Source organism: Impatiens glandulifera, chromosome 6 (assembly GCF_907164915.1).
Source record: "Impatiens glandulifera chromosome 6, dImpGla2.1, whole genome shotgun sequence".
Classification (NCBI taxonomy): Eukaryota; Viridiplantae; Streptophyta; class Magnoliopsida; order Ericales; family Balsaminaceae; genus Impatiens; species Impatiens glandulifera.
In genome coordinates, this window is record NC_061867.1 from 42196605 (window position 1) to 42268693 (window position 72089).

The 72089-nt window shown below is 31.0% G+C and overlaps 6 protein-coding genes and 1 non-coding gene across 7 annotated transcripts; 5 read left to right on the forward strand and 2 right to left on the reverse strand.

The window, feature by feature from the left end:
- Window positions 1–624: 624 nt before the first annotated feature.
- On the forward strand, window positions 625–8965 carry LOC124941833 (protein LEO1 homolog). Its single transcript, XM_047482188.1, has 12 exons — window positions 625–889; window positions 1089–1417; window positions 2011–2143; window positions 2246–2350; window positions 2455–2640; window positions 4462–4638; window positions 6012–6143; window positions 6777–6956; window positions 7038–7175; window positions 7601–7711; window positions 7832–8044; window positions 8540–8965. Exons 1-12 carry the CDS (start codon window positions 764–766, stop codon window positions 8675–8677), a joined length of 1968 nt encoding a protein of 655 aa, XP_047338144.1. The 5' UTR covers window positions 625–763; the 3' UTR covers window positions 8678–8965.
- A 1137-nt stretch (window positions 8966–10102) lies between these two features.
- TRNAE-UUC lies at window positions 10103–10174 on the reverse strand. Its single transcript has one exon. It is a non-coding gene; the product is annotated as a tRNA-Glu (tRNA).
- A 9985-nt stretch (window positions 10175–20159) lies between these two features.
- Window positions 20160–23591, forward strand: LOC124942302 (chaperone protein ClpB1). The gene is made up of 5 exons (XM_047482777.1): window positions 20160–20307; window positions 20416–21572; window positions 21660–22464; window positions 22552–22831; window positions 22914–23591. The coding sequence occupies exons 2-5, from the start codon at window positions 20420–20422 to the stop codon at window positions 23418–23420; spliced, it is 2745 nt and encodes a 914-aa protein (XP_047338733.1). The 5' UTR covers window positions 20160–20307; window positions 20416–20419; the 3' UTR covers window positions 23421–23591.
- Window positions 23592–25017: 1426 nt separating this feature from the next.
- On the forward strand, window positions 25018–28795 carry LOC124941789 (protein CANDIDATE G-PROTEIN COUPLED RECEPTOR 2-like). Its single transcript, XM_047482142.1, has 6 exons — window positions 25018–25418; window positions 26111–26302; window positions 27859–28015; window positions 28189–28291; window positions 28366–28447; window positions 28563–28795. The coding sequence occupies exons 1-6, from the start codon at window positions 25116–25118 to the stop codon at window positions 28638–28640; spliced, it is 915 nt and encodes a 304-aa protein (XP_047338098.1). The 5' UTR covers window positions 25018–25115; the 3' UTR covers window positions 28641–28795.
- Window positions 28796–30681: 1886 nt separating this feature from the next.
- On the forward strand, window positions 30682–36027 carry LOC124942263 (PLASMODESMATA CALLOSE-BINDING PROTEIN 3-like). Its single transcript, XM_047482727.1, has 4 exons — window positions 30682–30889; window positions 30961–31203; window positions 32097–32130; window positions 35613–36027. The coding sequence occupies exons 1-4, from the start codon at window positions 30838–30840 to the stop codon at window positions 35809–35811; spliced, it is 528 nt and encodes a 175-aa protein (XP_047338683.1). The 5' UTR covers window positions 30682–30837; the 3' UTR covers window positions 35812–36027.
- A 795-nt stretch (window positions 36028–36822) lies between these two features.
- On the forward strand, window positions 36823–37455 carry LOC124943636 (uncharacterized mitochondrial protein AtMg00810-like). The gene is made up of 2 exons (XM_047484114.1): window positions 36823–37033; window positions 37190–37455. The coding sequence occupies exons 1-2, from the start codon at window positions 36823–36825 to the stop codon at window positions 37453–37455; spliced, it is 477 nt and encodes a 158-aa protein (XP_047340070.1).
- Window positions 37456–54017: 16562 nt separating this feature from the next.
- Window positions 54018–56367, reverse strand: LOC124943637 (ninja-family protein AFP3-like). Its single transcript, XM_047484115.1, has 3 exons — window positions 56333–56367; window positions 55903–56243; window positions 54018–54518 (listed from the first exon to the last, which is right to left on the reverse strand). Exons 1-3 carry the CDS (start codon window positions 56365–56367, stop codon window positions 54202–54204), a joined length of 693 nt encoding a protein of 230 aa, XP_047340071.1. The 3' UTR covers window positions 54018–54201.
- Between the last annotated feature and the right edge of the window lie 15722 nt (window positions 56368–72089).

Consider the following 72089-nt stretch of genomic DNA (forward strand, 5'->3'; position numbering starts at 1 on the left):
ATTTGATTATTTTTAAATTTAAATGATTATTTAAATTGAATTAATAATTAATTATTATAATTAATTTTAAATATTAAACATACACTTTTTGTTAAATATTTTTCAGCACACTAACCGAAGTTGAATTTCGAATTCGAACTTTTTCGGGACAAGAGATTTTCGGATGATACATACGCCAAAAAAAAGACCATGCAATAATTTACCCTATATTTCTATATCCAAAATAATGAAAACCATGCAAATACAAATATGTTAAGATATAAGAAATTCAAATTAATTTTTTACTACTACAAAGGAAATGACCTAAATTTAAGAAGAAATGAACTAACAAAAAAAAAATAGAGACAAAACATCTAAACAAACCACCACCGAACAAAACACAACACAAAAAATAAGAATTAAATTTATTAATTTATTTAATTATTCCAGCAAGTTTTTATTAAATAGATAAATATTATCATAACAATACAAATATATTTTATTTAATTTTTTTTCTTAAATAATATATTAAAATATGAAAACATTAATGATAATTTTGTAATTCAAAAGAATCCTTCCCAAATAATATACAATTATTCAGTAAGATTTATATATGTATAATATATAAACCTATATCGAAGAGCTCCTTGAGACGAAGGTTTCACAATCTGTTACCCCAATTCGTCAAGAAAGCTGTTCTTAAGAGATTTATAGGTTAAGACGACCGCTCTTGTGCTGAAATCACAGGCGAACAAGCATTCTAGGTTGAAACTGAGCAACAACAATGGTTGGGGAAGAGAAAAAAAGGCATCAGATGATGCAAAACCTTTTTGGCGATCAGTCGGAAGAAGAGGAAGAAGAAGAGGTTGAATCAGAACACGAGTCCAATCGGCAGCCTTATTATCACTCCGTATGACATCCATTCTCCCACATAAAGTCTTGAATTCGAAACCCTTATTTCTAAACTGATATAAAAATGGATACTTGGTTCTTATTTCTTGAATGCCTCCATTCCTGAACCTAAACCCTTCATTATTTTTTCATTTTTTTACAGAATATCATCTCTCATGTATTTTTTTAATCACATGATTGATATTTCATTGCTTTAGGATGATGGAGATGGAGGTGTAGAGCCAGAGGGAGAAGGTGAAGTTGAAGGTCAAGGGGAAGCAGAAGTAGAGAGTGAAGGGAAGTTACATGGCACGGGGAATGATCTTGGAGAAAGTGCAAGTGAAGCGGGTTCACAAGATGTGGAAATTGAAGATCAAAGAGAAGATAGTGAAGGTAAAGACTCGTACAATAATGGAATGAAGCATTACCATCATAGAGGAGTTACAAGTGGAAGACTTGATGATGTTGAAAGTGGATCAGAGAGATCTCATGGAAATCATTATGCAGACAATGAGGATGAGGAGGTGGAGCAGGATGGAAGTCCAAGGTAAACTTAGCAATGACTTCATTTTGAGTTTCGTATATTTAATCTAGAAAAATCGATTGCTTAATAGGTGGATATCAATCCTTTCCTATCTTCCATCTTTCTCTTTTTCTTGATGTAATTGTGCCTCCATTTCAACACCTCACAAGACACATATGTAAACTTTCATTTATTTTTGTCTTTCTTAAGCACTTTAAATTCTTATGACGAATGAGGAATTCTAAGCTCATTAAAGGATATATGATTTCCATCTCGATTTCGTCACAACGCTCCATTCTCACATTTTTCTAGGTGACAAGACATGATTTACTATGAAGACACATAGATTATTACAGAATCAGTAAGAGCATCCATAATTTGCATTATTTTTGCAGTAGTCTTGATTGTAATATTTCTGCAATGTCAAGAACATTTGTGTGATGTGGGGACTTCTGTTCTTGATTTTTCAGTGTCTCACTATCTAAGGTTTACTTTTGACGCATATTTATTTTCATGGTTCTATGATGAAAGTTTCACAACCTTCACTCAACCATTTTTTATTAGAGAAGAAGTGTTGATACTTTAACTTGAGAAGCTGAACTTATTTCTCAATTTAGGTCACCTGGTGAAGAGAAAGATGAAAATCAAATTTTGGAATCAGTTCCTGAGATTCGTGATGTTTTTGGTGACTCTGATAATGAAGAACCAGCTGAGTACGAGGTCCCAAAAAACCTTGAGAAAAAGTTTACTGTAAGTTTTTTTATTTTAAAAAGGTTTGAATGTTTTCTCTATGCTTGTACAATGAAATTTTGTGTGTGCTGACGTTATGAAACTTAACTCTTTTTGTTGTAGAGATCTCCTATGGAGGAGGAAGAGAGCTATGGAAGGGATCTAAGACCTGAAGACTCGGTACCCGATGAAGAGGGTGCTCTGAACAACCAGGAGAATGAGTTTAATGTGAATTCCATATCTCAAACATGTTTTGAGTGAACATTTATTATATATTGATATTTAATTGTGTGTAATGATGACAAATGTGAAATAATACTCTATTGATATAGAGATCCCCTATGGAAGATGAAGGAAGTTACGGAAGGGAACTAGAACCTGAAGATGCTGTGCCAGATGAAGAGGCGCATTATGGATATGAAGATGAGAATATTGACGCAAAAATTAAGGACAAACCAGTTGGCCCTCCATTGGAGTTGGAAATTCCGTTTTGTCATCCTCCAGCTCATCCGGACAAGGTTAACCTGAAAAGGAAAAAATATTCAATTATAATTATAGACTAAATACATTTTCTTATTTCATTTATCATTATTTTACATTCTCATTTATGCTAGGGACTGAACAAGAATGAGGACCGTAACTAAGGTGCTAATAGATAGGCTTTTAAGACAAATTCTTGCAAATACCCGTCCGTTTAAATTATATTTGTTCGTAATGAAACTCAAGATTTGGTGCAATGGTTAAAGATTTTGTTTTCAAATGAGAAGATCTAACATATTTAAATATTTTGGACCTTGAATATAAGAGAAAGTGATATCTAAATGATTAGATTATCTTCTGTTGTTTAACATACTATTAGAGATCTATGGCCAGATTTGGGTTTCTTGAGTTGTCTCTACCAGTTAAGTTATGCTGCTATTTTTTTGTCGGTTACAAATCCCATTAAAGGCTCTCTGCTTCTACTTAATGATTGTCATTCATTTATCTGTTTTCTTTTCTACTTTTTATTTATCCTGGTTTTGGTATTCAAATTTTATCTTGTCTTGCTTTATCTTTTGTATTCTATTGAGCTGTTCTCTTCCATCTTTCCTTCCACACAGGATATTATTGAAGTGTCAGCCTTTAGGTTATGTTTGAATAAGTGAAATTGGAACTAGAATTTCAATTCTAATTCTATAAGAGTTGACAGTTCAATTACAATCTAATTCCTATGTTTAAAGAAATCATTGAATTGTAATTCTTAAGTGGTTTTTTTGGTTTTTTTCTTCTCTATTATTGCTTTTGTTTTGTTTTCTATTTTGATTGTCTATAAGCATCTATATATAAACTGATTTACTGCTAATTAACAAATTGTTAGAAGAATGATTCGTAAGTTATTAGAGTGGAATTGCACCTAAACAAATTATACACATTTTAATTCCATCCGAAGTTTAATTCTAATTTAAATTCCTCTTTTTAAGTCCTTCAACATCCATTTCCAATTCTTCTGTTTTGTCAGGTTCCACTGTCTAAAACTTCTCCAAAACACCGTTTTCCGGTTCCTTACTTCTCAGATCTGCAATTCAACTTATTTGTCTCTTTTAACAAATAGTTTTCTCTTCCAAATATACCCAAATCTCTTTTAAGCTTGATTTCATAATTGGCATTTACAGTAGTTCATTTGTCTTGACTGGGGTTTGTTGTATTTGATTGTTTCCAAAATCTTGAGACATACATTACAACAGTCTAAACCAACTTTGTGCTCACCTTTAAGTGCCCATTATATTTTAGGCCTTTTAGCAAAGGGACAGTCTAGCCACATGCATGTTGACACCATTATCTTCTATACATTGTATGTATGAGGTTCCCAGGATGTCATCACACTGAACAATTTTTTGACTGGATTTATCTCTTTTGACGGGGCAGTTTCGGTCTCTTATTTAGTTCTCGACTACCTTATGCTTTTTCCTTTTGGCTTGTTTTTCTTGAAATTGAATAAAGTTTATGTTGTATCCAAATTAGCATCAGCTCAGTTTGGTTCCAGTTTTTCATTGAATCATTTTCCATTCTTCTAAGCAATTATCACTTTGTTGTTCACCAAATACATAGTCCTTCAAGTTGAATCAAGTTTATGTTGTATCCAATGTAGCATCAGTTCAGTTTGGTTCCAGTTTTTTGTTGAAGCATTTTCCTTTCTTCTAAGCAATTGATCACTTTGTTGTTCGCCAAATACATAGTCCTTCAAGTTGTGGGATAGAGTTCTATTGCATCACAGAAAGTTGTGATGATGTTCGAGTTGTTGTGTTACTAGTTTATAAGCTTCCAGGATGAATTGTGACTCCTTTTGTTTTCTTTTGCAGATGAACATTATTAAAGTTTCAAATATTATGGGCATTGATCCAAAGCCTTTTGACCGCAAGACGTATGTGGAAGAGGATGTCTTTGTGACTGATGAATCTGGATCAAAGAAGCGTATAAAACTGGACAATAACATCGTCCGCTGGAGAGTTGTACAGAAGCCAGATGGCAAAAAATCTGTAAGGCCTTTTTTTTCGAGAAAACTGTAAAGCCTTGTTTGATGTGGGTTGTTTGAGAGTATTTCCAAATAACCCACTATCCAATCAACAATTTACTCATCAATCACATCATTCAAATCATTAACTAAAAGACCCTCAATTTTAATTTAAAAAAAAATGATTGATTATATATTTATACCCCCAACATCTCTTTACCCAAATAACCTGTATTTCTTTAATCTACATCATACAAGGTTATTCAAAATAACCATTTGGTTATTCAAATAACCCCAGATCAAACATGGCCTAAGTGAACTAAAATGTGCTTCTTGTCTGATTATGTTATGTTTCAAGCATGTAAAGTGCTTTTTATTGATTGTTGTGGTTGCTTGAAACCATTGGTGAGATCCGGTAATGGCCACCTTTTTGTCATTTTTAGCACTTTTCAGTTTGGTTTTTTAATTGGTTATCTTCAAAAATTATTTCCACTTGGCTTCACATCTTATTTAGATCATCACCTCATTGTTTGTGAAATAAATAGCATATTCATAGTACACATTGAAGATTTGTGAAAAAAAGGTCCATCAAATTGTTTCCTCTGGATACTGTTAGTTTTCGGTATCACTTCATTGAAAATTTTGTTGGCACCACCAATTATTGCATGCCAGCATTTGATCTAAGTATTCTGGCAGGTAATAAAACACCTCTTTTTGCATCTTTTTGTGTACTACTGAAATGAAGTTTTCTTTCTTTTTATTTGGTAGCAATAGTTATGGCAACTCACATCAAATTTATTGGGAGTATGGGCCAATGTCGCCAATATTTCCAGATTGACAATGGCCTTACATTGAGCCTATTTGAAAACTTATATTTGTCACGATCTCATTCACAATCATATTCTCATTTTTAGTGTAATTTGTTGATATACAAATTATTTCTAGATCATGATTCAAATTATAGTGTAATTTTTGTTTCAATTGGTATAGCTATTTTTTTTCTCGATTAATAAATAGATATATTCACTTCAATTTTCAATTCTTCCATTTAAATAAAAGAATCTTATTTTTATAAGAACTTGTACCAACTCTAACTAAATTACTGGCCTACTTTGTAGAGGCTTATAAGATCTAAATAAAGTATTACATTAGGAAATAGAAATCGTTGTCATTTTTTGCAAACATAACACATTTAGATTTTTCCGGATCATGATCACCATGGAAAAATGGTATACGAAAACAGGTCAACATTTTATATTGGCTTTAACAATTCTTATTATGTTCTACTCTGAAGGTGGGATCCTGCACAAATATCAGGATTAAATGTTGTTTATGTTAGATATTAGTTTGGAAATTTCTAAAGTTATTTGTTCATTGTTTGTCTGTTCACATGTGTAGTATGAAAGCAATGCACGCTTTGTGAGATGGTCAGATGGAAGCCTGCAATTGTTAATTGGTAATGAAGTGCTTGACATATCAGTGCAAGATGCTCAACATGATCAAGCACATCTTTTCCTTCGACATGAAAAGGTAAGCTGCATGCATTCATCTCTGCATCTGAACCACTGTCATTGTCCAAATTCAGTGGCACACCTTTTTCTTGATCATGATAAAAAGTTCTACTTCCCTTTATTATCTCTTTTCCTTAAACATGATCAAGTACTTGGTTTTATCTAATCATATGACTTTGTTTTTATGCCATGCGAGTTATGATAAGAAGCTACATAATACTAAAAAGAATGCAAAGATGAGCCTATTTGTAAACTAGTATTTTGTCATCATCTGTGTCACAATCATATGGATCTCATTGAAAAATTGCCAAAGATAAAACTAAATTGATTTTTTTCGTTTGAAATAAGATTTTTTTTGTATTGTGATCAGATTGTTTTTGGATCATGGGCCAGATTATAGTGTAATTTTTGCCTAAAGATCCCTTAAATAAAATAAATTAGAATCTTGTTATGCTGTTATGTTTTTCTTTCTCTACATAATGATTATCAGATCATTTTTTGGAGCATGATCAAATTATATTTTAGATTCATTGGGATTTTTGGCAAACATGAATAATGTAGATTTGTCAGATCACATCAACATATATTTTTTTTATATCAAAACAGCCCATAGACCTCTGATAGAGGGATTTCGCTCTGCTTAATATTGCAGGGAATCCTCCAGTCTCAGGGAAGAATTTCAAGGAAGATGAGATTTATGCCTTCATCATTGACATCAAACTCACACAGATTGTTGACTGCTCTTGTCGATTCCCGTCATAAAAAGGTGTACAAGGTCAAAAACTGTATCACCGACATTGATCCTGAAAGGGAAAAGGAGCAAAAGGAGAAGGTATACTTATTGTTGTACTGATGCATCATACTGCTACCTAACTGTTTCTATGTCTGACACATTCTCTTCCATGGATTGTAGGCTGAAAGTCAAACAATCAGAGCTAATGAACTTCTTAGCCGGAAGAAAGAGAAAGTCAGTCGCAAGTATTCATACATGCCAACTGTACGCAGGGAGCGTAAACTTTCACCTGGTTTCTTGGAAGATGCTTTAGATGAAGTAACTTATCTATTATTGCCTTTCACTTAATTGTTTTTCAATTATTGCTATTCTTATTATTACTCTTTACTCTAACTACTACTCCTGAGATCTTGATTATTAAGGCCTTGGTTGATGTGGGTTATTTGAGATTGATTTCGAATAACCCATAAACTACTCATCAATCACATCATTGATATCATCAATCAAATTCCCAAAACACCCTCAATATTTTTCTTTTATATTTATATCCCTAATATCTTTTTACACAAAATAACTTCATTTTCAATAATCTACGTCAAACAAGGGTATTTGGAAATAACCTCTTGGTTATTCAAATAGCCGTAGATCAAACAAGGCCTAAGAAATAACTGTAGTCTCCAAGAAAAAAATGTGCTTGGTCTTATGTTTCTTAATCCCCTGACCATCCATTCCTACGCGACCAGGATGAAGAGCCAGACTATTACGATTCTCGCCAATCTTCTGGTCGACGTCGCTTTGATGATGATCCTGAAATGGAAGCTCGAGCTGAGAAACGAATCATCAGTGCCAAAAAGGTGATAGTGTGTAATTAATAAAAACAGATTATTGCATTAATATTGTTCTTTATCCTTTTAGTTATAAAGCTAATTTCTTGGAGTTATTAATATACGTTGTTTTGGACACATAAATTGCAGGGGTCGAGAGACCTCCCTAAGAAATCATCAACTGCTAGACCATCTAGACATACAGAAGATCTTTCAGAAAGTGAGAGAGAAGAATCGGAGTATGAAACCGATGGAGAGGAATATGAAAGATCTCCACAAGGTAGGAATATTGAAGAGCCTGAGCTAGAAAATGAAGAAGAGGAAGAGGAGGAAGCAGCAGACTACTCCGATGATGAGCGAGAGGTATATATATATATATGTACATATTTATGGCACTTCGTATGTTGCTTAAAGAATCTACATATAACCTACCTAAATTCCTTTTTAATTCGTAAAGATTTTGGTGTTAATATTAGATGTTGAATAAAGTTTTTTTAGGTGGCTATGCAACACATAACAGAGTGAGAAAGAATATAAGAAGACTTGTGAAATTAAAAAATTGAATAAATAGAATTAGGGATTGTCTGGTTTTGGAGTAATTGTGGAATCGTTCAAAAGTGTTGCGTGATGTTTGTTCAAATATTTATATAACACTAAATAAAAAAGAAGAAAATAAAGTGTTTGAATGATAAGATATTGATCAAATCAAGTTAGAAAATGAAATGATAGTTTCATAGATGTAGAGACCCTTTTTCAAGGTGGTTGAATTTTTTGTGAAGTTTATTCTTATGGAGTTAGTTCTCCTTTTGATTAGCAAGAGACATTTTATGAATGAAAGTGCTATTTGGTGATATGTAGGAGCGAAAGAGGAAGGGGAAAGAGGTTGCAGGTGGTAGCCACAAACGGAAGGGGATAGAGTCGGATGAGGAATCTCCTCCAAAGAAAGCTGCGACTCACAGGAGAATGGCCATTGTTTATGACAGTGACGATGAATGAAAATAACCTTAACTGGGATTGCAACACAAGTCAAGTCAAGTCGTTATATACAACAGATGTATGGGTCCTTTCGAAGGTGATGATATTTACTCAGAAATATCTTTAGAGAATTTGAGAGTTTTACCAACCAAGATTCTTCGGTTTATTTTGTGAAAATATGGATATAGTGAAAGCAAGCCTTCTCACAACTGTTGTTATTTTCATCTATAGGAAAGTATGTCTGTCACTAAAATGATCATTGATGTTTTTATTATCTTTCCTAAAATAAATTACTTTATATTGAGTGTATTTAGAACATTTTATTTTGTGACCATTTCTGGTATGATAACATTTGAATTGGAAAAAGTGAATTTATTTGTTATATTAATTAATTATTGGATCATGATTTATCATATTATTTTTAATAATAGTTCAAATTATTTTATAGATAATTTTAATTTTTGGATCATATTATGTGAATTTATTTGGATGGCTAATAAAATATAATAACAAATTGAATTCGTTTGTTTTCTATATTTTTAATTCCAAAATAAAATTCAAGAATTAGATCTTTAATCTTGTATTTCAGTATCCCATCTTTCAAATTATATTGAATTAGATGGACCGGATTTGGATATCGATCCGATTTGATAATTTTTACCAGATTTTTGGATTGGACGGAAAAAAATTCAGATACCCGAAGCCAATTCGGTAATTTTTAAAATTTAAAAATAAATTAACATATTTATACAAATTACATCCCTAATGGCCTAAAATGTCGTCTAAACTGTCTGCTCGCGTCGTTGCCAAATCTCTATTTTCCAGTCGAGCTGAAGCCGCTCTCAACGACGAGCTGAACTTTATCTCCGATTCTCCACATCTCCTGATGCTGACATAGTTTGCCTCTTAGGAAAATTATGCATTATTGGATGCTTAATGCCGTAAATGCTGATGCTGACAAGGTCCTGAATGCTATAAACTCGAGAAAAAACAAACTTTTATCTTTTCTAATTCAAATTATGTGATTCAACTATGACTTATTCTCGATACATAGACACCCTTTTGAATAATGTTTAAGATCGATATAGTTTAGCACTTGCACCCACTTTAGTACCTTCATAAATCAACGACTAAGCAAGTATAGTTAAAAATGTGAAATTTAAGTCTTGAAATCTCTAAAATCCAAAATCTTTCTTGTTGGTCATATTATACCACTTATAAATAAAAACTTTTCCACAAACTTGAGGAAAAAAATTTCAATGCCAGGAATCGAACACCCTAGGTGAAACTAGATATCTTAACCGCTAAAAAATGTCATATTTAAATTTGTCATCAAAACTTTCTCACAAACTCAAAGAGAAAAAAACTTTTATCTAGTCTAATTCAAACTATGAGAGGCAACTATGACTTATATCATTTAAGATTGATGCATTTTAGAAAAAAAAATTCCGATGCCGGGAATCGAACCCGGGTCCCCTGGGTGAAAGCCAGATATCCTAACCGCTGGACGACATCGGTTTTATACTTTTGATCAAAACATTTACAAACAAACTTTCATCTTTTCAAATTCAAACTTTGTCATCCAACTATGATTTGATCTGGATACTTAGACACCCATTTGATTAATGTTTAAGATATATGCATTTTATCACTTGCACATTTTCACCCACTTTAATACATTCATGATCATAAATAAACGACCATGATAGTATAATTAAAAAGGTTAAATTTAAGTCTTGAAATCTCTAAAATCCAAAATATTTTTTATTTATCATATTATACTTATATATGATCAATACTTTCCCACAAACTTGAGGTCAAAGTTTTCTGATGGCGGGAATTGAATACGATCACTTGGGTGAAAGATAGATATTTTAACCGATGGACATCAGATTTACACTTGCGTATAAAAATTTCTAAAAGTCAAGGACAATTACTTTTTCTAATTCAAACTATGGGATCCAACTATGAAAAATATCCAATGGTGGTTATCGAACCAAGTCCCCTACGTGAAAACAAGATATCCAAACCACTTGACGATATTGGATTTACACTTGTTATCAAAACTTTTTCACAAACTCGAGGAAAACAAACTTTCCTCTTTTCTAATTCAAACTATGTGACCCAACCATGACTTTTCCACTTTGTCTTCTCTTCCTATTCCTCAATGTTCACAAGATTTTATACTTGAACCAAAGTGGAGAAGTGCTATGGGTGAAGAGATGAATGCTCTTAAGAAGAGAGGCACATGGGATCTTGTAACTCTTCTTGTTGGCAAGAAAACAAATGGATGCAAATTGGTGTTCATAGTAAAATATAAGCCAGATGGAACAGTTGAAAGGTACAAGGCATATGAATGGAAATGGGGAGGTTCAGGTGGGGAATGCATTTAACATCCCCATCCCGTTTTTATTTCGGGGATTTTTGTAATACCATCTCTATCCCATTCGGTTTCAGAGAATCCCTACGGGGCACCGTTATAAAATATTTTTTAAAAAAAATAAAAAATTATACAATAAATTTATATAAACGGATTTTTTAATATAATATATATTGTATTATATAGAAAAATTATATTATTATAAAGAACTAAACTTATAACTCTTATAAAATATAATGAATAAATAAATATATTGATGATTTTATATATTTAATTATGTTCATAGTGTTCGAGGTAGAATTGAGGTGAGATCGAGACGGGTCGGGCGAGTGACACAAATATCATCCCCACCTCATCCCTGTTCAGTTTCGGGGAAAACCGCCTCAAATGGGGCAATATGGTTCGATTACCATTGGGCGGGTTCAAATTTACATCCTTAACAAGGCAAGACTAGTTGTGAAGGGGGTACACACAGACACTTGGGATTGACTATCTGGAGACGTTTGCTCCCGTCGCGAAGATGCACTCTATTTGGATCCTATTTTCTTGTGCTGCCAATTTATGATGGAATCTTCAGCAGCTTGATGTGAAGAATGCCTTTTTGCATGGCAACTTAAAGGAAGAAGTTTATATGGATGTCCCTCGTTACTTCTCATCTCATATTACAAAAGGGAAAGTGTGTAAGCTCAAGAAAACTTTATATGGGATAAAACAATCTCCTAGAGCAAGGTTTGGGAGATTTCAAAGTGCTATGATAAAGTTTGGGTTCAAGCAGACCAACTCAGACCATACAATGTTTGTAAAGAGACAAGTGTTGAGTTATGGAGCCTACACTTATAATAAACTCTACATTGTTAATTATAGTTTATTGGGTTTTATTTTTGGTTTTGGGCTTGGGCCTGACCAAATTTATTTAGGTTTATTACCTGAATGTTTACCCTATAAATATGTGATTATTAAGGGTTTACATTGTTAAGACAAAATTTTAAAAAGATAAAGTGTGAGGCAAAAACTCAGTATTCTTTCTTCTTCTTCATAGTGAAATTTGGTGGTAGCTGAAGTGGATGTAGCTCAATTTGAGTGAACCACTATAAATTTGTGTATTCTTGTGTTCTTCTTTCTTGTATTTTTTACAGATTGTTTTCAAGTAGATCGGATTTGGGAGATACAAATCCTAACAACAAGGAGACAAGATTACAATATTGATTGTGTATGTCGATGACATCATTGTGATGAGTGATGATGGAGATGAGATTAACTCAATCAAACAACGGTTGGCGACTGAGATTGGGTTCAAAGACTTGGGTTCGTTACAATACTTTCTTGGGATTGAGGTAGCCGCATCATCTTGTGGGATCTTTCTCTCCAAACGGAAGTATGCCATTGATCTCCTATCTGTTACTGGGATGCAAACCTACAGACTCACCTTTTGAAGTTAATCATAAGCTTTCCACGAGTGTTGGTACCGAGGTGGATAAGGAGAGATATCAATAGTTAGTTGGGAGACTTATATACCTTATTCATACTAGGCCTGACATTTCATATATTGTTGGTGTTGTGAGCCAATACATGCATGATCCTCGTGAGACTCATATGGATGCAGTCCATCGCATTCTGAGATACTTGAAGGCAACAACGGGTAAGGTCTTGTTATTTAAACCTCACGATCACCTAGATGTTCAAGGATATACCGACTCAGATTGGGTTGGCTCCTTGGATGATAGGAGTTCCACTTCAGGCTATTATGCTTTTGTTGGAGGTAACCTAGTAACTTGGCGCAATAAGAAACAAATGGTGGTAGCAAGGTCTAATGTTGAGGCGGAGTACAGAGTTATGGCTTTTGGCGTTATTGAGCTCTTGTGGACTCGGTCTCTTCTTATAGAACTTGGTTTTACACCAACTGGTCATATGAAGTAGGGTGTTCAATATTTGGTTTGAACCGAATATCCGACCGAATTTGAATAAACCGAATTTGAATTTTATTTTCAGTTTTTGAATCGAATTTCAAACCAAATCGAATTCAAATATGGTTTTCAAATTGGTTTTCGAGTTTGGGTTTCAAACCAAAAACAGAATTCATTTTTTATTATTTATTCTTCCAAACTTAATTTAAGAAAAAGTTCAAATAATCAAATTAGAATATTTTGAATTCAAGATTTAAATAATAAAGAAAAAAGAAAAAAAAAAACACAAGTGGTCTAGTGGTAGAATAGTACTCTTCCATGGTATAGACACAGGTTCAATTACCGGCCGATTTTATTACAATATATTCGAATTTGATTCGGTTTTCGAATTGGCTAAAAATATAAAAATTTGAATAAAACTGAACTGAGGAACTCGAATAATTCAAAAACCGAACCGATGAACACCCCTACTATGAAGATATAGTGTGATAACCAGGGACGTATAGAGCTAGGAGTTGAGGTGGGGTAGCTCATTTATAATTTTTTTATATACATACCATTTAGATACAATTTAGAGGACAATTTAGAGGTAAGCTGTTGATATTGCAGGTTATTAAGTATTTTTTTTTTTGAGAGAGGGAAGGGAAAAGATATATATATTTTTTATTTTTTTTATTTAAATGATTATTTGAATTTTAATTATATTTTAGAATTGGTTTATATGAGTTTTAGTATTTTTATAATTTATAGGTATTTTTTATTTTTTAAATTTATTTAGTTTTTTTATATTTAAATTATATTTTATAATAAATAATTATTTTATTTAAATAATTAATATGAGAATGGTATATTTTAATAAAATAATACTAATATTATTATTTACCTAATAGTTACTTTCACTTTTTTCTTTTTAAATATTTTTAATTTTGTATGGAACTAATCCTAAATATTATTTTTTATTTTTCGATTATTTTTGTAATATTCAATTCATTCATATTTAATAAAAAATATCTTGTTATAATTACATTTAAAATGTGGTTACATAATTAGAGCGATCACTTATTTGGTTATAATATAGAAACTTAATTAAAATTTTGTTTTATTAAATTTATTTCGATTTTATAACTTATATTATTAGGTACATAGTCAGAGTGTAGACCATTTTTATTTACCTGTTAAAAATTGAATTTAAAATGTTTTTATTATATTTAATTATATAAAAATTTAATTAAAAACTTTCTTTTTTAAATTTATTTCGATTTCATAACATATATTTTTTTTATGATCTTATATGAATGACTCTCTTTGGGAGTGGATCTAGGTTAGAGCTAGAAGGGTTTAACAAATTAAACAAAATAAATAAATTTTTTTATAGGAGAAAAGAGACATTGGTCCTTAATTTTTTTTCCACTTTTATTTATTATTTTTTTTATTAATCTAAAAAAACTAAATCCATATTCATCTATAAATTTCTCATTATTTTATTTAACCCCACTAAAAAAATAAATAAATCCATTTTAATTTTTTTTCAAGCCCACCCTAACCATAATTCCTAGGTCCGTCCCTGGTGATAACAAGGTTGTTATCTCTATTGCTCATGATCCGATTCAACATGATCAAACCAAGCATATTTAGATTGACTGACACTTCATCAAGGAGAAGATTTCTAGCGGTCTAGTGTACCCCTTATGTAAAGACTAGCGATCAACTAGCCAATGTCTTAACTAAGGGGTATTAAGTTAGGCATGATAAATATATTCGCTCCAACTTGAAGGGGGAGTGTTAAGAATAATGGGTCAATATTGTATAGTATTTATATTTTAGAGTGTTTAGTATGTGTTAAGTATATATTAAAGCCCATATACATTAAGACCCACATTAGGATTTAGGATTTCTTATCACAGGTTCGATCTTTGGTTGCTTTTCATCAAATGAGCTCGAATATTGAATTGTGTTATATGATGTTTGAAATATCAAAATTTTAGTCATTTTAGGCTTTTTAGACTTTTTTTCAAATGGACAAAACATCTAATCATATTATTTAACGTATTATTTTTATTTTTTAAATTAATTTGTCATTTTTTAAATAAAATAATATTTATAGACGTATGAGACGTATTTTTTTAAATTGAGTTTCATTTTGGGATATCCCATTCTAATTTGTCGAAGTTGGTTTTTGTGACTAAGAAAATGTGTAATCTAATAATAGATTTGAGAAAATTTGAATAAAGATATATCTTTTAAATATTTTTCAAATAACTTTACAACGATATAACTTTATTTATGGTCTACTAATTTGTACGTATTTGTATTTTAAATTAAGTATTGTTTTGAGATATACACGTTCAAAATTGTCGAATGTGGTTTAAATAATTTAATAAATATTTAATGTGTGAAAATAATTTAAAAGATAAAAAAATATCAAAATTGGTATTTTGTTTTTACAAACATGATAATTAATTTAGAAAAGAAAATAATATGTTAAAATAAGAAGACTGGAGTTGGAGTTCAATCGTTTGTAAAAAAACACTTTAAATATCTAAAATTATGATAATTGGATCATTATAATTTTTATTATGACTCAACATATTTGATAGTTGATAGAGATTTTTCACTTTGTTCGACTTGTTTAACTTATCACTTATCGTTAAGTTCGGTTTTAGAGCCCCTCGAAACAAAATTACAAGATTATTGTTTTTTTTTTAATTTAATTTTATAAATGTATCATATTATTTAACATCTAAATTATTATTTAATTATTTTAATTTTATAAATGCCTTTATTTTATAAATTAATTTTTGAGATGCCACTCTTATTTAAAATATAAATGAATGAAAATTAATTTATTTTAAAGAATAAATACAATCATAGGGAAATTTGACGAAATGACCCTAAAGATGCATGTATTTGCATCTCTGGTCACCCGATAATTTAAATTGATCTGGTGACCACTTTATTTTTTTTGAAAGAAAATACATTTTTCGCGTCACGCGAAGTGTATTAGGTTTTGTATAAATACTCAATTTTTTTTCATTTCATTTCTCTTTATTCTCTCTCTACTCTTGTTCTCTCTTTGACGGCGGTGGCGACGGCTACGGCGACAAGGGAACACAATACAGATCGATGATAAGAAAACCCTAACCCTAAATCGATTTATGTTCATCATACATATTTATGTTCTTATTTCCATAATCTTCATTTCAAACCCTAACCCCAAATCGATTTATGTTCATTTTTCCATTTTTTTCATTTCAAAACCCTAAATCAATTTATGTTCTTATTTCCATTATCTTCATTTCAAAACCCTAACCCTAACCCTAACCCTAAATCGATTTAACATGTTCTTATTGTTCATATTGGTTTTTCCATTAGCTTGTTCTTATTGTTCATCTGATTCATATTGGTTGTTCATCTTGTTTATATTGGTTGTTCATTTTTTCGATGATTGGTTGTTCATCTTGTTTATATTGGTTGTTCATCTTTTCGATGATGACATTTGCAAATGATACTTTGAATCGGTTCCGTTTCAGGGAAGATTCGTGTGATCTTGCGAAACGGCATGGTGGTCACGCGAAGCGGCACAGTCGTAACACGAAGGCTCATCGCGTTACGCGAAGCAAATGGTCAGCAAGCAAAGCGGCACGGCCGACACGCGAAGGTCCATCGCGTTACGCGAAGTGGCACGGGCGGCACGTGAAGTGGCACGGTCGGCACGTGAAGCGACGCAGTCATCACGCGAAGGCTCATCGCGTCACGCGAAGGCACATCGCGTCACGCGAAGGCACATCGCGTCACGCGAAGGCACATCGCGTCACGCGATGAGCCTTCGCATTATGCGAAGCGGCACAGAGTTGTACTTAAATTTGTGTAAAACATCAAATTCGATTCATATTGTTTTTCAGCTAAATGAAGAATGGTTTTCTTTGTTTTGTTTAATTAAAGAATCTGTTATATTCAGTCCTATTAGTCTTTCTTACCTTATGAGTTAAGTTTCTAACTATGGTTGAGACTTTTGCTAAAAAAATAGAATCAAATGACTTTTTTAAATTGTTAAATAATTTATTTTATCTTGAAAGAAGAAGTCAAAAGTTAAATAAAGATAATTAACGTTGAAATTGATTTTATTTTAAAACATAACTAAAAAAATACAACAAAAATTTCAATATTACAATAATAGTCAGCAACAAAATTGAATCTTCTTTGAAAATTTAACCAAATAAATACAAATTTGTCATGAGTTAATGAAATTATTATTACAAGTTACAAATAAGAAGTTATGTCAAGTGTTACATGAATAGAAAGTCGGGAGTTACATGATCAAGAAGTTATGAGTTGAAGTCTTCTGACCATTTTCAAAAGAACAAAAATGAAATGAATTGAAAAGGAAAACATTCAAACCCCACTATATAAAATCCAAAATGATCCATCTCTGCTTCGAATGTGGTTTGGTTCACAACTACTATAAATTTAAAAACATTACAATTAAGCGCAAATAGAAAGAAAAAAAAAACTTGTCGAACTTACAAACCACTAAGCCTGGTTAATGTGACAAGAATGGTTATGGATGGATAGCATAACAGGAGACACACAATTCTTTCTCTTATGAATAATTTTTTGATTTCTTTCACTTGTTTTACTACATGTGTTTCTCAATAATCGTCATTCCATGCAGAAACCTTCAAATTGTTATCATCATTCCAAAGAAGGGACATTTTTCTTTTTACCTGGTGATGCAATAACAAACATGAAAGAGACCCATTAGATCATTTTTTTATACATTCTTCTATAAATGTTTGCGCCCTCAAGTACAACATGAATCTCTCTCTCTGTTATTATTCCCATTGGGTTTTCCAACAACCAACCATGAATCTCTCTCTGTTCTTATTCCCATTGGGTTTTCCAACAACCAACCATCTTTGTCACAATATTGTGTCTTTTTAATCATATCTATCCATGTGTGTGAGAGATAGAGAAAGAGAATACCGAGAAAGGGACACTAAGAGGGTTAACATGCTGCCTTAACCGAACCTGACCCAGATCCTGTAACAAGCACGTATTTTTGAATGTTAGCAAAAATAACTAACTGGGTTAGACATACACATAGACATGTCCTATTTGAAACACATTTTGTTTCTAGATCAGAATTCAGACCCAAATGATAAATTCTTTAAATTTCATTTTCAAATGTGATCTCAATATCAGTTTTCAAATGGGACCCTATAAAATTTCAATATATAAATTGGGCGAATGTGATTTACCTCGACAACTCTGTTAGGAAGGCTGAGGTCAGCGTACTCTATGGCGATGAGGCCCAGACCTCTAATAACTTGACCTTCTTTAACGGCGGTTGTTGTGTTGCGGAAGGGGGATAACGGCGGCGCGATAAGTGAACTATTTTAGAGGGTCTGAGATTTTGAGAAGGGAAAGAGAAGAAGAGCAAACGAGAAGGAAACACAGAGCACATGGCGGGTTCCTTTCCATTAACAATGTTCTCAATGAGGGAGGCAACACATTTAATCTATTTTTGTTTTAAAATCATGTCTTTGTGATATTTGGAACAATCTTTCTTTCGCGTAACGGGAAGCCTTCCCGTAACGCGAAGGCCTTCGCGTAATGGAAAGGTCAGTCGCGAGAATCAAATGAATCTTCACTGAAATGGAACTGAATTAGAGCATCATCAAGTGCAAACATTATCATCGACAAGATTAACAATAAGATGAACAATAATAAAACCTCATGGTTTAGGGTTTAAAGATGAACATAATGGAAATAATAACATAAATCGATCCAATCACCTAATATTAGAACGAGTTTTCGTCGTCGGTCTGTATAATGTGTTCGTTTAAGGTTAGGGTTATGTCGTCGTGCCGTCGCGAGAAGAGAGAGAAAGAAAATAACGAAATTAAAAATTTGAGTATTTATATAAAAAAAATTCCCTTCGCGTTACGCGATAAGGGTATTTTCATCCCAAAAAAAATAAAGTGACCACCAGAGCAATAAAAATTATGGAGTGACCACGGATGCAAATACATGAATCTTTATGGTCATTTCGTCAAATTTCCCAAATCATAAATGCATTAAAAGACCTTGAGTATCAAAAGAATAATAAAACTATTACATTTTTAGTAATTTAAATTTTAAATAATTTATTTTTCATCTAACAATTTTTTTAATTAAGGGTCCGATGGAGACGTGAGACTGGAGTAGTGGGTGGTTGTGACCCACTACTAGCAGTAAAACCCACCTCCCCCACATCCCAAGTTGGTTATTTTCTTAGACAAATTGTTATTCTTTGGCTATAAATATTCTCTTGAGCTGCACAAGACGTTTATGAAGACTTTGGTAGATAAATATCGTACAGCTAGTGAGAGTCTATTTGGATGCATCCTGTGTTTAAGGTCCTTTATATTGTTTGAGTAGAGCTTTAATACAATTATAAAGTTGGGCGCGCTCGTAATCTTTGTGTTTCTCTTTTCTGCATACTTTATTGATTATTGTGAACTAGGAAAATCCTCGTGCGATTCACACGGATAAAAATATATTGTTACAACGTCCCGCGTTCATCAAATTTAGTGTTGAATTTAAAATATAAAGTGTTATTAGTCTAGTTGTGGTTAAAGAGTTGATCTTATTTTGTTAGGTTACGAGTTCGAAACATATTTATAACATTTTTAATTTTATTTTTAACCATTTTAAGTTTATGAGCGGGTCAATCCACAATTTGATCAAAGTATCAATTTACTCTCACATATATATCTAAATTAAGCATAGTTCTCAACCCGGCAATCCGGACTCTTTTAAAATTAAGCATCATTATATATATATATATTAGCTACTTATTTTTTAGCAAGAAATAAGGCTTTTGAGTTAACTGGTGGTTTTGGTGCGCAATACAAACCGATGGTGAAAAATTAAGTAAAAATCCTATTTATATATTTTTAATATCCATTAACCATTTTTTTTTTCATTCAATGTAATAACTTTGATTTAAAACATTTAATTAGAATTTTAAAATAAAACATAAATAATTATATATATATATTTCATTTATCATTATCATGTCATTTCATTTCAATTAATAATTAAAAAGATATTTAATATATATTTAGGATTGTTCGGTGGAATTCATTTTTCTTTTATTTGATACAAATAGAGTCGTGGAGCTTCTAGGCTTCTCGGTAGAATTCCAGACGTTTCTCTCCATCTTCATAAATGAAGCCCTTCTCTTCTCTCTCTATCCATTTCAGATTATCAAACTTCTTACATCACAATTCAAGCGTTCTTTCTTCACTATCACTACCAACAAGAATCATCAATCCACTGTTACCGGATTAGTAGTTATACAGATCATACTTCATCGTTTCAAGGTTAGTCAATTGATTTATAATCATGTTTATGTTGATTCATCATTATTACGATTCTTAACTCTGTACTGATATTGATATTGTTATTGTTATTGTCTTCTCCATCGATAGAACAATGAATCCAGACAAATTTACTCACAAGACAAACGAGATCCTAGCCGGTGCTCATGATCTAGCAGTAAACGCAGGCCATGTACAATTCACGCCACTTCATATTGCTGTCGCATTGATTTCCGATCACAACGGTGTTTTCCGACAAGCGATTGTTAATGCCGGTGGAAATGAAGATGCGGCGAATTCAGTTGAGAGAGTTTTCAGTAAGGCTATGAAGAAACTCCCATCGCAGAATCCACCGCCTGATGAGATACCGGCAAGCACTACTTTGATTAAAGTGATCAGGAGAGCACAATCATCGCAGAAGACTCATGGCGATACTCATTTAGCTATTGATCAATTGATTCTCGGTCTTTTGGAAGATTCTCAAATTGTTGATCTTCTAAAAGAAACTGGAATTCCTTCGACCAAGGTTAAATCTGAGGTTGAGAAGCTACGTGGAAAAGAAGGAACAAAAGTTGAGAGTGCTTCTGGAGATACTAATTTCCAGGCTCTTAAGACATACGGTCGTGACCTAGTAGAACAGGCGGGAAAACTTGATCCTGTTATTGGTCGTGATGAAGAGATTCGAAGAGTTGTAAGGATTCTGTCAAGAAGAACCAAGAACAATCCAGTTCTTATCGGTGAACCTGGCGTGGGTAAAACTGCAGTGGTTGAAGGATTAGCTCAGAGAATCGTTGGAGGAGATGTCCCAAGCAATCTTGCCGATGTTAGGTTAATCGCACTCGACATGGGCGCTTTGATTGCTGGAGCTAAGTATAGAGGAGAATTCGAAGAAAGATTGAAAAGTGTTTTGAAGGAAGTCGAAGATGCAGATGGGAAAGTCATTCTGTTTATCGATGAAATCCATCTTGTTCTTGGTGCTGGAAAAACTGAAGGTTCAATGGATGCAGCTAATCTGTTAAAGCCAATGTTAGCTAGAGGCCAATTACGTTGCATTGGTGCGACTACCCTTGAAGAGTACAGGAAATATGTTGAAAAAGATGCTGCTTTCGAGAGAAGATTCCAGCAGGTTTATGTTGCTGAACCTAGTGTGCCTGATACAATCAGCATTCTTCGTGGATTGAAAGAGAGATACGAAGGACATCATGGAGTAAGGATCCTTGATCGCGCCCTTGTTGTTGCTGCACAGTTATCAGCTCGATACATCACAGGTATGTCATGTTTGAAGATTGAAAACTGTAATTCTTTAGAAAAAAATTCTGGGTTGTTGATTACTTTACATTTTGAATTGTGATTAGGTCGGCATCTTCCAGACAAGGCAATTGATTTGGTGGATGAAGCTTGTGCGAACGTTAGGGTTCAACTAGACAGTCAACCAGAGGAAATCGATAACCTTCAAAGGAAGAGAATTCAGCTGGAAGTCGAACTTCATGCTCTTGAGAAGGAGAAAGACAAAGCTAGTAAAGCCAGGCTAGTTGAGGTTAAAAAAGAATTGGATGATTTGAGGGACAAACTTCAGCCATTAATGATGAAATACAAGAAGGAGAAAGAAAGAATCGATGAACTTCGCAAACTCAAACAAAAAAGGGAAGAGCTGTTAATAGCCATACAGGAAGCTGAAAGGAGATACGATTTGGCTAGAGCTGCAGATTTGAAATACGGTGCAATTCAAGATGTCGAAGCTGCAATAGCAAGGCTAGAAGGTGGAACCGAAGAGAATCTAATGCTAACCGAAACTGTCGGACAGGACCAAATAGCTGAAGTTGTGGCTCGATGGACTGGCATACCTGTTACAAGGCTAGGCCAGAACGATAAACAGAGGCTAATTGGGCTTTCTGATCGCCTCCATCAACGTGTGGTGGGTCAAAATCAAGCAGTTGAAGCCGTTTCCGAGGCTGTTTTAAGATCTAGAGCCGGTTTAGGAAGAGCTCAACAGCCTACAGGCTCTTTCCTTTTCTTGGGTCCAACTGGTGTTGGGAAAACCGAACTAGCTAAAGCCTTGGCTGAACAACTGTTTGACGATGATAAACTCCTTGTCAGGATCGACATGTCTGAGTATATGGAGCAGCATTCTGTTTCTCGTTTGATTGGCGCCCCACCAGGGTAAGTAATATGGGCAACATTTTTATATACAAAAGTTTTCGATCTTTTGGACATTGAATGAATGGATTTGTTAATGACTTAATTCAGGTACGTTGGACACGAGGAAGGTGGACAACTTACAGAGGCAGTGAGAAGGCGACCGTATAGTGTAGTATTGTTCGATGAAGTCGAGAAGGCGCATACCGCAGTTTTCAACACTCTTCTTCAAGTTTTGGATGATGGAAGATTAACTGATGGGCAAGGAAGAACAGTTGATTTTACTAATACAGTTGTTATAATGACTTCAAATCTTGGAGCTGAATATCTTCTTCAAGGACTTGTTGGCAAGTGTACTCTAGAGAAGGCCCGTGAAATGGTCATGGCACAGGTAAGTAAAAACCTCCTCGCTTCGTTTTTTCGAAATTGCTGGCTTTAGATAATATTTATCAGTTTGATGATGAAATTTGTAGGTGAGGAAACACTTCAAGCCAGAATTGCTGAACCGTCTAGACGAGATTGTAATATTTGATCCACTTTCACACTCGGAACTAAGAAAAGTGGCTAGACTTCAATTGAAGGATGTTGCAGCTCGTTTAGCCGAGAGAGGAATTGCATTAGGTGCGACGGAGGCTGCATTGGATATAATACTTGAAGAGAGTTATGATCCGGTTTATGGTGCGCGACCTATTAGAAGATGGCTGGAGAAACGAGTGGTGACCGAGCTTTCGAAGATGTTGGTTCGAGAGGAAATTGACGAGAACTCGACTGTTTATATCGATGCTGGAGATGGAAAGACATTGTCTTTTAGGGTGGAGAAAAATGGGGGACTTGTGAATGCTTCGACTGGTGAGAAATCGGATATTTTGATTCAACTTCCGAATGGGGTTCCGAAGAATGATGCTACACAAGCTGTGAAGAGGATGAAAATTGAGGAGATTGAGGATGATGAGGATGATGAAGATGCAATGATGACTTAAATTGTTAATGATGTTTTGTTTTTGTTGTTTTTGTTGGGTCTTTGAAGTGTAAGTGTAGATGTTAGTAACATTTACACAATAATGTTTTTTTGGTTTCATTTGTGTAATATCTTAGTTTGGATTCTGTTTGTTTTTTTGGGAAAATGGCAATGTATCAAAAGCTTACTTAAACTTTGATCTCCTTTGATTGTTTTATTTTTCTAGAAAACATATAACTCAAAATAGTAATACAAAATTAAATATTTTTGTATATTCATTATTTTCAAAAAAGTATAAAATTAATTAAAATTATTAATAAATAAATAACACTATAAAAATAATTATATTTACAAAATTTATGAAAAAAATTAGTTATATTATTTTAATAAATAATAATTAAAAATGACCCACCTTTTAGTAAAAATTTAAAATTTTGATTAAAATTAATTCAAAATTTTAAGAGTATTGTTAAGAAAACAAAGTTATAATAAGTCAATGGTAGATATTAATTTTTGAGCTAACTTGTTGTACCACATTATGTTTTATTTTCTGAAACCTCTTTTCAAAAACAACATTAAAAATTATATTTTATTTATTTATAATGTAATTTTTTTTTAAGTATAGTTCAGAAAATGAAACATAATCTGATAGATCAGATCTGACTTGGCATTTCTTTTAGACAAAGATTTAATTTTTCTTTCAAAATATAAATGTGAAGTAAAACTATGTTTTAATTGAAATTGAGATATTGATACAATTTCTTTCTTTTTTCTGAATCAAACTTATATCTAATATTGAACTTATTGGATATCTATGCAAATAAATATAAAGAAGGAAATTGACAATAATTTAACTTTTAAAAATCAAATATTTAATTAATATTTGTGTTGATAGAAGAAAGACCATTAATTATTTGAGTTTATCTTTTTTATCACTCACTAATGTTTTAATTTAAATAAAAATGTAATGAAATGACCTTAAAAAGTTCCTTAAAATTCGCTGGTGACCAGCGCATAAATTTAATTGCGCAGATGACCACTTCAAAATATTTTGACCCATCGCGAGTAAAATCGTCTTGCGAAGAAAAAACCTGTGAAAAGTCTATAACGATTGTGCCCTTCGCCTGACGATTCTGCCTCTTCGCGTGACGATCGTGCTTTTCGCGTTACGCGACGGGGTAATTTCACAGACTTTCTCTTCACGTGACAATCCTCCTTTTGCGTTACGCGATAAGATAATTTCGTCAAAATAAAAATTAAATAATCACTGGTGCAATTTAATTTATACATTGATCACCAACGTATTTAAAGTCTTTCTTAGGGTTATTTCATCAAATTTCTCAATTTAAAAAAATGATGACATACATTAATTGTAATCAATCTTGATAAAAAAATGTTTGAATTAATCCCTATAAGCAAACTGAGATTTAAAAAGTTGTAATTGAATAATAATGGAAAGTTCTATCTAATAATTATTACTTTTTTTTTTCTAAAATAAACATTTTTGTCAAAATTATTATTACAATTAATTACAAATTTCAAACATTAGTTAAACAAAAGGTAAAATTAATTAATATAAAATAAACACTTCAATAATTCATGAACCTTTCTTCCCCAAAACTCAACTCCCAGTTCAAATCTTGTATACTCTCTTTACATTGCGTGATCAAATTAGGTTTACTGTGATGCTTTTCGATCCATCATTATCCTTCCTAACATGAGAATCAAACATGAATCTTCCTTCATGATTGGGGTTTCCGTCTCTCCATACCCTAGCATTCCCCCAGGAATTTCCGATGATTCCACCAGCGATGATAGGAATTGGTCAACTCCTGGATGCCATGGAATCTGGCGTAGTGCTTTGCTGGTTGGTTGTTCGGTGTTCTTCCTGCTTTATTTAACGTTTCACGTTAGGAAGAATCTGAAGAAGCTTAGAAATGGACGATCATATATAATGATTGCTTATTATGCCCTTCTCTGGTTCGCTGCTTTGCTTAATCTTGCTTGGTGCACTCTTCAGGTAACTCTCTGTAATGAAACTGGTTTCTTTTAATTGTAAACATAAATTGAATCATTGAATTTAGGGAGTTTAGTGAGTAAGAGTACTGAATGGATCAGTTTCTATGACTTAAATATTAGGGTTTCTGTTGTTTATTCACTAAAGTAAGTAAATTGAACAAATTGCGAAAACTAGTTGCTGGGTCATTGAACAAGCCTAATTTGAGAGGCAGTGAAGGTAAAACAGTTGGATTTTTCTATTGTTCAAAAGACTAAAAATTGATAACTTCTTGAGGATATTCAATAGTGATTTCTCAATGTAAATCTTTATTTGCGGAGATCGTAGGGGCTTTCGAAGTGAATCAAGTAGACAAGGTTAACCAACAACTGGAAATTTTGAATCTGCGTTCAGTCGTCTCATAGATTTACTTGAATAGTTCAATCCGTTTAGATTGTCTAACATGATAATCTTATGTGTTTATACAAGCTTGTGCCTTTTTAACCTATAAGAAAGCATTAAAATGGAATCAATAATTTCTCCCTTATTAATATAATGCATGATTTAATCTTTAGAATTATGTTTAAAAAATGTGCTTTTCTGATTTAATTGGCCTTATCTTGTTAGTTTGTCAACTTTGTTATTTGTTCTAGCTTGATCACCACTAGTATAGTTATTGAGCTGAACTTGATAATAGAATTATTTTCTTGAAATAGACATGGGAGTGTACTCCAGGGAAGGTTGTTGCTTGGAACGCGTTGACATTGTTCTCATCAGCTGCTATGCTTTGTTTGGAGATTAGCTTGATTGGCTTCTTGCTTCAGGAGAATTATGCCACTGGATTAGAAGCACTTGCACGGATTTTTTTTCTTTCTGGTCTCATTGTCGGAGTGGATGTGCTTCTCAAGGTATCGCTTCTTTAGTTTGTGAGATAGGTCCCCATTATTTGATGTTCAATAAGGAAGTGTTAATATTTTAGTGCTTATTTGAATTAAGTTTATTTAATATTTATTATTTAAAATGACTTCATTATTTAGATCCAGTTCAAATTAAGCTTACAAAGTTAAACTAATAAATGTGACTTAATTCGGTAAGTAATGAATTACTTAACTCGGTAATATAAGATGGTACAAAAGACAACTTTAACCTTAGAAATTAATCATTATGTCATTGTAAAGGTAAAATAGTCTTGTAAGTCCTTTCCTAACCTTAGTTTTAAGTGTAAGGAGTGCTTCGAGTTTCATATTTTATCAAACTAACTTAAATATCAAGTACTTATAATTCAGATATTTTTATTCAGTTTATCAGCATTTATTTTCAGGACACTAACTAATTTGTCACTTAAAATTTAGTATTCAATATTCAACACTTAATTTTCAGTTTTCTTTCTAGATACGTATATTCCTTTGTGGAACCCTTTAGATGAAGTTTAGATTTTCAATTGTGTAAGCTATTTTAATATGTTAATTGCAAATTGTTATGGGAGTTTAGATGGTTCTCAGGTTTGTGTCTAGATCTCCATATTTCATATGAATACAATGATCTAGACAGTAGAGACGAGAGTGACCTAAAAAGAACGAGGTGACAAATTTCAACATAGCTGATTGGATCACGAAAACTCTACGTATCACTTTTTATTATGTGTTAGTCTCAGTTGCTTGGATCATTATGTGCTTTTCATTTAATATTCTTCCTATCATGCCTTGGATTTTTTCTGCATCTGAGTTCTTAAACTCACAACTGTGAGTTATTAATGCTAATGCAGCTCTGACTTCATATGCTAATCATGCTGCATTAAAGTAAACAGTATAGGAGAACATGTGCAGATATTTGCATATTAATTGAATATGTGAGGTGAAGACAGTAAACTATTGTAATAACCTGACAGATTTTGTGCATATTACTTTCTAACAATAATTTTAGAACGGGCTGTTTTGGTATGAAAGAACGATAATGGGCTGTTTCGGTATGCATTTTTTTCACCTTGATCTAGAAAATTCTACGTTCATTATAACAACTAAGCAATAGCTAAGCACAATAGTAACTAAATTAAAATTTCATTTTCAGTTGTCTAATCTCATCCGGCACATTTTTTATACCATACTTCAATGGATCCAGAACAAGCCACACATGTATTTACAAATGGGAAAATTGTAACGGATGCATACAGACTTTTACAAGAAACCGTTTTTTTGGTACTATTCTGATTAGTGTTGCCTTTGTTTGTAGGTTTACTGTCTGCTATCCGAATAGGATGTTAAGATGCTCTGCAACTTATCTAAGTCTTAATGAAGTAATGAATTATACTACTAATCGATTTTTTGGAAATGTTTGATGAAAAAGTTGATTAATTGGGTTAAATGACTAAAATATTTTTTTTTATTTAGTAGTTTGGTTGTAATTTGAATGATTTGATTGATAATGTCAAGCAAGGCCATGCTCATGGATTTTTCTTTGTTTCCAGGCAATTTATGTATTTGGTTTTGGCATCCCACTGTTCTTTGACAGTAATGAACCTAAGACAAAATGGACTCTCTGGTTAATCCACACCTTTTTGCTTACAGTGGTATATAGCTACATACTTTTTGTGCATTACTCAAAATGGACCGACAGGTTACCTCGTAAGTTCAATCTTCATGCAACAAGTCAATATTTTATACATTAATCGGACATCCATTTGGAAACACATGTATACAAAAGTTCTTAGTTAGAAACAAAAATGTATACAAGTGGGGCTCTAGTTTTGTTTTTTGTTTTTCTGTATTTCATCTAATTTCATATCTGCTATTTCCAGCTCGACCTGCATTTTACAAATATGTTGTTGTAATGCTTGTAATCAATGGCATGGCTCTATTTTCATCAGGGCTTGCAACAATTGGGGCTAGTTTTGGAATTTGGTAAGTAGTAGCCCTTTCCATCATTTGAAACATTGTAGTAAATTAGTAATCCCTATTTTCCAATTTCTCTGTAGGTTGTACAATCTCGATATCATCTGCTATCGATGTCTCTATCTTCCCTTTCTGTATATTACTTTCTTAGCTGACTTCTTCCAGGTGCTTTTACCATTTCTAATTCTTTAAAATATAAGTCCATTTTTTTCTGCATTCAACTGAGATTTTCCAAATTTTCATAGCCAATTGTATCGATATTATGTTATGATGATTTCAGGAGGACGACTTACTTTTGGACAACGCATATTACTCGGAGATGCGAGATGCTGGTTTCTTTGTTGACTGGGATTATTAGCAAAGGTAGGATTAATTATCTGTAACTGTCTGTGTAAATGTCAAAATAATGCTTGTATGAAAAAGTTTACAATTAACTTTACTATTGAAGAAGATTATGATGCATTAAATATATAACATCTGTTTACAAAAAGAGTGAAAACAAATTTACTTTGATGGTTTCATTCCAATAAGAACGATCTGATTTAAATGGTGCATGCGGCCTCTACTTTTCATCTAACCTCTTACGACAACAGAGATATTTTGTAAGTGAAGAGTTGAGGTTGTCGGAGTCGCAAGATGAAGGTTGGATGCATGTGTAGGCAGATGACTTTTCTTTTTTAATCTAAATACAAAGTAATTTTAATAAATAAAAAATGCAGGTGGAGTTAACACATTTGAATTTTTGATAGTTCGAGTCTTACAATTTAAAGTTAAGCATAATTTAATGAAATCGTTCAAATTATTTGGTGAAATCGTCCCAAGAGTAACAACTAAGTCTATTCTAATTATTATCTTCTTTTAAAATATTAAATACTAAAACCATTTTAATTATTCCTTCAAATGATTAATGCAATTTAAATAAAATTGCACAATTACAAAAAACAAAAGTAATACAATTAGTGGGCTTAATATCATATTTTAATCATTTTATACTAACCGATAATTATTTTCATAATAATTCAAGATCAAACAAAACCGTTAAGTTACTTTATTAAATTGTAAAAATCACTCATTTCTCCTTAGTAATTTATCTTTTTGATTGAAGGTAAAAGAATATGAATTTTAAAAACATATAGTGCAATAGGTGGGAAGGCCTTTATTTTCAGTTTTGTGATGTCAAGCCCATTCAAATGGGGTGAAATGATGTCAAGCCCACAATATGCATATTTTATCAAGTTAAGTTTTTTTTTTTTGTTTTTTTTTATTTTATGGAACTCTATATATTTTTTTAGAAATTCCTAAGTTTAGAACTCTGTACTCTAGATATTTCTAAGTATAAATGATAGAATTTTCTAGAATTTTCTAAAAATTCCTAATTATAAGAATGATAGAACTCTCTAGAATTTTCTAAGAGTTTTTAGGTTTAGTTAGATATAGAATTCTTAAAAAAAAAACCTAGGTTATAAGAAGGATTTAGAAATATATCCATCCACCTGTATATAAATAATTATTAGCCATAAACCTAGCATCTCATACCCTTTACCTTAGACATGTAATACACAAACAATAGACCAGATATTCTTGAAATTCTTTATCTCTCAAAATGTTCATTCTTCTTACACATTTTAAGAGTCTGGTTAGTTAGTATTGAGACAATCTAGTCTAATTAGTGTCGCATGAAACGAGGAATTATTCGGTGACCTAGTTTCTGCACATACATGAACACTGTCTAAATCTTTAAAGAAATAAGGAAAAATATATTGTGGGAAGGCCTTGTTTGGATGATGGTTATTCCATTTATTTAAAAAATAAAAATGAAATTACAACGAAACGAAAGCAAGACACAATTGTCCTATGATTTTTGTGCATTAGAGAGTTTTTTTTTTTAAATTTATTATTTTTAGTATAATTTATTAATCTTTCCTTATCAGAGCTCAAATAAAAATAATTTGATAAAAGAGAGAGAATAATATGATATTTTTGAATTTTATTATTTAAATAACATATAATTTTTTTTTGTCAAACTGAGTAAGAAGAAATAAAATGCAAGATCTGAATGCTAAAAAATATTTTAATTAAAAATATTATAAAATTTAATAAAATAAATAAAAGTTCAACAAAAATAAGTATTTTTTATAGACCTAAATAATCTACTTTTATCCAAATAAAATTATTTTTTAAAAATGACTAAAACTTGAATATTTTTTTAAATAAAAACCATTTGATAATAAATGAAATTATAAATACAATGAAAAGACAGCATTTTGAATTTCTTCAAAGGTCACCATCATAATGCATGGCCCTTAAAACACTTTATCTTTTATTTATTATTTTTCATGAATTAACAATTAATATTTTATATACAATAGTGCATTTTTATTTTTATTGTTGCCTAGATATCTCAACCCCATTTCCAAATAATTTTACCTCTACCCTTTTTTTCTCTCTCATCATCATATCATCCTTCTGTTCTTCCTCCTAAGCTGTCCAAGTCTGCCCACCCACCCACCATTGTCATTCAACCAATCTCCTCTTCATCTCTTTCAATAACATTCATGGCATCTTTCTTTCTTCTTGTTCTTCTTTTAGCCATGGCTGCTCCTTCAAGTAAGTAACTCAAATAACATTTTCTCTCTCAAGAATCAAGATTAGATAATATTGTTCCTTTTTCATAACAGGTGCTGGAACATGGTGTATATGCAAAGAAGGTATGGGAGATTCATCTTTGCAAAAGACATTGGATTATGCTTGTGGAGCTGGAGCAGATTGCACCCCTATTCACTCATCAGGGGCTTGTTATAACCCTAATACAGTAAAGGGTCATTGTAATTATGCAGTTAATAACTTTTTTCAAAGGAAAGCTCAAGCTACTGGTACTTGTGATTTTGCTGGAACTGCCACCATTGTTACTTCTGATCCCAGTAATTTTTCTCTCTCTCTCTCTATGCATTTCATCAAAACCTTTTTCACTGCATGAAAGATCTAGAGCTTGTTTGATCTTCTGTTGGTTATTTGGAAAGATTTAATCTTGTTTTTGAGGGTTTTTTTTAATCATTCTCAAAACAAACCACAGTTGTAAGATTCATTTTAGTTACTGTTTCAGCTTATTTAAATAAACCTATGAATTTGTTTCTTATAAAATATATTTTTTAAATAAAAGATATTTTAATATTTTTATTAATAAATTTGAATGATATGATTTATGAAACAATGAATTAGGCTTATTAGGTAACTGTTTATTATAATAAACCTAGATTAAATGAATAATGTTAAAAAAAAATTTAAAAATTTTAGTATTTTGATTAATGATATATTTAATTATAATTGAATTTAAAAAATAAATTAAGTGAACATGTTATAAGTTGATACTTGATTATGATTGGATTTAATGAAAAATAAAAAAAATTGATGGGTACAGTTCTGATTTTGAGAATTGAGTTTATTTGGGATATTTTTTATATATTGATAAAAAAATATTTTTTTATAAAAAATAGAAGCTATGATATAATTTTTGAGAATGTGATGAAAAAATGTATGATTAAATCTAAATCTTAAATCAAATAAGTGTAAAAACAAATATAATTTTTTTTTTGAAAGATTAACCTAAAATATTATTTTATATTTAATATTTAAATTTATATAAAACTTGAGCATTAAGAAATTATTTATTAAAAATTCAAATAATACAATATCACAAATTCTAAATAATTATTTCATTAAAATAAAATTTTAAATTTATAATCCATATTTTTCTAAAAATAAACAAGAAAAGTTTTATGTTGGTCTAATTTTGTGGCTACTTTATGATATACAGGCACACAAGGATGCACTTACCCTTCAAGTGTTAGGTATGTTAGCTTCTTTTTCTACTTCCTTACATTAATGTTCCATCTCATTAATTATATTTAATAAAAATAATAATCAAAATCCACTTCATATTAGATTTAAATTAACTGAACAAAACTCTCATAACTTTCTATCTTGGATATTTATTTATTTATTTGCCTAAATTTTATAAGCATGTTGTTAACCAAAAAAACTTAATTCATTATTTTCAAATATACTACTTTGAAGTAGCATATTAATAATTCATTTTTATGGTAATAAATCCAAATTTTAATATTTAAAATTATATAAATATAAATAAAACCCATTAATAAAAATAACTTGAATTGTTTGAAGAACTGAATACTGGTTAGTAAAACCCATTATTAATTTATTTGATTATCATTGAATTGACTTAGATATCATCATTAGACAGTTATTAGAACATATTATAATTAGATAATATTAGAAATATTGAACATTATATTTTTATACCTAGTATATTTGACTTATTATTATATTGAGATTGTGACTGCACTGCCAAAAGTTATTTGAATAAACAGGTGCATATTTTTGGACAATTTTGTTCCCTTTGGGTTATTAAAAATTAAGTAATTTAGTTACAAATATATTAATAAAAGTAATTACAAATTTATTATTTTGATTAATAATTAGATAATAGTATATTGACTAATATTATCTTTAAATTACTCTAAATGTGGTTGAGAGAATTGATCTATCTAGAAAATCAGGAATATTATAATTTTAACAATAAATTTTTTAAATGAGGCTTCAAGTTGATCTCAATAATTATGATAACATAGACTTAGGGCTCTCTATATATATACTATTTATAGTGTTTATTTAAATTTTTGAACTTTAGGTTAATTTGTTATTGAGTTGTTTGCTATCTGGGGAGATGCAATCTTGATGATACATAATTTTAACCAAAAAAAAAAAATCCTTAGTTAAAAGCTAAAGTATTTCCCCTTTATAGGAAGAAGGAAAATCAACTTTTGATCTAGTCACCATGATCACTAATATTCCTTTAATTATAAACAAATGTTTGTCTTGATTCATTTGGAAACATCTAGATTCAAGATATTCTCATTTGTTTGTCTTGATTCTGTGTGTTTGTTTGTATAGATTTTTTTTTCTTTCTAATATGTGATCTGTTTATATAGACTGTTTATTTATCTTAAAATCTATGGTTATAGAAAAATAAACTTTGAAATTTTATCAGAATTTCAAATATGTTTATTACTTATCTACTTTAAGACTAATGTGAAGAATAATGTTTTTGTCTCATCAAACAAAAGGGATTTGATAGGTAAACTAAGAATAAATAAAAAAGATGAATTTTATTTTTTGGGTGTGACTATGATGATCTCATAGTCATTAAATTTCAAACATTAAAATTAACCTAAATAAATGAAGCAATTAAAAAAAGTTACTCTAGAGTCTGACCTATTCTATTTTTGTTACTCAATTTAGGGTAAAAAGGGGAAACACTTATGTTGGTTTAAGCATTTTGATCAACTTTTTTGACTATGTGCTGGCTTTAGTTAGTGTGGCTCATTTGAATTTCAAATAAAAGAAAAGGAGACAAACCCTTTTGTTGATTCCCATTTCCAAGAAAAAATAATACACATTAATATTTTCCCACTAATCTTGTTCATAATTATGTTATTTGAACCATATTTATGATTATTTAAATAACTTGTTCATTAAATTAATTATTTTGATAAACAAAAGTTAAAATGTTTAAATATATAATTAAAGTTTATTTTATAAAATATATTTAATTAAATTTTTGAATAAAATATTTATTTATAATGTGATTGTGAGTTTTTTAATTTCATTTGATATAAATTCAATCAAATAATGATTTTTAAGAACTATTAGATGTGAATAACTAAAATTTTGTTAGATGATACACATTGGTTAAACTAAACATTTTATAAATTTATGATAAAAAATTAAGATCACACATCTATTCAATTTTAAAATTTGCCTGTAACAAAAACTAAGATAACACTTGTATTAATTTTTGAGATTTGTTGGTAAGACAAAAAAATGAAGTTTAAATTGACATAAACTAAGATAACAGGTGATTTTATCATTAAAATTTGTATTCCATTTGCATTTTCTTTTGGATAATAGTTATAGGATTAAATTAGGGATAATAGATTTAATCAAGATGGTGAAGAGGAATTATAAAATAAAATCTCATCTTAACTTGTATTTATAGTGAAAGTATATTAACTAGTATGCAATTTCACAAATTTGTTATAATTAAATTTTGTGGCAAAGATGTAAATATTAAACTTCCCAAAGTAGTAGAGTAATAATAATTGAAACCAGGCCCCATTTTCTATAATGAACAACAACACTTAGGACCATTTTACAAATAACATTCAGATCTTGTTTGAAAATATTTTTTGTATTTTAATATAAAATAAATTATTTATAATTTATATAAATTTATTAAAATATTCTTATATTTTTTTTATTTGTTTATTTAATTAAGTAAAAATGTAAAATTGTTATTGTGGGTAAAAAAATTGTATTGATGAAAAAGACCCCTGTACGTCCACATTGATGTGAACAAAATACCATAGCTGGCAGAATTTACTCCTCTGTCCTCTGTCAAATTTCAGCCGTTGGATCACATTCATTCGAGATATGTGACACATGTTCTGAATTGTGTGGGTCCCTCAAATCATGATCAAATGTTTCCTTATTTATGTTAATTTTATATATTTAAAATTCTTTTATTTGGATTTTTTATATATTAATTTCTTACAAATAGTAATTAATTATTTAACCTAAAATAATAATAATTTTTTAAATTTCAAATTCCCCTGATTTAATATAAATTTTAATAATATATTACCTAAAAGTGTTAATATAAATAAACCATTGTTTGATTATGGATTTTTTTTTATTTCCTTCAAAATTATTTATAAAAGAAAATCCATAATTTTGATTATTCAGAAACTGTGTAAATAATTTTTTACCCTTCCTTTATTTTAGTTTTTAATGTTAAAGTAGTAAATAAGTGTATTTGTATGGTCCAACTAGCTCATAGTCTGGGACAGACCTATATTTGAGCATCCCAAAAAAAAATTCAATTATTATTCTTTTTCATTTCTTTTATAAATAATTAAAATTATATTTATTTATATTTAAGTTATAGGATAACTTGAGCTATGTGAGAAGTTGTAATTTTTTAAAAATAGACTGGGCATCCCAAAAACAGGCCACACTAATATGTTTTGTTGAATAATTCTAAATATCTCATCAAAACATTTATTTTTCTTGACAAAATTTTATGATTTTCATCACTTTACTTAATTATTGTTATATATATTTCTCATTTCACCACTTTAATTCTCGATCTAACATGAGATTCTCTATCTTATTAAGTTTCATATATTTATTTGTGTCGATTAGTTTCTAACAAACCCTACATTGCATGTGTGAAACATATAATGGGAAACAGCGCGGCTAATACAGTAATGCCAACGAGCACAAATGGCAAGAGCCCTTACACAAATGGAGTTATGGGGCCTGGAATTGGCACAAACTCTGACTTTAATAACGATATTAGTGGAGGAACAATGCTACAATCGACTTCTAAACAGATGCTGGTTTCTTCTTTCTTGATCGGTTGGGGGATGATAATGTTATTGTGGGGTTGAAATGATTTAGATTTCTTCTTTCTTTATCGTTTCGGGGTGGTAATGTTTTTGTGGGGTTGAAATGATTTAGACGCATATATCTAGTGTTATTGTAATGTAATGTTTACAAGTAAGAGTTGACTTAACTATCTACTTTAATCTTTGTCTCTTTACCTATGTGAATTTGTAGCATTATTTTATCAGTATTATTATTGAAGGAACCACTTCATTTTATCATGTTTATTATCTCTTAATTATTCTTTTATATGGTATTATTGTGTCTCACACTACTATTCGCTCGATCAAAGCTTGAGTTGAGCTTAACTAAACTTTTTCGAGCTTAATATTTTTATTTATTTAATATTTAAAAAAATATTTTTTTTTTTCTTTTCTCTATCTTTTTTCAAAACTTATATAGAAAGTCCACATTCTATATTTTTATATTATTGTCATAAAACAAAAATCTTAATTTCTAATGTATCAATTCTATGTGATTCTTTCATCTCCTTTTCTTCTTCTTCTGTCTTTATCATTTTTTACCGTTTCTTTCACTCATTCATAATAGGTTGATTCATTTTCATTTTTTTATGTTATCTTTTATTTATAATATTTCTCTCATTCATTCACAAAAGGCTTATAGGTAAATTAAAATTTATTTTCCCTTATACTATAGCTATTATAGCTATTGCTTCTATTTTTAGATAATTTTGATTTTTTTTGTATTATGAGAAACTTATACTTATATAAATCGTTCATTGATGAATATAGAAAAACACTATTATTTGTATTCATCAACTAGTCAAGAACAAGTTTATCTATAGAGAACTTGATCACCCAATATATATGGAACAACTGTCTGGATTCAAGAAGAATGATGGTCACTAGTTGATTTGTAGACTTAAGAAGGCACTATATGGATTAAATCAAGCCCCGCGTTCTTGGTATGGAAAGATTATAGAATATCTTCAATTTTGTGGTTACAAAGCTTCATAATCCAACTTAAGTCTATTTATAAAGAAGCATCAAAGGTAGATGGTGGTGGTACTTCTATATGTGGATGACATAATCTTGACGGGCAATAACTATGATGAGGTTGCTTGGTTACAAGATGAACTTTTACTCCACTTTGAGATAAAGAAGCTTTGTGAACTTGGAACTTTTCATGGTCTACAAATCGAAATTTTTGAGAAATGTTTATTTGTATCGCAAATCAACTATGCAAAGAAGTTGATAGATAAATTTGGTATGAGAGATGGAAAAAAGAGTTATACTCCTCTCGACGTAAATCCCAGACTGAGTCGAGATTAAGGAACATGTCTACTAAATCCTAGTCCGTATCGTGCTCTTGCGGAAAGTCTGATTTATCTGACTATAACAAGGTTTGACGTTGCTTATGTAGTTGGAGTGGTGAGTCGATACACGCAGGAGCCAAGAAAACCACACCTCGAGGATGCGAAGAAAATTCTGAAGTATATTAATACCTCACTAGATATTGGTCTACTCTACGAAAAAGATGCAAAATTTGTCTTGCAAGGATTTGCGGATTCTGACTTTGCTGGAGATCGAGACGATCGTAGCTTCACATATGAGTTTTTTTTCTTTGTGGAAACACTAGCATATCTTGGAGTAGCAGGAAACAAGGATCGATATCATTGTCTACAATAGAAGCGAAATACAAAGCATCAACTCACGTAGCACAAGAGTGCATATGGCTTCGTAGACTCTGAAAGGATTTTCATGTCAAGTTTGATAAGCTGATTCCTATCCATGTTGATAATTTGAGTGCTATTAAATTGACTTCAAATCCTGTGTTTCATGCGAGGACAAAACACATTGATTTGGAGCATCACTTTATACGTTAAAAAGTATTAGAGGGAATCATTGAGATGGTTGCAGTAAGGAGTGAAGATAATGTTATTGATATCTTCACAAAATCACTTCCTAAAGGTCCTTTTGAAGATCTACTATTTAAGTTGGGACTAGTTAATTGGACATTACTTTAAGGGGTAGTGTTATAAATTAAAGTAATAATAATAATAATTAATGTGTCTTTTTGGTATTCAAGAGTCTCTTGAATTGTCCAAATCAATGGTCTTATCTCTAATAAATGACTCTTAATATTTTTTAGTTTAATGTCTAAGTTTTGTTTTACTTTATATAAGATTGTAATCGTGTTCTTATTTTCAACAAGTTCAATATACATAATTTCATTACAAGTTTGTTCATTCTCTAATGTTTTTATTCACTTTCTTATAAGCTTCTTCACGAATCGATAATCGAAGTCCTGATTGTGACTTCGTTATACTATTTAGTAGACAAATTATCCAACAAATAATAGAGTAACAAAACTATGACAAAAATGGTAATATAAATGGGTGTCCTTGGAAACTTTATGTCATGCTTCTAAATGTGTCCGTTTTTGATATGTCGAATTAGGTCAAACTTTATACATTAATGTTACTCCAATTTAAAATGTTTTAATGAAAATCAAACACATCACATTTGTTTTTTTAAATACGATTCTTGTCACTTGAATTACTATAATTTCTTACATATATTTGATGAGCTCGTTCCAACGGATATTATCTTAAAACCAAAATATTCATCCATGTTTATCCTCCACTTTGAATATGAATATCTTCTCGACTACTACCTCAATTAGGGTTCTAGCTCACATCAAAATTTGACGCCCATCTTTTTCCAACCGACATCTAAGCAAAGCTAGTAACTAACCCCCTTCAGCCAGCTTAACCCCGGTACCAACCCCAAAACATATTTCAACATCATTCTTTTTCCACCATTATTACCTTTAGCGAATTCCATATCTTCTTACATATGGATTCCAAAACACGCCTTTCATACAAACAAGATATTTTTATTAACATTCTAAACATCGAACCATTTGAGGGACGGAACAAGAAACTACAGTTAGGGGCTTAAACTTAGTGTAATAAAAAAGAAATAGGAGAATTTGAACTTCTTTTAAAATATTTCAAAAGGAACAATACTATTAGTTAGAATTGAACCTAAATGTACATACAATTTATCTTACTATCTACTAAAAAAAACTAATGTATGACTATTAATGTTTTTTTAAAACTTCATATATATATATATATATATATATATATATATATATATATATATATATATATAATTTTGATATAGGTAATATTTTTTTTTGAGCTGGGTTTAAACTCAATACAACCATTACATCTCAATACAATTCAAGCCCTGCCTATAGACACCAACCGAGCACCAAATGTTCACGCATCTTTCATACAAAAGACAAAAACTGATGGAGGTTCGACAAAGAAAAAAAATTATTGTACTTGAGTGCACATCCATGGAATTTGAAGCAGCATCAACTACCATAAGAAAATATTTTTAGAATTGTATTTATGTATAAGTCAGTTAGCACTATTAAATAGTTGTTTATGAAACATGCGAATCTATAAAAAAAAAAAAGAAAAAAAAGAAGAAGCCTTGTGTGGCTAAACTATATGGTTTGTCATATATATGGTTAGAATAAGGAGAATTATAGATATACATTGTTATATATTTAGATATACATGTAAGGAAATTAATCTAATATAATAATAATGTTAAAAAAATTATAATATTATAGAGATATTATTATGTATTATAACATTCCTCCCCAAACTCAAGATGAAAATTACTTGAACAACGACTTAAACTTGAAGACAGAGACAATGAAATATTGATGTTATTTATTCAAACTTCATAAACTCGTGAGCTTCATTCAATTACTGGATGACAATGTGTTGACTGATAAACCAACGAAGAATGTAGAATCTTATGGACATTGAATGTTGGGGTGAAATAATAACTGAAATTACTCTGATGTTACTCATGAGTGTTGAGAATGTAGAATCTTATGGACGTTGAATGTTGGGGTGAAACAACGACGGGATGATAGTATGTTGCCTAAAAAGAAAATCAGTGAAGAATATATAATCTCATGGACATAGAATGTTAGGGTGAAACAACATCTAAAAAGAAAATACATCATAACGAAAGGATGATAGTGTGTTGACTAAATAGTTAGTAAATGTTTAAAGTTCCTCAAATTGAATAAGTATGCAAGGTCTATATTTCAAGTTCAATTTGGAGATGGGAGGAAGACAAAATTCTGGTATGAAGGAACACCCATCCTTAAAAAGTATGAAACTGAAAATGTTAGAATTAGAAGACAATACCTTGATGTAACTATTAATAGGGTGAAAGATGGTGAATGTAATGACCTTTTGAGGCTTATTCCAAAAGGGATGAAGATACTTAATGAAATCAATTGAATCACATTTAATGATCAAATCGATTTGCATGTGTGGAAGGTGGTTGTTAATAGCATGTTCATTACTAGGCTAGCATGACAACTTATACGCACCAGAGGACAGTTGGTGGAGTGAGATCATTGTATTTGGTCTCCTAAAATTATACCCCGACATCAAATTGTCTTTTGGTTGGCGTTTAGACAAAGACTCATGACAATGGATAGGATCAGTAAGTTTATGACCATTTCATGTACAAGATGTGTACTCTGTTCGAACAGTGAGGAAATAATAGCTCATATCCTCGGGGAATATATATATATACTAAGGTACCTTTGAAGAAATTTTTTAATAACTTTAGTTTTGTACCTTTCCGAGGATTGGAATCTTATTAAGGAGTGTGCTAAGGAAGACTAAAGGAGAAACGTTCAAAGCTAATGTTTTCAAATGTTTCTATGGAGAAATAGTGTATCAAATCTGGACTGAAAGAAACTCTAGAATATTTTCAAGGGTTAGAAGGAATGAAGAACAGATCTGGAATGATGTTGTCTTTGATAGCCTAGCCCTAATTCACACATGGCAAAGCATCCCTATAACTTTGGCTCATTGAGAACTATGTCAACAATGAAAAATCACTCGAGGAAGTCATAAAAACTCAAACGTATAGGGCCAGATAAAGTGAAATTGCTTATTGATTATGTTTTATGCTGTTGTAATGTTGTTTTAGATTTTAGTTTGCTAGTTTTTTTTGGTTATTCATGTTTGTTGCTGTATTGTTTGATTCAAATTAGGACAAAAAGTCTGTTTTGTCCTAATAAAAAACTATTGTATTCACTTTCTCCCATTGGATTTTATTAATTAAATGATTATAAGTCATTTTCTAAAAAAGAAAAATTAGTGATGAAACACATATGATTGGATTAAGACCAATAAAATTATGACAATTTACTATTGAAATAAAACACCAACTGAAAACAAAACTCAGAGTATATGATAGCCAAAAAAAATAAGAACATCAACATAAATATTTTAAAGAAAAAATTATGAAAAAAATATAATGATAGGTTTAAAAATATTTTTTTAGAGAAAAATTATATTGAATAATTTATTATTTAGTTATATAAATTATGTCTATTATTATATATAGATTACGTTATACTTATAAAAAAAAATTAATATAATATCATAATATAATAATAATATTATTACATAGATATTATTATATATTATAATATATATATATATAATATATATTTTGATTTTGACATGATCATACAACTAATTCAACTTTATGTGTTATTCAGACATTTGGTTTCTTAATTAGACACTATTTTATTTGTTAGGATGAACATATTTTGAGTTGACCTTAATCCCAACCCTAACCCAAAATATTAATTAGGGTAAGTTAATTTATAAATAATATATATATATATATGATGGTTAAGATTTGTTTGTTTTACATTTTGAAAATTAATGAACAAAATTGGATGGTGATCATAATAGTCTTGTTGGGCTAATTATTGTTGGGTACCAACATTGTGGCTCAATCTCTAGTAACCCGCTTATTGGACTTGACCTAATATAATATAAATAGATACTACTCTCTTGGTGGGAGAAAGATGTCCAATTCATTTGTGGTGTTTAGATGATAGAGAGAGGGTTGCCTCCTTTGTGTGAGATAGTGGTGCAACAGAATCGATAAACAAGAGGACTGAGCCAAACTCCAATCGCATTCACATCCAACAATTATTATCTTAAAAGTTTGTTAGTCATAATAATGCTTGATATGTTTATAAATTCATGTTGCTTTTGTTAGATATCTTGTCTTAAAAATAACAGAAATATCTATAATGATGTTACAAATAAATTAAATAAACTAGAATATACAAAGAGTGAAATCACTAGAATACAATATCGATTTGAGGCATGTGCTTAGCACATTTCTCTTAAAACAGTTACACCGTCTCCCATTGTGCCAGAGCTTATCACATATGACTGTCTTCTAGGGTACAATGAATCTAGTAGTGATTCAACACCGAAATCACTACACATCGAACTTGATAAAGTACTTGAATCAATCATCGGGTTTCAACGGAAATACGACGAGCCAAGATCTTAAAGAACACTCGATTGAGTGAAAAACTCGAAGAACACTCAGACGAGTGAAGAACTTGAAGAACACTTAAGAAAACAAAGGAAAAACCTTTTCCGAAATTTAGATAGATAATGAAATGAGTGAAGAAAAGATATGAGATATATTAAATATATGAAGAGTTCCAACATGAGGGGGATATTTATAGCTGAAAATTAAACCATCACAATAAATTCATTTATCAATCCAAAACGAATGTCATTTATAAACTCTTGACATTTCAAGACACTTGATATTCGATCTTATTTATCAATGTCATTAAATTTCACATAAAATTCACAATTATATTTGGTATGAATTTATATTTATTTAGATTAAATTACATTTAATTTATTTATTCAATTTCTCATTTTCAATTAATTAATGAAATTAGTTTAAAACTCCAACAGCTTCATAGGTTAATTATTTATTTAGGAATTTTTACTACTTTCTGAAGTAATCTTAACTAGGTTTGAATGCAAGTGTAGATTTGGATAATTAAGAAATTATACTCAATGACTAAGTTAGATTTCTAATAAAATAAAAGAAATAGTACTGAAATAAATAAATACAAATTAATAATTAAAAAGAATACAAGTGAAATTCATTATTTTTTTTATCAAGACAATAATTTAGTACTGTCGTCATGGGTTGACAATTTGACTAAATAACCTTAAAGATGAGGTTATTTGAGCTGGTGGTAAGTTATTAATTAAATTGCGCTCGTGGTGTTTTTATTTATTTTTGACGAAATTGCCATTTTCGCGAAACGCGAAGGAACTTCGCGTTTCGCGAAGTGAGAATGTGTGAAATGTCCAGATTACCCTTACTATTTAATATAACCTCCCTCATTTTTTTCATTTCTTTTCTTCTCTTTCTCTCTCTTCCCGCTCTTCTCCTCATTCTCTCTAAACTCCGGCGACGATCTCGTCGGCGACGGGTTGAAATCCACGATGAGCTTCACGACGAGCACGAGCACTGTTCCTATTGATACGTTTATTTTAAGCATGTTTATTGATGTTTGGTTTCTTCGAATCACTGTTGTTCAGGGTTTGCTTCCCGTTTCGCTAAGTGCCCAGAGATTCGCGAAAGCCTTCCCGTTTCGCTAAGTGTCTACCGATTCGCGAAGGCCTTCCCGTTTCGCTAAGAGTCTAGCGATTCGCGAAGTATTAATTATCCGTTTCTAAATCAAATCATGTTTTTTATTGTAGCTGAAGTTTTCGTTTTATATAATGAAGAGTGGAAACTTGATGCTGATGGAATACTGTATTTTGATGCATCTTCAATCAAAACATTTGATTTACCCCAAAATACTCGTTATGCTGAATTACTTGATATACTCTACGATAGACTTAATGTACAGAAATCTACATACGATTTAGTGCTCCAATTCAAGTATGATATTCTGAATATCAGAAATCCAAAACCTGTTTTTATTGATACATATTTATCACGCTTGATTTTGGGTCGAACCGTGTCACCATTGTGTGTATCTGTAGTAGAGAAGTCGGCATTTACTAAAGAAAAGATACCACTACTTACATACCCAACTCAAGAAAGTATACTATCACCACAACTTACTCAAAAAATTGTACCACCCGTTGTACCCTCGGAATTCTTTGTTGAAAGTCAAAATGAAGCCGGAGAAAACTCTTTGCCTCACATCCCACTTACTCAGGACTTGCATGTTAATACTAGTTAAAAGGCATCAATACCTATACAACCAAGTGCAAGAAGATCATCAATGGGTACACCAACTAGTGCAAGAAATGCATCAATGGGTACACCATCTAGTGCAAGAAGATCATCAATGGGTACACCAACTAGTGCAAGAAAGGCATCAATGGGTACACCATCTAGTGCAAGAAGATCATCAATGGGTACACCATATAGTGCAAGAAGATCATCAATGGGTACACCATCGACAGACCCGACAGACACATCACTGCCAGACCCCTCATTTGCGATGACATTAACTAGTGAAACCGTATTGGAAGTCGGTTCGTTGTTTGAAAATAAAAAAGAACTTCAACTTGCTCTATATAAATATGCGATGACCAATCATTTTGAATTCAAAGTGGAGAAGTCAAGAAAACATCTTTGGGAAGTGAAATGTTTGGATGAGACATGCAAGTGGAGCTTGCGGGCTGTGAAAGGTAAGTTTTCTGAGATGTTCGAGATCCGGAAATTTGAGCAACAACACTCATGCTCAGTTTTGTCGAGGCCAAAGAAAAAAATGCAAACACCAATATGGGTTATTGGGCAGTGCGTGAAGAGAAAGTACATGGACCATCACCATAACCACTTGCCTAAGAAAATAATTGAAGACATGCAGTCAACTTATGGGATATTCTTGACTTATAATAAGTCATGGAGGGCAAGGGAAAATGCTTTAATAGCGGTGCGAGGAACGGTAGAGGATTCCTATGGAATACTGTCATCATACCTTTACATGTTGGAGAAGTGTAATCCTGGTACCATAACTGACATCCAGACAGACGAGCTCGACCACTTCAAGTATATGTTCATGTCCCTAAGCCTCTCAATTAGGGGTTTTAAATCCTTTTGACGTCCTGTATTATGTGTTGATGCTAGTTTTCTTAAGCACAAGGTGGGTGGTCAATTATTAGTGGCTATTGCATTGGATGTGAATGAGCAACTATATCCTCTCGCATTCGGCGTTGTTGATTAAGAGAATAATAACTCATAGACTTATTTTATGCAAAAACTGAGAGACGCAATTGGATTAGTTGATGATCTCGTCTTCGTATCCGACAGACACCCAAGCATCGCCAATGCCTTGTGTGCTGTTTTTCTAGAAGCAGACCACAGTGCGTGCACATATCACATAAAGATGAATTTTATGGCCAAATTCAAAAGTGATAAGTGTCATGCGGAGTTTGATTCGGCTTCTAGGGCGTACACTATACATGAATTTAATCGGTTTTTTGACAAGATTAAGGTTAAAGATCATAGGATTGCTGCCTATTTAGAAGAAATTGGGTTTCAAAGATGGAGTAGAGCATTTTTTCCCGGTAAGCGATACAATCAACTCACAAGCAATTATGCTGAGAGTTTCAATAGTCAGAGTAGGGAAGCCAGAAAGTATCCCATTTCAGAAATGACTGAGTATTTAAGATTCACAATACAACATTGATTTAACGATAGAAGAGAAAAAGCGTCAAATCACGAAGAAGTTTTATCTCCAAATTATGAGAAGGTGTTACGTGAGGGATTTGAGAAGGCCAAATTCTATACAGTACAATCGCTTAACCGATTTGAGTTTTATGTGCATGACAATCAGTCCCATTTCAAAGTCAATTTGAAAGACATGAACTGCACTTGTAGAGTATTTGAAGTTTCGGGTCTTCCTTATACGCATGCAATGGCTGCTGCCCGTAGTCGGAATTTGGTTTCTTATGACTTATGTTCAAGGTATTATTTAGCTCACATGTTCAATTTGTTTAACCAATTGATCAATCGTTATATTTTCCATGCACACAGGTATTACACAACTGAATGTTGGATAAATTCATATGCGGAGACATGTTATCTTCCATAGAGATGGCAATGGGTACCCGTATGCCCGATACCCGTGGGTACCCGATAGTCGGATTTGGGTATTTTAAATCGGGTTTGGGGTCGGGGTCGGGCATGGGGAGAGGGAGAAGGTACCCGGTCGGGTACGTGGTCGGGGATGGGGAGTGTGCGAAACCCAAACCCGATACCTGATACCCGGTTATATTAATATTATTGATTTTTTTTTATTAAAGTTTAATGTGTGACTTTTCAAAAATGCTTCATCATTGCAAATGTATCATAAATATGCATCATTTAATTTGATTTTATCCACACTTCACTCCAACCATAGTCATAAATACACTATACTCTAACTTTAATTATTTTATATTCCCAAAACAATATTTCTCTACATAACTTCAATTTTTATTTTAATAACAAAATATTACTCTCTCTCATAATTCTTCATATTCAATCTCTAGTTTTTTTCAATGTTCATTCTACTTTTTTTCCACTTTAGTTTATCTTCTTCAAGATTTATAAAAATTATGAGGTAGGTAAGTAATGGTTTTATTTTTATTTTTAATATTTTGATATTACTAATGTTAAAATTATTTATTAAAGTTGTGTTTATTTTTTTTCAAACTTTATAATCTTATAAGTAATTTAATCGGGTAATGGGGTACCCGTCAGGGATCGGGTACCCGACGAATCGGGGATGGGTATAGAAGTAGAGATACCCGTCGGGTTCGGGGTCGGGTTCGGGGTCGGGGTCGGGGTCTGGTAGTGAAATGAAATTTGGGTTCGGGGATGGGTACTTCACTACCCGTCGGGTAGGGTACCCGTTGCCATCCCTAATCCTCCTGGTGATGAAGAAAATTGAGATGTTCCCGAACATATCAAGAAATGTTTGTGTCTTAAACCAAATGTCAAGTTTAAGAAAGGCCGGCCACAAACAAAGCGTAGGTCATCCCAGGGTGAGGTCCGTAAGGTCCCGAGACGATGCAACTCATGTGCTGGACTAGGACATAATAGGGAAACATGCAAAGCAGTGATGCCTGCACCATCTACTACAAGAGCATCATCATCTAAGCAGCATGAGTCATCTTCTCAACAGCGCGAGCCATCATCTCAACAGTATGAGCCTTTAGATTGATTGTGGTTGAAAGATTATTATGGTTGTAATATATGGTGGTACTAGTCTGTTCAAATATGTGTTGTTCAGGTTGTTTGGTATAAGTTGTTGTATATGATGTTCATTTAGGTTGTTTGGGAAGCACTTAGCGAATCGCGAGGTACTTAGCGAAACGGGAAGTGCAAAGCGAAACGGTAAGTACTTCGCGTTTCGCTAAGTACCTAGCGAATCGCGGAGTACCTAGCGAATCGCGAAGTACCTAGCGAAACGAAATGCACTGAACCAATATTAACTTAATTTCAAATATTTTAACATTTTACAAAAGTAAACACATGTTTTTACAACTTCAAAGGTTATCTTCAAGCGAAGTACTTAGCGAAACCCATAAATTAACCACTTAACGAAATGCACAAATATGAACCAATATTAACTTGAAATATTTTAACATTTTACCAAAGTTAACATTTTACCAAAGTTAATATATGAATGAATATACATTTTACAATAATACTAAGGTTCGATAACTTGATGGAATAACCTAACCGCCATCTTCTATCTAAAAAATGCCATGTTATCTGATGTCACATTCTGCACGCCTAGGTTAGCAGTCAAGTATTCCATGTACATCAGCGTGAATACTCCACAGTCCCACTCTTGGATGCTCTTGGGACCTCCCCTATCTTCGCTACAGCGGTTTTGACTTTGGGGTGTGGGAACGTTTTGTATGTCATGGGTTTGATGGGGTCTTTGAAGTTGAATTCAGGATACCTTATCCTCTCACCGTCAGTTATTGAATGTGCAAATATATGTGGAATCATCTCACACAACGGTTTCAGAAAATGATCCAGGTTCTTATAAAGATATGCATCGCAGTCATACACGTAAATTCGATACTTCTGAAGACGTGCAACACACAGAATCCAATGCTTCTGGTTTATATTGACGGGAAAGTAAATATCGTCGATTGTTGACCATTCAGGCATATTTCTATGCGGTGCACCCATGTAATAGTCTTTGATTCTGCGACTGGATATTTTGCACTATCTTTACTAAATTTCTGATGCTCTCGTCTTATTATATCTCCCAAAAGGCAGTCCCCAATTGCGACTTTAAACTTTTTATACGTATTGTGATATTCTGCAATCCTTTTTCGCAAAAGGTAGTAGAATGCATCAATTTCCTACATAATGGAACACAATGGGAATACATTCAATATATATCATACAACATTGAACCGTACTTCGCGAATCGTGAGGTACGTAGCGAATCGCGAGGTCCTTAGCGAAACGCGAGGTACTTAGCGAATCGCGAGGTACATTAATAATGATTAATGAATTGCACGACTTACAATGTCTTCAAGCCATGTCAACCTTGTTAGAACTCTAACAAACATATCCTTCCCCACTACGCAAGTCGCTACATCCTTTTTCACATCATTGGTTTTTGGATCATCCAACCAATCTTTTACTTTGTTTAGCAGCTCATCTTCAAATTTTTGAAGGGGATTGATTTTCATTGGATCATTTGTCTTTGGCAGTTTTGACAAAGAAGGGTTGGTGTACGATTCATATTTTTTCGGCTTCCTCACTATCCGCCCAAAATTTCCTTTAGGAGGAGTATTGTATAACTGGAAATCATCATTGTCATCTTTAACCTTCTCAACCTTCTTACTCTCAATTCCTTTTTGCACTTTCACATCCTTCACCTTCAGATCATTCACCTTCAATTTCAGATCATCCACATCATCCATCTTCTCATCATCATCCACAACAGATGACTCCTACAATAGCATAATTGTGGTCAGATATGTACTTAGCGAATCGCGAGGTACCTAACGAATCACGAGGTCCTTAGCGAATCGCTAGGTACTTCGCAAAAGGCTAGGTAATTACCTCAGTCTCATCCTTCTGCTCAACAACAACCTTGCTCTCCTTCTGCTCAACAACAACCTTACTCTCCTCTTTCTGCTCAATAACCTCAGTCTCCTCCACATTCTGTTCAACCTTGCTATCCTCCTCGAATTCTTCGACCTTCAGAACCTTAGGATCCTTCACCTGGAAAATACCAACATTGTGGTCAGATATGTACTTAGTAAGTTAAAAATTCTAAATCTTACCTCATACTCCTCCACATTTTGGTCAACCTTGCTCTTCTCCTCCTCGAATTCTTTGACCTTCACATCCTCCATAGGATCCTTCTTCTGCAAAATAGCAACATTGTGGTCAGATATGTACTTAGTAAGTTCAAAATTCTAAATCTTACCTTATTCTCCTCCACCTTCTGGTCCTCCTCCTCAAATTCTTCGACATTCATATCCTTAGGATCCTTCACCTGTAAAATAGCAACATTGTGGTCAGATATGTACTTAGTAAGTTCAAAATTCTAAATCTTACATCAGTTCCCTCCACATTCTGGTCAACCTTGCTCTCCTCCACATTCTGTTCAGCCTTGCTCTCCTCCTCCTCGAATTTTTCCTTAGGATCCTTCACCTGCAAAATACATACTGGTCAGATTCATACTTAGCGAATCGGGAGGTACCTAGCGAAACACTAGGTACTTAGCGAATCGCGAGGTACCTAGCGAAACACTAGGTACTTAGCGAATCGGGAGACACTTAGAGAAACACTAGGACTTAGTATGGACAAAATTTTACCTCGGTCTTCTCCTTCTTCTTGCCCACCTTGCTCTTCTTCTTCTTCATCTTCTCCATATCATCTCATTTGGTTAATAATATGGACATCCTTTTGTTGGATTTATCTAACAACTGTTGGAACATACTAAAAACCATCCTCTTCATCGAATCAAGGTGAGTTTGTTGAGTTTCTTTGATTGTGATTTTCAACTCTTCGATGATCACTGTTTTCAGCACTTTCAGCTCCTCCTTCAACTCTATTTTCAGCTCTTTCACCTCCTCCTTCAGCTCTTCATATTTACATCCAACACCAACAGTAGGTGTTCGAGGACTTGACGTCGCGGTGGGGGGAGTAGGAATGTGGGTCAGACTCGATACATAAGCAAGCTTCCGCTTCAAGTTGACTGCTTCTTTGAGAGTATCTTCAGCCTTTCTCTTCCTGGAGGCAGGTTTGGGGGGAGTACATTCTTCATGTTCACTTTCATCTTCATCAAAATCCTCTTTAATTACCTTCCCTTCAGTAAATCCCTCAAAAAAAACATCAGTTGTCTCGTCCATTTCTTCAAATTCCTCACCACTATATAACCTCTTCTCCATGGAGGACTCTTCCATCTCAGTCACATTCGTGGTCTCAAGGGCAGATTTTACCTCGACTAACGTGTTTTTTCTGTTGGAATGATAGAGTAACAACCTTGGGCGTAGATGGTCATTAATCTGATTCTTTCTGGCGAATTTAGGGACAAAGCTTTGGATGACCTCATACGTCCACACTTGAAGTGCCAGTGCGAACCCATATATGTTATATGCAAAAGTAGCATAAAGATCAACAGTTTTCTCCTTCTTCGAATAATATGAGGTACTGAGATGTTTCATGTTCTTGTTTAAACCCTTGAGGGTGGCTCTAAAGGTGACCTTCCCTCATGGATATCGGAGGAAAGTTTCCTCGTCTTCCACCATGTGGAGTATTTTTGGAAATATCACCCTCCTTGGGTCAAATGTAAATAGGTACTCACGAATCAGGCATACCAGCCCCATCTTGAATGCATCGTCCTTGTCTTTGCATTTCAAAAAAGCAGTCTCCAACTCGCTCATTCGCACACTATTTTTCCCTTTGAAATATTTAACCGAAAGAGGTGGACAACCTCAAAATTCCTCATCGTTCAACTCAGGAAAAATGCCGAAGTACAGGCCTGTAACCAACGCATACTCCTTCATACCAAATATAAGTTCATGCCCATTCACAATGAAAGTTATCTCCTTGGAGTTTGAGCTTACCCTCCTCATCAACATATGATGTACTATTGTTCCTGAGAACTGCAAAACTAGGGTTGTGAATAATGATCTGAACTGGGTATTGTAAACCCTCTCCAAAAGATCCATATCCTCGAACTTCTTAACAATCTTCTTCAGGTAGAGGACACTTTTCCAAGAAATCCGACCAGGAAACTCAGTAACTGTGGTTTCTGCCATCTACAAAATGAACAACATCATCAAAAATGTAAGAACAAACACATACACCATCGCAAACCATAAGTACTTAGCGAATCGGGAGGTACTTAGCGAATCGCTAGGTACTTCGCGAATCGCTAGGCACTTCGCGAATCGGGAGGTACTTCGCGAATCGGGAGGTACTTCGCGAATTAGGAGGTACCTAGCGAAACCCTAATAGCGAAACCATTAACTGAACATAAGACAACAAAAACCATACATAAACTAATAAAACCCTAAACAAAAACTCAGAAACAAACACTAAAACTTAACATGCAAAAACCCTTAAACTTTACATGCAAAAACCAAAATCCATAAACAAAAAACCAGAAAATGATCGGCCTTGGTAGGGAGAAGAATGAACCACTAGGTATTTAGCGAATGGCTAGGCACTTAGCGAATCGGGAGGTACTTAGCGAATCGGGAGGTACTTAGCGAATCGAGAAGTACCTAGCAAAACCCTAATAGCGAAACCATTAACTGAACATAAGACAGTAAAAATGGACCATACATAAACTAATAAAAACTAAAAACAGACAAGAAACACTAAAACTTAACATGCAAATACCCTTAACATGCAAAAACCAAAACTCATAAACAAAAAACCAGAAAATGATTGGCAGGGAGAAGAATGAACCAACCTTTTTAATGACGAATGAGAAGAAAGAACCGAGAAGACGACGGGCATAAATGATCGGCCTTGCAAGATTCAGTGAAGACAATGGGTTAGAGAGAAAGAGAGACGAGTTGGGCGGTTGAAAGGAAATGTTCTGAAATTTTTTAAAATATAAGGTATAACGCGTGTGCGTACGCGCGCCTCTTCAACTTTCGTAGAGAGTCGGGAGGTACCTAGCGAATCGCGAGGTACTTAACGAATCGCGAGGAACTTAGCGAATCGCGAGGTACTTAGTGAATCGCGAGGTATTTAGCGAATCGCGAGGTTAATGAGCTCTAGGTAAGAGAAGATGGTTTGAATACGATTTCGTTAGTCATTAAGCATATTTGTTTAATAACAAACAAAATCGAATTCAAACCATCATCTCTTAACTGGAGCTCGTAGTACTTAGCGAATCGTGAAGTACACAATTTTTTATTTGTTTCATAGGTAATCTATCTCGTTTGACAAAGTATCAACAACAAAGTCATGGTTTTAAAGAGAAGATGTGTTAACAAAATAAATCTTATAATTTTACTTGGAAATATTTAGATTCTTCAGAAAAGATCTTTGAAGAATTAATCATTGAGCTCCAGCTAAGAGAAGATTGTTTGAAATTTATTTCTTTAGCTTAATGACTAACGAAATCAAAGTCAAACCATCTTCTCTTATCTGGAGCTCAATGATGAATTCTTAAATGGCCTTTTCTGAAGAATCTAAATGTTTCCATTAATGTAAAAAGATAAGGTTTGTTTTGCTAACACAACTTCTCTTCATAACCATGAAGTGATGTAGATACCTTGTCAAATGAAGTTCATGATTAACTAAAAATAACAAAAAAATCTTGGCGAATCGCGAGGTACTACTTAGCGAAACGGTAAGTCCGTAGCGAAATGGTAAGTCCGTAGCGAAACGGTAAGTCCTTAGCGAAACGTTTAGTCCTTAGAGAAACCTTTAGCGAATCTTCCTTGAAACGCAAACCCATATGATCAGAGATTTTCTGCAAATATGAACCATGAACCTAACAAAATGCTCAAATATGAACCAATATGAACCAAATAACAAATAAGAACCCACAAATATGAACAAATATGAACGAAATATGAAAAGGTTTTTGAAATGAAAAAAATGTAAACATGAACATAACTCGAATTAGGTTTAGGTTTGAAATGAACATCTTCTTCGACCTTCAAATCTTCTTCGACCTTCAAATCCTTAGAATCGGAGACCTGCATACCCTAAACCCTAGAATCGGAGACCTGCATGCAAAATAGGTTTAGGGTTAGTTTATGAAGATCGTGTAAATAAAAATATAAATGGATTAGGTTAGAAATAAAGATCTTGTAAATTTGTATGAATTGAACCGCCGCCCCGCCCGCAGCCTCCGTCGCCCCCCGCCGCCGTGAAAAAGAGAACAGGAGAAGAGAAAGAAAGAAAACGAAGGAAATGAAAAAATTACAGTATTTATACTAAACTTAATCAATTTCGCGAAACGCTAAGTACCTTAGCGTTTCGCGAAAAGGGTAATTTCGTCTAAAAAAAATATACAACCACGAACGCAATTTAATTATTAAATCACCACTAGATCAAATAAGGGGATCTTTGAGGTCATTTCATCAAATTTCCCGACGGTAATGTCACCCATGGGTTGGAGAGGGTAATGTCACCCATTGCTAAAATAATGTTGATAGAAGCCATTGCTACGGCTGCCAACGGGCCACTCCCCTATCACTATTGATATTCAGCGACGTTAAAAAACTCATTAGTAACAGTATTTTCTGTCGCTATTGATGCTTCTTTTACTAGTCAAAACCTCTATCAAAGAGATAATAACAATTACCAATCAACAGTTGGACTGTAAAATAAATAGAAGAAATATTATAGAGTTTCCATCTTTCCACATCAAATTTATAAAAATCTCTCCGTCGTATTGTATCCTAGTTTAGAGACACCCTATTTGTTGACACTAATAATAACAATATATTTGTAGAGGTGCACCACAGTGAATTTATCATTGAAAACACAAATATTGTGACTCATCCTCACAGTTATTCGATAGTCGAGAACAAAAACATATACAAAATGGTTCAAATAATCCTAGTGATAGGAAGGAGGTGTGAAAAGATGAGCCATATATATAGACTTGTTCATGTAGTCCATAGGGTGTCATGAAAATAAAGGCATTGTTTACTTATTTATAAATTTAAGTCCCAAAACCTAGTTTTAGTTCCTATATTTTGGGCAGTACCTGTGATTATCAAATTTATGAATATTCATTGTCAACCTAATATGAATTTCTACAAATCACATTAACCCAAATAAACAAATTAATCAAAACAAGCCAGAATTTCATAGAAATGATAATAGAGAAAGGTTTTCCCTGCTTACATTATCTAGAAAACGGTAAATTAAAGCCAAACTTTAATGTTCTTGAAAATAGGAAAACAGTTGCTTACGAAAATACGAAACATGACAAAAGATAAAGAAGCCTTGTGTGGCTCGACCATATGGTTTGTCATGTATTAGTTTGATAGCTTGAAGGTCGATTTTCATTGTTGTCTAGAATTCTTTTTCTGTCACTTTGATGTACTTCATGGGATTCCGACGCTCAATTCCACCGGCATGTTTGATGAAATCAGATGGTGACATTATTTTGCCATGGCAAATGCACACAATGTCGATAATCTTATCATCGTTGTAGCTAAATAAGAACCCTTTTATTCTCCTTCCATATGGTCCATCTCCTATGGCTGTCACACAAGGCATTATTGTCCTCAAAGCTGGAGTTGGAATTGCACTCTTCATCACTATAGATTTCTCGAAAGGGTTCTCTAGTGATGTCTCACCATCTTTTCCATCTACAATCGGCATTGGATCTGAAAAACGAGTTTAAAAAGTATTAAAGTTATAATTGAACAACAAATATTTTAATTTTGTCTATATTTAATCATATTTCTTTTGTGACCATTATAAAAAATAATATTATAAGCATCTATCTAATTTGTCATCTCCCCTTTCAAGAATAATTGTTTTTCAACAATCAATTTGTTTCTTGTCTTGTTTTGAGTAATTAAGAAACAAGAATGTGTGTTATCAATTGTAAACATTAATTTTATCTCATGCCCATCTAATTATAAGTTTATTTTGAAAATCAAATATTTTTTTTATAAAATAATGTGTGCATGTATATAAAATGAAGATCTAATTAACATAGATGATAATAATATAATAAAAAATATATAAAATAAAATAAAAAATAAAAAAAAAAAAAGATTATTATAAACAACTGTCTCCCATTCATAGAATAAAAATTATTCAACAATCAATTTATTATCTGTTTTGTTTTCAATAATTTAAATCAAAATATATATATATATATATATATATATATATTGATAAAAAAAATGTGTGCATGTATATAAAATGATGATCTAATTAACTTAGATGATAATAATATAAAAAAATAAAAAAATTATTGTAAACAGCTGTCTCTCATTCATAGAATAAAAATTATTCAACAATCAATTTATTATCTGTCTTGTTTTCAGTAATTTAAATCAAAATATATATATATATATATATATATATTGATAAAAAAAATGTATGCATGTATATAAAATGATGATCTAATTAACTTAGATGATAATAATATAAAAAAATAAAAAAATTACTGTAAACAACTGTCTCTCATTCATAGAATAAAAATTATTCAACAATCAATTTATTATCTGTCTTGTTTTGAGTAATTTAAATCAATATATATATATATATATATATATATATATATATATATATATATATATATATATATATATATATATATATATATATATATATATAAATGTGTGCATGTATATAAAATGATGATCTAATTAACTTAGATGATAATAATATAATAAAAAATATATATAAAATTAAAAAAATTAATCTAAACAACTGTCTCTCATTCATAGAATAAAAATTATTCAACAATCAATTTATTATCTGTCTTGTTTTGTTTCGAGTAATTTAAATCAAATATATATATATATATATATATATATATATATATATATATATTTATTGATAAAAAAAAATGTGTGCATGTATATAAAATGATGATCTAAACAAGTTAGATGATGATGATAAAATAATCAAGAATAAATAAAATTATTAACTTCTTTTCTTGTTTCTTTATTTTTTTTTATATCAATAAATAAAAAAAAAAAAAAAGACAATAATTAAATTATTTGAAATTAACAAACTCAGAAGAGTACTTGCCTTCGATTAAAGGGATGGTTAAAGGGGAGCATTTGGATTTGAGCTTTTCCATTGCACGAGCGAAGGCGGCGCCAGAACCAGATTTCACCGACCAATTTTTGGGGCATTCCGGAAACATCTTCTTGCTCACCGGTGGTGGACGGGAGGAGAAAGAAGACAGACCGAGAGAGAAACATTTCATGTTCCCTATCAGATCATTGTCACAAACAGGTTGTTTCTGTTTCAGTATTTCCTTAGTAACATTCCCTCCTCCGTAGAATCCACCCAGTGAGAGACCGAGATCGATGACCTCAGATGATTCCGATGTCGGAAAATAGGAATCCAGATCAATGATCTCAGAACTGAATGAAGAAAAGACATAATCAGATCAAAGATTTATTCCATATAGAGTTATTTGATAAACATGCATGAATCTTGATTGTTTTCTTACCCGATTGAGCTCATTACTTCATCTGATCTTGCCATTGTTTTCTCCGAACTAGTGAAACTGATTATCAATGTAGTGTAGAATGTAAGTGTGAAGAAGATGAAGAAGGATTGTGTGTTTAATATAGGCGAAGATTACGATTAAAGGCTCTGGATATCATAACAGGTGGAGGAAGAGATGAACACGAGAGTATGAATACAAGACTTAGGGTAGTTTGGACTTTTACTATATTATCATAAAATTTTCTCCGAACACTTGTCGAGCCAAATAGACACGTGACTCTTCAAAATTTCAAACATGAACTTGTAAAATTTCAAATTTATGTTTTCAAAACTAAACTTTTAATTAGACACAGAAATGATTTCAACAAAAGTAAAAGGGAAAAATTTTACATGTTTATGTTTTGTTTTGTTTTCTACATTACATTGCATAGAACATGTACACTTTGATAACATTATCAATCTGTTTACAAGGCAATTCTTCAAAATTTTGTGATTTTTCAGAATTTGTAAAATTGCATTGATTTGAGAGGTGAGAAATAGTTGATATATTACTAATTGACACAAAAAAGATAATTAGTAATGACAATTATAAGTTGATGTTAAGACATTTTAAGAGAACCTTTCAAATTTTTTATATTAAATTATTATCTCATATCAGGAGATAAATGAGATATTGATGACTAGATTTCTAGTCATGAAATAAGATCTAGATAAGAGACTTAGTTAATTCTTATATTTTAACTTAATTATATAGGAGTTATTGATCACAATTTAAGTGAAGAAAATTGACACTCTTTCAAATCAATTATGGATGATTATTTAGGTGGAGGCAACAAAAAATAATTAATAAGTTAAATTTTTCTTTAAATGGTTTTGGTAAAAGTCAAAAATTAATAAATTGCAAATTGATTTGTTGAGAAATATAATGTTAAATGTGGTTGAGTATGCGAGGTTAAATGCAACATTAGTGACATGTCCATATTATATCTTGGATTTCAACAATGATATATCCATGATTTTCTATTTTTTTTTATGAAGTAGACGATAAAAGTTTATCTTGAGCCTTCTTGAGCACAAATAATGTTAATTTTAGTTTTTACATTTCTAATGGTATAAACAATTATTGGGAAGAATTGTTGAAACGTCTCTCTTTGTTGAATTAACATTAACATTATTTTCAATTTTATGTTACTAGCTATTTAACTTTTTAGAGGCTTTTGAGATAAATGAAAAGTAAGATGATTTATCTCTTTAATGGTTAGAACAAATTGGAGATTGAAGTATTGGGCTTATATATATATATGGTTGAGTACATGCATCTAGAGGCTCGGGAGCAAGCACAACAAGCGAATGGGCTAGCGCAGCCACATCCATCGAGTGCTTCCAAATGCAATGGTCCCTTTATTATTATTATTTCCCTTTTCCTCCATTCGTACCCTTTTTCGTACTTAAAGTATACTTGAATACGACAATCTAATTTTTCGTGCCGAGTGGGCGTGCATCTTAAATTCCTCAAGATATACTAGTACTTTGTCATATTTTTATCATTTTTAAATTAGTATTATTATTTGTATGAGTTTTCAAAATAATTTATATTTATTGGTAACAAATGCTGATTTACATTTGCTCGTCATCTAGATGAAGGAGCTAAGTGGCTTGCATGCAAAAAAAAAACATTAATTTAAAAATAAAAGAAAAAGAATTATTGAGGTGTATGTGTGTTATATCATAAATGAGAGTTACCATTAAATGTCTGATTTGTTTTACAAATGGAGGAATGCATGTAAACTGAAAGGGTTTTTGTTTTACAAATGGAGGAATGCATGTAAACTGAAAAGGTTTTTGTTTTACACGTGGAGATGAAAGTATATAAACAATAGACTGGGTAATATAGACTTTTAGTAAAAGTAAAAAAAAAAAATTACTTCATTAACCGAACACTTGTCTGACTAAGGTGATACGCGACACTTCAAAATTTCTGGCATGAACTTGTATTTTTGCTCTTAATTGAAATTTTGTCTTTTTCAAAACGGAACTTAATTAATTTCTATTATAATTAAAAGAAAAAAAATTATCAAAATAAGACCGTTTTTTTAAATGAACTCAATATACATTTTACATTTTGTTTTCATCCTATAATAATTAAATCTAGACATTTTTCAAATTAACTTTATTTAAATTCAAATTTTCAAACTAATATATATATATATATATTTTTTCAAAATATCATAATTTAGTTTTGAAACTCATTTAATATTATTTATTTGATCTTTCACATTTATTTATTTTTTATTAATATTATAATTTATTATTAAACACATTTTTAATCTAATTATTTATATTTTTATATTTATATATATATATATATATATATATATATATATATTATGATTTTTTATATAATATAATTAATTATTAATATAACTTTAATTACATTTAATTTCTCAATTTTTATATATATTTTTTAATATTTGTAAAATTCCAAATATTATATTCACGTAATAAAATTAATTTCTTTTGATTTATTCTTAAATTTACTGTTAATAAATAATATTTTAAAAAAGTAATAAAGCAAATTTTTATTTTGAATATTTTATTCCAACTTTTTAAATTTGTTATTCATTTGTTTGAATAATAAAAACTAAAATCTTTAATTATTACCCTAATTATTATATTGATTATTGTAATCTCGGAAAACCCTAGATTTCGTAGAAAACTCAAGTTCGAGAATTTTAAAATCGGTTTGCTTGTTAGGAATTTTTTAAAAAATAAATAATTATTTTTAAAAGGTTTTTAAATAATCCCCGAAAGCTCTTAAAATTAATTAAAAATAATTAATTTGAAGTTAATTTTAAATAATCCGGAATTTGTAGTAATAAATTACATTTTGATTTTTTGAAATCCGTTCTTTAAATTAATTAGAAATAATTAATTTAAAATATTATTTATTTGAAATAAAATCGCCAATAAATTTTTGAAAATCAATAAAAATGACATACGTGTATAAACATATTGATTAAAGTTTATATTTGTTTGTGGTTTAGTGATAGCCAGGAAAGAGCTTTCACGCTTCATCCTCAGTATTCGTTTTAAAAACGGTCCTTACTTATAAGTTTGGCTTTTAAAAATCGATTGTATAATGTTTTACTTTTAACAATTATTCTTCTGATTCTAAGCATGCATAAGGTCTGTGCGTTATTTAAAGAATTGTAAAAACAATTATTTAAATGTCACTACATATTATTGATGATAGCTTAGGGAGGAAAGTACGTGAAGAACATCAGTCAATTAAAGACATTAGGGTTTAATCATAAATCCTAAATGAGCCTTTATCAAAATATTTTTTTGGAAACATCCCAAAAATATTTTGAAAGCATTTTCTATTTTTTGGGATTTTTAAAAAATTATCTAAGGTTCTAAAATTACAAAAAGAATTTTGAATTAAAAAAATGGGAACCAAACAGGCCTTATGACTGATGTTCTAGGCCTTGGGTTCGTTTTCATCAGTCGGGGTTTGGGACCCTCGGTCGGACCCATCGGTCTATGCTAAAAAAGTCTCGGTCGAGGTGCTAATGACTCTCGGTCATTGGGTGGAATTATTGGTCGTGGTGTAAAAACCACCGGTCCTAGGTTAGCTTTCGACTAAGATCATTGATCCTAGGTTTGGGAATTCTCGATCAAGGTCGAGATTCCTCGCTCATAGGTTTGAGCTCTCGGTCGAACCTCTAGGTATTGGGTGGAAGCCATCGGTCATATGTTCATGAGTTCTTGGTCTTAGGTCTAACCTCTCAGTCCTAGGTGGAAGCCATCAGTCATAGGTTTGGGAGTTCTCCGTCATATGTTTGACATCTTGGCTGAATGTAACCTCGGTCGGACCTCTCAGTCCTAGCTAAAGAACATTAGTAAGACCTCTCGGTCCTAGCTAACAAGACTCAATCGTACATATCGGTCCTAGGTTAAGTTTCTCGGTCGTACCTCTTGGTTCGGGACCGAAGATCCTCGGTTGGATCTATCGGTTCTCGGTTAGATCTCTCGGTCCTCGGTCAGACCTACCGGTCCTCAAGAATATTAAAATTGCAGGTTTTGCAATTTTGATGGAAGCTTGGATTCTTCGATCTAAGGGCATAGGTAGCTTCACAAAGCTCTAGGAACATGTAGAATATCATCCCAAAGTGTCAATCGAGTTGGGTGATGATCAATTTGTTTAAAATAGTTTGTAGCCAAAAATCGAGTTTTTGGTTTTAAAACTGTTTTGAAGTGTAAGGAGCTAGACAATATATTCCTTATACTCCATATACTTGATTGATACCAAAATAAGAACACCAGCTGTTTGTTTGGACCAATTTAAAAACTTAAAATTTTTAATTATTTTGAAAATTTTGATTTTGATCAAACATGATCCAAATAGTTGTCCAACAACATTACAATCATATTGGAAAGATTTCTGGGTTGTGATCCTTAAGGATTATCCCAATAATAGTAAATCCTAATTTTGATTTCTTAAATTCAAATTTTAGTTTTTTTTTAAAACCGATTGATCGGTTATAGCTTTAACAGAAAGCTCATAAATGATCAAAATATCGATTTACAATTATCAAATTTAAGAACTAGACAACATACAAGCTTTTGAAAACTGAAATATAAAAAATTTCAATTTCAAACTAGAAGTATGAATTGAAGGATGATTAAAAGTTTACCAAAGATTGAAGAACACTCCATAGATCTTTAAGAAGCTTTTGGAATGTTTGAATTCAAGTTTTAGAGCCTTATATAGAAAATTCGAAAATTCCGAAGCTTTGAGCTTTTAATGGCAGATTTTTGATTTATTTTGATTTAGGGTTTGAGATTTTATCTCATGACTTCAAAATTGTCGAGGAAGGCTATTTATAGTTGTTTAAAGTTGGTTGATTCATCCTAAATTAGGGTTAAATAAATAATTTTGGAAAATGAAATGTATATCTTATTTCATCCTAAATTATTTATTTTAATCATTTAATTTTTCTTAAAATTATTTTAAGATAAAATAAGTACAATATTTATCTTAAATATTTTTTTTTGGTTTGACTATTTTTTTAATTAATTAGGCATTAATTATTATAATAATTAATTTAATTAATTATTTAATTGAGTTTTGGTCATGGAATTAACTATCCTAACAATTAATTTAATTAATTGTTTAATTGGATTTAACCGTGAAAGAGTGTGTATTTGATATAGACCTTGATTACGATTAAATGCTCTGCTATCAAAATAGGTGTAAGAAGAGATAAACACAGTGGCGGACCTACAAGGGGGGCCTTGGGGGGCCCGGGCCTCCCCAACCAGGGTAAAAGTTTTAACATATTTTATATATATGTTTACCAGATAAGGCTTTGTCCTGATGGTTTTGGAGCTGAAATCTGTAATAGAGGTCAGGTGATCAAACCTTGCCTCTCACATTTATTTTATAATAACCTCACACTTTCTTTTATAAAAATTAATAAAAAAAACTAATTCATAATTATATTATTAATATTTTATTTTATACAAAAAAATATTTTCTAAGATACAATATTTATAATAATACATAAATTTTAGTTAATATATAAATAAAATTTATTTATATAAGTTAAAATATAAAGAATTATATATAAAATAATGAAAATCATATAATATTATTATTTATTTTAAAACTACATTTATATTATAATTTATTTATATATATATTTTATTAATTTTAATAAAATTAATAATACAAAATACTTATAAATATAAGGGTAAAATAACCATTTATATAAATATAAGGATAAAATATTATTTTATATTTCTTAATTTTAAATTACTTTTAAATTATTTCAACAAATAAATGTATTTGTTAAATTTAATTTAGGTGTTTAGGGTTTACACATGTTTATTTTTAATTATTTATTTTATGTATGATATAGAATAATGGGGATGTTCTATAAACGAATTTTATAAACGAATTTGTACTTCTACATCACATGACCAGCATGAGTCTTTTCAATCAATTAATGAGCCTACTAATGAGTCTAATGTTACTGATCAAATATACATGGTTAGAATATAGCATATCAAAAGATGCATCAATTTGTTTTGGTGTTATCTTTTCAAACCTTTAAATAGAGAAAACGTAGATGATACATTTATAAGAGATGGGTACAAAAATTGGAAAATGGCATTAGAAAGATTCAATCATCATATGAGAACTTCAAATAGTTGTCATAGTGAAACTAGAGTTCAATTTGAATCATTTTAATATCAAAGTCATAACGTGAGAAACGTTTTATGTATACATGGTCGTGATATAGAAATAAATTATCGCACCCGTTTAACGACAATGTTTGATGTAACACGCTTTCTGTTGAGGCAAGGATTACCTTTTCGAGAACATATGAGTCAAGTAGTTCATCAAATAAAGTTAATTTTCTTGAATTGATTGATTGGTATAGTCAACGTAATGAATATATTTTGTCTTCTTTTGTACCGACTCATGGACAAGAATAATTTAGTAATTGTGCTTGTTAGTATTTTTATGTAATTATCGAGTAAAATTTTAATTAAAAAATGCATTTATTTGATAGCCAAAAAAATGCTACGTTACTATGTATTTGGCCCCCCCGAGAAAATATTTCTGGGTCCGCCACTGGATAAACACATAGTATGAATACAAGACTTAGGGTAGTTTGGACTTTTACTATATATAATTAAAAACATTTTCCAGAACACTTGGCGGCCAAATAGACACGTGACTCTTCAAAATTTTAGAAATGAACTTGTAAATTTTTCAAATTTTACCGTTTTCAAAACTAAACTTAATTAATCATCTTTTTATTAGAGAAAGCATATAAGCAAACTAAAACACGAGAAAGGATTTCAACAAAAATAAAAGGGGAAAATTTCACATGTTGAAAATCGATGATCACATTATCGGTCTGTATACAAGGCAATTTTTTGGATAAATTTGTAAAATTGCATTGATTTGAGAGGTGAGAAATGATTGATACATTGCTAGTAGACACACAATATGGATTAAAGAAAAAAAAAGATAAATAGTAATGACAATTATAAGTTATGTTAAGACATTTTGAGAGTAACTCTCAAATGAATAAAAAAAATAAATTATTAAATTATCATTTCATATCAGAAGATAAATGAGATATCTTCTAGTCATGAAATAAGAGACTCGGTTAATTTAAAAGTGATGATTTTGTTATTTTTTTTATTTTAATTTAATTTTATAGGAGTTGTTGATCACAATTTAAGTGAAGAAGATTCACGAACTTTTCCAAATAAATTATGAATGATTATTTAGATGAAGGCAACTAAAAATAGTTAATAAATCTTTAAAGAATTTGTTTGAATGGCTAATAGGTTTGGTAAAAATTGAAATTAGTAAATTGCAATTTGATTTGTTCATGTTAAATGTGGTGGAGTATGCTGAGGTTAAATGCAATATAAGTGACACATGTTTGTTAGATCTTGAATTTGAACAATGATATGTCAATAACAGTTTTTCTTGACCTTTGATTTTATTTTCATTAATTTAAGCTACTAAGTTTATGAAAAATAAAGGTAAGAGTTATATGCTGATTGTAATGAAGAACTGTTAATTCTAGTTTTAACATTTTTCAATCTGTATGAACAAATATTGTGAAAAGTTGTTGAAAGTCTCTTCACTGAATTAACATGAATATTCTCAACTTTGTATTACTAGTTCTATGATTTTATATTTTTAGAGGCTTTTGAGAGAAATTGAAAGTACGATGATTTATCTACTTAATGGTTAGAACAAAGGAGAAGATTAAAGTATGACTCGTGCATCTAGAGGCCCGAGCAAGCACAACAAGCGAATTGGCTAACGTAGTCACATCCCTGGGGTGCTGCAAAATGCAATGGTCCCTTTATAATTATTTTTATTTCTCTTTTCTCGCATTCGTTTATCTTCTCTCGTACTTAAATTTAAGTGACTAAGACAACTTAATATTTCGTGTCGAGCAGGCGTGTATCTCATATTATAAGTGAAATTCGTCAAGATGAATTAGTATCTTGTTATATTTTTATCAATTTTAAATTATATTATTTGTAAGCTTTTCAAAATAATTTATATTTATTGGTAACAGAGGCTGATTTACATTTGCTCGTCATAAAGGAGCTAGCTGGCTGCATGCAAAAATATTAATTTATAAATAAAAGAAAAATAATTAATGAGGTATATGTGTGTTATATCATAAATGAGAGTTTGTCTGATTCGTTTTACAAATGGAGGACAGGTAATCTACAAATGGAGGACAGGTAATCTGAAAGGGTTTTTTTACAAATGGGGGACAGGTAATCTACAAATGGAGGACAGGTAATCTGAAAGGGTTTTTTTACACGTGTAGATGAAAGTATAAATAATAGACAGTGTAATATGGACTTTTAGTAAAAGTAAAAAAAAATTACTTCATTTACCGAACACTTGTCGGACTAAAGAGATACGCGACACTTTAAAATTTCTGGCATTAACTTGTATTTTTGCTCTTAATTGAAATTTTTGTCTTTTTCAAAATAGAACTTAATTAATTTCTTTTATAATTAAAAAAAAATCAATTAACAAAATAAAACAGCAAGGGTAATTTAGACAATATGAATGAACGAAAAAAGTAAAACTAATAATGAAATTATAAGTGGATATTAAGACATTTTGAGAGCAACTCTCAAATGAACTAAAAGAAAAATTATTAAATTATAATCTTACGAGGAGATAAATGAAATATTGATTGAGAGTTATATATAGTCATGAAATAAGATCTAGAAAAGAGATTCGGTCAATTCAAAAAAAAGATGAATTCATTTATTTTAACTTAATTTTATAGTAGTTGTTGATCACAAATTAAGTGAAAAAAATCCAAAAAATCTTTCAAATAAATTATGGATAATTATATAGATGAAGGCAACTAAAAGTAGTTATTAAGTCTTTAAAGAATATATTTGAATTGATTATGATTTTGGTAAATGTCAAAATTAGTAAATTGCAAGTAAATTGTTGAGAATGTGAGGTTAAATGCAACATGAGTGACACATATTTGTTAGACATTGAATTTGAAAAATGATATGTACATGAACTTTTTTAGGAAATAGACGATAAAATTTTATCTTAAACCTTATTATTTTTTCTTTAACGAATGTACTCAAGTTTATGAAAAATAAAGGTAAAATTTATGTTGATCATAATCAAGAATGTTAATTCTAGGTTTGTATTTTTCAATGTGTATAAACAATATAATATTGAGAAGAGTGATTGAACGTCTCTCTTCGTTGAATTCTCAAATCTGTGTTACTAATTTTATTTATTTTGGAGGTTTTTGAGAGAAATTGAAATTACAATTATTTATCTCATTTTTTAGAAATTATTATCTCCTTAATTATTAGAAAAAAAAGGGGAATGTTGAAGTATTGAGCTTGTATATATTTTCTTGGTGACTTATAATGGTCAAATAAAAATGGTTGAGTACTACTCGTGCATCTAGAAGCCCAGTGGAAAGCACATCAAGGAATGGGCTAGCACAACCACAAATGCAATGGTCCTTATATTATTTTATTTTATTTTATTTCACTTCTCTCCCGTTCGTTTCCTTTCTCTCGTATTTAAATTTACTTGACTAACACATTTAATTATTCAAATAAATATTTAATCTATTATAATTTTACTAAACTTTTGAATATATTTTATACCTTTCTTACTAAAATTTAAATTATTATTTGTTTTAATCTTATGGGATATTATATATTTTGTTGAGCTTCTTAAACAAAATATTATTTTTTATTTTTTTAATGTTAAAAATTAACTTGACACCCCTGTCATAATTTATTATTAATTATTAAATTTAATAATTATCACTTTCCATAAAAAAAAATCATATAATTTTACTACCTTGTAATTTTTTACCTAAAATCGAATTTCGTGACATAGAATATTGGAAATTTAATTTCTATAATGACACTAATTTGCTATAAAGTATATATATGTAGTCAAAAATTAAAATCAATTATATTTTGTAATTTGATGAATTAAGATTAAGATAGTAAAAATTCCGAAATATTATGGAGGAAAGTGAAGAGGTAATTAACATCAATCTTTAATATATAAATCTTTTGCCAAATTCTTGTTTCAGTTACAATAAAATATAAATTAACAAAATATAAATTAGTTATTAAAATATTACTTTTTATTTAAGTAAGATATTAAACTTATTATACTAAATAATTATCTTTAACTTTATAATCTGCACATATTAACTCATAAATTATAGTTAGAATAAAATTATAAATAACAAAATATAATATTTATCACAATACTCTTCCTCAAGATGAATATTTTGAAAAAATAGCTTAAATCGAAGATAATTAAACATCAGAAAATCTAAGGCTTCAGTGATAATATATCTGCAATTTGATTTAGGTACTAGCATATGTTAGTTTGATAAAAACAGCTAGATAATGATTTATAACAATATGACAATCAATGTCAAGATGTTTTGTACGTTCATAAAAAAAGTAATGACAAGGAAAATAAAATATTTGTAGCGAAAAAGACAACAAATGATGTGGCATTGTACATGTCACCTTATAAATATGACATATATCATTTTCTCTCTTATATTTTAAATTGTAAATGTCACAACGCATTTAATTATTTTTATTGTTTCAATTTTTATTATTTAAAATTCACTTAATAATTTCTTTCTTTAATTTTTTATTATTATAAATAATCGTACATGCCACTATAAACGCATTTAAATTATTTCTCACTCAATAATTTATTCTCGTATATTTATTAAAAAAATAAAAATTATTCAAATTAAAATAAATAATAATTAATTATATTATATTTAATTAAAAATATTTACTCGGTTAATTTTAATAAATTGCACAATCTAATTAAAGTAATTAAAGAGTACGAATGAAATAAACTTGTCCAAAAAACATATATTCATATATTTTTCATATGTGTATTGTAACATTTACTTTTACAAAATTAAACAATATAATATAAATATAATATATTGATAATATAATTTTCACTAGTCTTTTATAGTTTTTACTAGTCATTTAATTAGTTATTTCTCTCGTCTATTAAACTAATTATTAACTTAATATATATATATAATTAAATTAATAAATGAGATAAATAATTAATTGAATTAAAAAAATAATAATAATTTTTTATTCTTATATATATTTATCAAATATATATATATATATATAATATTATTTGATTTATTCATTATTAATGTAATTATTTAAAATATATAATATATATTTATAAACATGTATATTTATATTTTTTTTTTGTTATTTGATATATTTATTCTCCCTATTATTATTTTTTAAAATGTATAAATAAATAACTTACGAGATAAATTATTAATAAATAGAATAGAGAGACGTTATAAATAATGAAAAGAGAGAGCGAAAATTTTAATGAAGATAAAATAGAATAATAAATATTTTAAATAATATACTTAGTCAACAAGTCTAAGAACATCATTCGCTACCATTTTACTACAAATATTTCGCTTCCCCTATCATTACTCTTCATGAAATACTACATATTCAGAAATATGAATTGCAATTTGATTATCGCAATATAAAGTAACTAGAGTTGGCATTTCAATTTGTAAATCTGTAAACATATATGATATCCAATTAATTTCACAAGATTTAGTTATCAACCAACGATACTCAGCCTTAGCTGATAATTTAGAAACTGATGACCATTTCTTGTTTTTTTAAAAATAATTTGTAATTTCAAGATCTTTAATTTTGAATTTTGAATCAATTAATTTTAAGCATAGAAATTTGATCAATATCATTTCCAGCTATCAATATATCGTCTAAATAAATAAGTAGGGCAATAATAGATTGATCACAATGTTTAATATATATATAAGTAATGATCATATTCTGATTTTCAAAAACCCATTTGATTCAAAATAGATGATATTTCTGAATGTATTTATCTAGAAGTTTGTTTGAGTCCATACAAACTCTTATTTAACTTACAAACTATGTTTTTAGAGTCAGATTGAAGACCATCTGGAATTTTCACATAAATTTTTTTCTTCCAGTGATCCATGAAGAAAAGCATTATCAACGTCAATTTGGTGTAAAACCATCTTTTATGAGCTGTTAAGGCAATAATGAGTCTAATAGTAATATTTTTAGCAACCGATGCAAAACATTGATTAAAATCAATTCCACTCTTTTGATTGTAGAATTTAGCTACAAGTCTTGCTTTTCACTTGTTTAATGTTCCATTAGCATTTAATTTAGTTTAAAAAACCCACATACATCCAATTGCTTTCATTCTTTTAGATAATTCTGTTAATTATTCACAAGTTCTATTAACTCTTAAAGCTTCCAATTCATTATGCATAGCTTTCACTCAATCTGGATTTTGTGAGGCTTCTAAATAAGTTTGAGGTGTTGAAGTATCATCAATGTTTGATAAAAAAATAATTAATCTATTCATCATCTTTTAGAATAGAACGAAAAGGGTAAGTGTTTGGTGTATATTTACTAGATTGTTTGTGTGAAGTTTCAACTTTATTAGTTATAAAATCATTCATCCAAGTTGGAGTGTTGTTTGTGTCGAAATGATTTCTTCTACAATTTAGTTTAGAAATATTATGATTTTGTGCCGTTTTTGTTTGAAAAATATTAGGATCTACTTTAGTGACGTGTCCATGTGAAGGTAATTCAAAAATATTTTCATTGACTAGTGTTTGATTTGGTTTTTCATATTCATCTTCTGTTAAGGAAATAAACATTTGATCTTCATTTATAGGTATATTATTTGAAATTATTGGTTTTTCTTTAAAAGAAAAAATGTCTTCATGAAAAGTAACAACTCGATATGTAGTGATTTCTCCCAAATCAAGTTTATAAACAAGATATCCTTTTTAGTTTGAAGGATATCCAATAAAAACACACTTTATGCCTCTATCTTAAAACTTTGACTTGATTGGTAGAAAATTTGCAATATAACAAAGTCTACCAAAAACTTTTAGATTGTTATAGTCAAATTCAATTTGAGTGGGAATATAGAAAGGTGTTTTCCATTTTAAAACATATGTAGGCATTATGTTTATCAAATATATAGAAGTAAGTAGAGATAATGACCAAAAACTAATTGTCACACTAGAATGTTTCAGTAAGAATCTTGCAACTTGTGTTAAATGTTTGTGTTTAAGCTTCAGAACTCCATTTTATTGTGGAGTATAAACACAGGTCTTTTGATGAATTATTCTCATACTATTAAAAAGTTCAAAATATTTAGCATTAACAAATTATGTTCCATTGTCACTTCTGACTATTTTAACACTATTATTAAAATGATTTCCAACCATGAGAAGAAATTTTTTAATCTTATCAAACACAAGTGTTTATCTTTAAGAAGAAAGTCCATGTGCATCTTGAAAAATCATCTACTATTGTAAGAATATAAGTTGTGTTTGTCAAAAAGACTCTTCTTTATGACCCCATAGATCAATGTGTATAAGATCAAATTTGTCTTTTAAAAAAGACAAACTGTTTTGAAAAGACATTCTAGAAACTTTTTAATTGGACAAGTTGAACAATGAGACATTTTATTTGCTAAAAGAGGAAATATTATTTTCAAAACTTTATTAGATGGATGCCCACATCTTTGGTGCATCATCGCAAACTCACTAACATTGAAGGAATTTTCAGAAATAATGTCTACTTTTATTTATCGAAATCATTTAAAGAAGAAAAAAAAACAAATTTCCAACTCTCTTTCCAATTTCATAGATTGCATTTTGATCATGGCCCTATAACACACAATTATTTTTAGAAAAAGTGCAGGTTATCTTATTATCTCTTATTAGTTTTTCTAATGAAATGAGGTTATGGTACAATGAGTAATTCTTTTCGGTTAAAATTCTCATTTAACCTTAAATCTCCAACTTCACTAAGGATTTGGAAGATTCATCCGCAAAGTATAAAAATTTGGTTTTGTTCCAACATATGTATTTGTGTAAATAGATTCCTATTATTGCATATGTGACTGCGGCTCATGATCCTGCTCACATTGATATTGGCACCATTGTTCAGGGGCACCTTAAGATGCTCAAGAACTCTGCTGATTTGGACTGAGAAGCCCACACTCTACTTCTTTGGCATGTACACCGTCAAGCATAAAGTGGAGAACAGGACAGACGACCTGCTGATAGTCATCCCCATCTATATGGCCATCATAATCTCAAATCTCTCCTAGATGTAGGCTTCAAACGACCCTACTCTTCCCTAAAGAGATTTAGCGACAATATCACTAAAAAGACATTATTCAGACTTGAAATACTTCTTCTTCCCGTAAACTGTGATGGGATTAGAGATGTCTAAAAAGACGACTTGCATCTCCGAGATATGTTCGGCCAGAATCTCGTCAAAAGAAGTAATACCTTCCGTCAGAAGCCCAAGAATCTGGGCAAAAATACCTTCGGAGATAGATATTTCAGCACCCTTCATCGTTGCTGTAATGGAGTCTCCGACTAGCTTCGCGGAAGAAAGGAACTCACGAACCTCTAGTTCGTAAAGAATGAACGGACCGTCTAGAAACTTCCTAAGGCCGAAAGCCTCCAAAGTTCTGAACATCGTCGACAATCCAGATGCATATACAGATTCAAAATCTACCTGTATTGTATTTTGAGCGAAAGGAATTATCACAGACATCTTTTAATGTTTGGATGAAAAAGAAATCGACTAATATTCTAGAGAGAAGGCAGAGAATATCTAGGGTTTTAGAACGAAATCGAATATCTAGGGTTTTAGAAAACTCGAATGAAAGGCAAGACGTCTTATGCATGCAAGTCATCCTTTTATACAGTCGAACCGACACGTGTCTTAAAAGACATCATTAAACGACGTCATTAAGTAAAAAAATTAAAAGACATCATTAAGGATATGCGTGTGGTAATGAACCGGCAGTCGTGTATATCACATTTTAATGACATGAAAGACATGTGTCTTCATGTTATTCGTTATTGAAGATATTTATAAGATAAGATCAAATAAATATTTCTCTCCAATTAATTTAAAATGTGACCGTTTACTGTTTGAGAGGGAAGATAAAACGACAACGCATTAATAAAATTAATGCAACTGTCCCACTCGACTTAAAACGAGACATCTGAAGATTACTTATAGACAGACGTCTGACTGTGTTGTCTGTATACCTTGTGTTTAAGCTAAGTAAGACGTCTGTTCGGAAGGCGTCTGCTGACTCATAGCAACAAACGTGTTAGTAGACGTCTGTCCAACATCTTAACGTCTAACTAGACTTAAATTGCAATTTTCTTAAGCACAACTCGTCTATGTACAATGTCTTCAGACGACTGTTCCGTTCAGCACGATTTGAGACATCCGTCTTAACACGTCTGTCTTTATCACCTTATCAACAAATTTCCCCACCCCAATTTGTGTATACTAAATTAAATTAATTTAGATCTAAAAGACCCAAAATATTTATAAAGTGAGAAAACTTAGTCTCGGGAAGTGGTTTTGTGAAGATGTCGGTCACTTGTTGATCTATTGGCACATATTCAAGCTAAATATGTTTCTGAGCAACATGATCCCGGATGAAATGATGTCGGATATCGATATGCTTCGTCCGAGAGTGCAACACCGGATTATATGTGATCGCGATAATGCTGATGTTGTCGTAGAAGATGTGAGACTCGTCTGCCTGGATGCCA

Excerpts from the sequence above, each read along its gene's own strand:
- LOC124941833 (XM_047482188.1), top strand. The coding sequence starts at position 764 with ATGGTTGGGGAAGAGAAAAAAAGGCATCAGATGATGCAAAACCTTTTT. Across the intron at positions 2,641-4,461 it reads CTCCAGCTCATCCGGACAAG|ATGAACATTATTAAAGTTTC; the intron begins GTTAACCTGAAA and ends TTTCTTTTGCAG. Across the intron at positions 8,045-8,539 it reads ACTCCGATGATGAGCGAGAG|GAGCGAAAGAGGAAGGGGAA; the intron begins GTATATATATAT and ends GGTGATATGTAG.
- LOC124942302 (XM_047482777.1), top strand. The coding sequence starts at position 20,420 with ATGAATCCAGACAAATTTACTCACAAGACAAACGAGATCCTAGCCGGT. Across the intron at positions 21,573-21,659 it reads ATCAGCTCGATACATCACAG|GTCGGCATCTTCCAGACAAG; the intron begins GTATGTCATGTT and ends AATTGTGATTAG. Across the intron at positions 22,832-22,913 it reads GTGAAATGGTCATGGCACAG|GTGAGGAAACACTTCAAGCC; the intron begins GTAAGTAAAAAC and ends TGAAATTTGTAG.
- LOC124941789 (XM_047482142.1), top strand. The coding sequence starts at position 25,116 with ATGAGAATCAAACATGAATCTTCCTTCATGATTGGGGTTTCCGTCTCT. Across the intron at positions 28,292-28,365 it reads GGGGCTAGTTTTGGAATTTG|GTTGTACAATCTCGATATCA; the intron begins GTAAGTAGTAGC and ends ATTTCTCTGTAG. Across the intron at positions 28,448-28,562 it reads TCTTAGCTGACTTCTTCCAG|GAGGACGACTTACTTTTGGA; the intron begins GTGCTTTTACCA and ends TGATGATTTCAG.
- LOC124942263 (XM_047482727.1), top strand. The coding sequence starts at position 30,838 with ATGGCATCTTTCTTTCTTCTTGTTCTTCTTTTAGCCATGGCTGCTCCT. Across the intron at positions 31,204-32,096 it reads CATTGTTACTTCTGATCCCA|GCACACAAGGATGCACTTAC; the intron begins GTAATTTTTCTC and ends TATGATATACAG. Across the intron at positions 32,131-35,612 it reads ACTTACCCTTCAAGTGTTAG|CGCGGCTAATACAGTAATGC; the intron begins GTATGTTAGCTT and ends AATGGGAAACAG.
- LOC124943636 (XM_047484114.1), top strand. The coding sequence starts at position 36,823 with ATGGTGGTGGTACTTCTATATGTGGATGACATAATCTTGACGGGCAAT. Across the intron at positions 37,034-37,189 it reads GAAGTTGATAGATAAATTTG|TTGGAGTGGTGAGTCGATAC; the intron begins GTATGAGAGATG and ends TTGCTTATGTAG.
- LOC124943637 (XM_047484115.1), bottom strand. The coding sequence starts at position 56,367 with ATGGCAAGATCAGATGAAGTAATGAGCTCAATCGG. Across the intron at positions 56,244-56,332 it reads GAAGTAATGAGCTCAATCGG|TTCTGAGATCATTGATCTGG; the intron begins GTAAGAAAACAA and ends TTCTTCATTCAG. Across the intron at positions 54,519-55,902 it reads AACCATCCCTTTAATCGAAG|ATCCAATGCCGATTGTAGAT; the intron begins GCAAGTACTCTT and ends CTCGTTTTTCAG.